Consider the following 72,089-nt stretch of genomic DNA (forward strand, 5'->3'; position numbering starts at 1 on the left):
CAGGAGACGAATGGAAGACGGCGTTCAACACGCCCACGGGACACTATGAATATCGGGTGATGCCGTTCGGGCTCACCAATGCCCCCGCAGTATTCCAAGCCCTGATTAATGATGTTCTCCGGGATATGCTTAATCTGTTCGTCTTCGTGTACCTGGACGATATCCTCATCTTCTCGAGGTCACTGAAGGAGCATGAGGGGCATGTTAGCCGGGTTCTCCAGAGGCTCCTTGACAATCACCTCTACGTTAAGCCTGAGAAGTGTGAATTTCATGTTTCTCAGACTCAGTTTCTCGGGTTTATTGTCACTCCCGGGCACCTAGAGATGGATCCCAAGAAGGTCAAGGCGGTCCACGATTGGCCCACACCTGCCACGGTCAAGGAGGTTCAACGGTTCATTGGCTTTTCTAACTTCTATCGGAAGTTCATTAAGAATTTCAGCTCGGTGGTAGCCCCCTTGACGACGCTTACCAAGGGAGGAGGGACCAAGATTCACTGGGGTCCGGAAGCAGCAGGGGCCTTCGAGGATCTCAAGCGCCGCTTCACTTCTGCTCCGATTCTGGTGACCCCTGACCCAGAGAGACCTTTCGTGGTGGAGGTGGACGCCTCAGAGGTGGGGGTGGGAGCCGTCCTGTCTCAGAGGGGTGCGGATGGGAGATTACACCCTTGTGCCTTCATGTCTCGCCGCCTGTCTGAGGCCGAGCGCAACTACCACGTGGGGGATCTAGAGTTGCTTGCGGTTAAACTGGCCTTGGAAGAGTGGCGCCATTGGCTTGAGGGGGCTCAGCACCCTTTCCAGGTTCTCACAGACCACAAGAACCTGGAATATCTCCAACAGGCTAAGCGGATGAACCCTCGGCAAGCACGATGGTCCCTTTTCTTTAATCGATTCCAGTTCCTCCTGACTTACCGACCTGGCACCAAGAACGTCAAGCCGGATGCTCTGTCTCGAGTCTATTCTCCCGAGGTACAAGAGAAGCCCTTGGCATCGATTATTCCGAGGTCTAGGATCGTCGCACCTCTTCAGTGGGAACTAGAAAGAGGGGTACGAGAAGCTCTTGCCCATGAGCCCGATCCAGGCGGTGGTCCTGCCGGTCGCCTGTACGTTCCTCTCTCGGTTCGGGCCCGCGTCTTGCAGTGGGGTCATGAGTCGCCCCTTGACATGCCATCCTGGCAGTGCTCGCACACTGGAGTTCCTCCGACGGCGGTTTTGGTGGCCGTCCATCAAGAAGGACGTGCAGGTCTATGTTGAGGCCTGCCCTGTGTGCAACCAGGGAAAGTCGACACGCCAGCGACCCCAGGGACTGCTCCATCCCTTACCTGTTCCTCGAAGGCCATGGTCACACCTTTCTCTGGACTTTGTTACGGGACTTCCTCTATCCCAGGGCAACACCGTCATCCTTGTGGTGGTAGACCGTTTCTCTAAGGCTGCCCGGTTTATTCCCCTGCCCAAGCTGCCCTCGGCTAAGGAGACTGCGGAGCTCCTCATGAACCATGTCTTCCGGATATTTGGCATTCCCCTGGACGTGGTCTCTGACCGAGGTCCCCAATTCTCGTCCCGGTTTTGGGGGGCCTTCTGCAGGCTTATTGGGGCCACAGCCAGCCTATCGTCAGGATTCCATCCAGAGTCTAATGGCCAAACGGAACGGATTAATCAGGATCTGGAGACCACCCTGCGGTGTATGGCGGCCAGTAATCCCACGTCTTGGGCCACCTATATCATTTGGGCTGAATATGCCCACAACACCCTCCAGTCCTCAGCCACCGGATTGTCCCCCTTCGAATGCCAGTTCGGTTACAACCCTCCTTTGTTTCCAGAGGAAGAGGCGCAAGTTGGTGTTCCCTCGGCCCAGCGCTTTGTCCAACGCTGTAGGCGGACCTGGAAGAAGGCCAGGTGTACCCTCCTTCGGACCTCCCAGAGATACCAAAGTCAGGCTAATCGCCACCGCCGGACGGCCCCTAGTTTCCGAGCTGGTCAGAGAGTTTGGTTGGCCACTAAGAACTTGCCCCTCCGGGTCGAATCCAAGAAGCTTTCCCAGAGATACATCGGCCCTTTCCGCATTTCTAGAAAGGTTAACCCTGTGTCGTATCGTTTAGTTCTGCCTCGCTCCCTTAGAGTTAACCCCACTTTCCATGTTTCACTCCTTAAACCTGTCTTGTCTTCTCCTTTTGCCCCCACCACAGACCCCCGCCACCTCCCAGGATCATAGACGGCCAGCCAGCCTACACAGTCCGCCGGATACTGGACTCCCCGGAGGGTCCAGAACTCTCTGCAGTATCTGGTGGACTGGGAGGGCTACGGGCCAGAGGAGCGCTCCTGGGTTCCGGCCAGGGACATCCTGGACCCAGGGTTGATCCGAGATTTTCGCACCCTGGGGCCAGGGGTGTTCTGGAAGGAACGTCAGGAGTCGTTCCTAGAGGAGGGGGGTCCTGTCAGCTTCCTGCTTCCCCTGTTTGTCTCCTGGCCTCTAGAGGTCAGCTGTGTTCCCCCTTTGCCTTAGTTTTTCCTCATGTGTCCTAATTAGCTTATCTATGTCACCTGTGCCTTGTTTCCCCTTGAGTATTTTAGCTGTGTGTTTTCCCCTTGTTTCTCACTTGGTTATTGCGTCCTGTCTATGTGTCTCCTGCTTTGTCCCACCGTATCAGTCCTAGTAAGTTATTCGAAGTTATCTTTAGTTTGTTTTTCTCCCCTCGGGGAGTTGTTTTGTTTTGCCTCCTGTTTTGAACATTAAACCTACTTACCTGGAGTATTGCCTGGGGTGTTTCATTTGGGTCCTACAACATCTCCTCTGTGGCAAGGGGTAGTACCCCCAGCTCTACACATTTGAGACCGGAGTTCTAGCCCGGCTTGTGACACAGTCGCCTCCATCTCCTCTAACTGAAGCTAATTGTAGAGATTTTTTTCTATTGATAATGTCAAATTAACAGCCACACAGAAAGACTCATGTGAAGGTGAAATTCCAGAGGAGGAACTTCTGGATGCAATTAAAGACTTTAAGTCCGGGAAAACTCCAGGGTTGGATGGCATACCAGTCGAGGTATACCAAACCTTTTTTGATATACTAAGAGGACCGTTATTAGCATGTTTTAACCACTCCTATGTAAATGGTAGATTATCTGACACTGTGGTCCTCTGTAGCTCAGCTGGTAGAGCACGGCGCTTGTAACGCCAGGGTAGTGGGTTCGATCCCCGGGACCACCCATACACAAAAATGTATGCACACATGACTGTAAGTCGCTTTGGATAAAAGCGTCTGCTAAATGGCATATTATTATTATTATTACTCAAGAAGAAGGTCTGATCTCATTATTACTGAAACAGGATACAAGTGGAAAATATAAAGATCCAGTCCATTTACAAAATTGGAGGCCCCTTACACTTCAGTGTTGTGATGCAAAAATCCTAGCAAAATGTATAGCGCATAGAATTAAAAAGGTATTGTTGGATATTATTCATTCTAATCAGACAGGTTTTTTACATGGAAGATACATTGGAGATAATATAAGCCAAGTATTGGAAACAATAGAACACTATGGAAAATATGGGAAACCAGGCCTGCTATTAATAGCAGACTTCGAAAAGGCATTTGATAAAGTTCGACTGGGGTTTATATATAAATGCCTGGAGCATTTCAATTTTGGAGAATCTCTTATAAAATGGGTCAAAATCATGTATAGTAACCCTAGGTGTAAAATAGTAAATAATGGCTATTTCTCAGAAAGTTTTAAACTGTCAAGAGGAGTGAAACAAGGTTGTCCACTATCGGCATATCTATTTATTGTGGCCATCGAGATGTTAGCTATTAAAATCAGATCCAATAATAATATCAGAGGATTAGAAATACAGGGCTTAAAAACAAAGGTGTCATTGTACGCTGATGATTCATGTTTTCTTTTAAATCCACAACTAGAATCCCTCCACAGCCTCATAGAGGATCTAGATAAATTTTCGAACCTCTCTGGATTACAACCAAATTATGACAAATGTACTATATTACGTATTGGATCACTAAAAAATACAATTTATACATTACCATGTAGTTTACCAATAAAATGGTCTGATGGTGATGTGGATATACTCGGAATACATATCCCAAAGGAAATAAATGATCTCACTTCAATACATTTTAATAGAAAGTTAGCAAAAATAGATAAGATCTTACTACCATGGAAAGGAAAATACTTGTCAATTTGTGGAAAAATCACCCTGATTAACTCTTTAGTATTATCCAAGTTTACCTATTTGCTTATGGTCTTGCGTACGCCTAGCGAACAGTTTTTTAAATTATATGAGAAAAAAATATTCAATTTTATTTGGAACGGCAAGCCAGACAAAATTAAAAGAGCATATTTATATAATGAATATGAATTCGGAGGACAGAAATTATTAAATATTAAAGCATTAGACCTATCACTAAAAGCTTCAGTCATACAAAAGTTATACTTAAATCCGAACTGGTTCTCAAGCAAATTAGTAAGATTGTCTCAACCAATGTTCAAGAATGGCCTTTTTCCCTTTATTCAGATTACAACCTCTCACTTTCAGTTATTTGAAAAGGAAATAATCTCCCAAATGTCACTATTTCTAAAACAAGCCATAGAAAGTTGGTTGCAATTTCAATTTAATCCTCCAAAAACGACAGAACAAATAATGCAACAAATATTGTGGTTAAATTCAAATATACTAATTGACAAAAAAACTTTATTTTTTGACAGAATGTTTAAAAAAGGTATAATCTTCGTAAATGATATCATCGGTAGGACTGGTGGAGTTATGTCGCACATGCAGCTAACAAAAACATATGGAAATGTCTGCTCTACCCAAAATTACAACCAAATAATTGCAGCCTTACCGCAAAAGTGGAAGAGGAAAGTGGAAGGGGGGAGAAAGTAAGGAACTTGTCTGTCGGCCTTGCATTAAAGAACATAATTGGTTAAGGAAAACTGTGATAAATAAAAAAGTATATCAGTTTCACTTAAGGACCAAAGGATTGACAGCCGTCCCATATAGATTGCAAAATAGTTGGGAAGAGATCTTTGACGTACCGATCCCATGGCATAGTGTTTATGAACTGACACGCAAAACGACACCGGATTCAAAAACTAGAATCTTTCCATTTAAATTATTATATAAAATTCTTGCTACCAATAGAATGTTATTTATATGGGGGATACAATCTTCCCAGCTCTGCAGATTTTGCTGTGAAGAGACAGAATCATTAGATCATTTGTTTTGGTTCTGTCCATTTGTAGCTTGTTTTTGGACACAGGTCCAGGAATGGCTAAAGGATTGCAATATTTACCTGGAACTAACCTTGCAGATAGCATTACTGGGTGATCTGAAAAGTCATAGTCAATCAATCAATAATATAATAATCCTTTTAGCAAAAATGTTTATTTTTAATTCACAATCTGTAGAAGCAATGAGAATAGAAAGGTTCAGAACTTTTGTAAAACATCACAGTACAGTTGAAATATATATGGCAAATAGAAATCCTATATGGATGGTGTTAAGAGATAGATGGGAGGTATTGAATAGAGTTGAAGGATGGGACTAATAACAAATAACAACAAATAATAACAAAGATAGCTAATAATGTAAGCATACTGTGTCCATAATAAATATATAGGTTGTATGTTGGGAGCTTTTGGGAAAGAGCACAGTTAGAAAGATATGGCATATAGAAGCAAACCGGATGGAAGAAATATATATATATATATATAATATAATTATTGTAAAATTAACTCTGTCCATAAGGTGTAGATAGTAAGTATAGACCGGAAGTAGAGGCCTGGGCATTGTTGTTCTCTAATTTACTCCAAGTAGGGAAAGGATGGTGGGGTTGAAAAGTAATAAAGGGGAGTATATATATATATATATAAAACAAAACAAAAAAACATGGGGGATTGGAAGTGATGCAGACAATTACATTGATAGAAGATACAATATATCTGCAATATTAAGCTGATCCATTCCCCCCGAAAAAAATTAATTAAAAATTAATTAAAATAAAATAAAAAATAAAATAAAATAAAAAATTGATTAAATAAAACATTTTCCTCAGCAATCTACACACAATACCCCATAATGACAAAACGAAAATGTTTGCAAATGTATTAAAAATAAAAAACAAAATACCTTATTTACATAAGTATTCAGACCCTTTGCTATGAGACTCGAAATCGAGTTCAGGTGCATCCTGTTTCCATTGATTATCCTTGAGATGTTTCTACAACTTGATTGGAGTCCACCTGTGGTAAATTCAAATGATTGGACATGATTTGGAAAGGCACAGATCTGGGGAAGGTTCCCAAAACATTTCTGCAGCATTGAAGATCCCCAAGAACACAGTGGCCTCCATCATTCTTAAATGGAAGAAGCTTGGAACCACCAAAACTCTTCCTAGAGCTGGCCGCCCAGCCAAACTGAGCAATCGGGGGAGAAAGGCCTTGGACAGGGAGGTGACCAAGAACCCGATGGTCACTCTGACAGAGCTCTAGAGTTCCTCTGTGGAGATGGGAGAACCTTCCAGAAGGACAACCATCTCTGCAGCACTCCACCAATCAGGCCTTTATGGAAGAGTGGCCAGATGGAAGCCACTCCTCAGTAAAAGGCACATGACAGCCCGCTTGGAGTTTGCCAAAAGGCGCTTAAAGACTCTCAGACCATGAGAAACAAGATTCTCTGGTCTAATGAAACCAAGATTGAACTCTTTGGCCTGAATGCCAAGCGTCACGTCTGGAGGAAACCTGGCACCATCCCTATGGTGAAGCATGGTGGTGGCAGCATCATGCTGTGAGGATGTTTTTCAGCGGCAGGTACTGGGAGAGTAGTAAGGTTAGAGGGAAAGATGAACGGAGCAAAGTACAGAGAGATCCTTGATGAAAACCTGCTCCAGAGCGCTCAGGACCTCAGACTGGGGTGAAGGTTCACCTTCAAATAGGACAACGACCCTAAGCACACAGCCAAGACAACGCAGGAGTGGCTTCGGGACAAGTCTCTGAATGTCCTTGAGTGGCCCAGCCAGAGCCCAGACTTGAACCAGATTGAACATCTCTGGAGAGACCTGAAAATAGCTGTACAGCAACAATCCCCATCCAACCTGACAGACCTTGAGAGGATCTGCAGAGAAGAATGGGAGAAACTCCCTAAATACAGGTGTGCCAAGCTTGTAGCGCCATACCCAAGAAGACTTGAGGCTGTAATCGCTGCCAAAGGTGCTTCAACAAAGTACTGAGTAAAGGGTCTGAATACTTATGTAAATGTGATATTTCAGTTTTCTATATTTAATAAATGTGCATAAAATTCTAAAAACCTGTTTTTGCTTTATCATTAAAAACAATTTAATCAATTTTAGAATAAGACTAATGTAAATGGGTCTGAATACTTTCCGAATGCAGTGTACAGTCGTGGTGAAAAGTTTTGAGAATGACACAAATATTGGTCTTCACAAAGTTCGCTGGTTCAGTGTTATGAGATATTTTTGTCAGATGTTACTATGGTATACTGAAGTATAATTACAAGCATTCCATAAGTGGCAAAGGCTTTTATTGACAATTACATTAAGTTTATGCAAAGAGTCAATATTTGCAGTGTTGACCCTTCTTTTTCAAGACCTCTGCAATCCGCCCTGGCATGCTGTCAATTAACTTCTGGGCCACATCCTGACTGTTGGCAGCCCATTCTTGCATAATCAATGCTTGGAGTTTGTCAGAATTTGTGGGTTTTTGTTTGTCCACCTGCCTCTTGAGGATCGACCACATGTTCTCAATGGGATTAAGGTCTGGGGAGTTTCCTGGCCATGGACCCAAAATGTCGATGTTTTGTTCCCCGAGCCACTTAGTTATCACTTTTGCCTCATGGCAAGGTGCTCCATTATGCTGGAAAAGGAATTGGTTGTCACCAAACTGTTCTTGGATGGTTGGGAGAAGTTGCTCTCTGAGGATGTGTTGGTACCATTCTTTATTCATGGCTGTGTTCTTAGGCAAAATTGTGAGTGAGCCCACTCCCTTGGCTGAGAAGCAACCCCACACATTAATGGTCTCAGGATGCTTTACTGTTGGCATGACACAGGACTGATGGTAGCGCTCACCTTGTCTTCTCCGGACAAGCTTTTTTCCGAATGCCCCAAACAATCGGAAAGGGGATTCATCAGAGAAAATGACTTTACCCCAGTCCTCAGCAGTCCAATCCTTTTGCAGAATATCAGTCTGTCGCTGATGTTTTTCCTGGAGAGAAGTGGCTTCTTTACTGCCCTTCTTGACACCAGGCCATCCTCCAAAAATCTTCGCCTCACTGTGCGTGCAGATGCACTCACACCTGCCTGCTGCCATTCCTGAGCAAGCTCTGCACTGGTGGTGCCTCGATCCCGCAGCTGAATCAACTTTAGGAGACGGTCCTGGCGCTTGCTGGCCTTTCTTGGGCGCCCTGACGCCTTCTTCACAACAATTGAACCTCTCTCCTTGAAGTTCTTGATGATCCGATAAATGGTTGATTTAGGTGCAATCTTACTAGCAGCAATATCCTTGCCTGTGAAGCCCTTTTTGTGCAAAGCAATGATGACGGCACTTGTTTCCTTGCAGGTAACCATGGTTAACAGAGGAAGAACAATGATTTCAAGCACCACCCTCCTTTTAAAGCTTCCAGTCTGTTATTCTAACTCAATCAGCATGACAGAGCGATCTCCAGCCTTGTCCTCGTCAACACTCTCACCTGTGTTAACGAGAGAATCACTGACATGATGGCAGCTGGTCCTTTTGTGGCAGGGCTGAAATGCAGTGGAAATGTTTTTTGGGGATTAAGTTCATTTTCATGGCAAATTCATTGCAATTCATCTGATTACTCTTCGTGACATTCTGGAGTATATGCAAATTGCTATCATCAAAACTGAGGCAGCAGACCTTGTGAAAATTAGTATTTGTGTCATTCTCAAAATGTTTGACCACAACTGTATATATGGCCTATAACCCCATGTGAGAGTTCCCCTAATGTACAAAACATCCATAGACAGACAATATACAACACATTCAATCAAATGAGCACATCAAATGAGCACAAGCAGGCCAACATATTAGGCAAGACTAAACACTACTTCCTGGGCATAACTCATACATTTGATGTCTTATTCTCTCTGTGATCCACAGTCACTTGCTATTCACCAAGTTACTTCCTATCTTTTTATTTGTTATTACCTATTCAGTCTTTTGGATCTAGGTGTTTAGGATAGGGGCTAGATGCTAGTTTTTTTTCTTCTTCTTCTCTAGGCCATCAAATAATGAGCTAAAGGAGATGGACCCTCAATGGACCTCTCTCTCTCTCCGCTTTCTCTCCCTCTCTGCTCTCTCTCTCTGTGGTCGCTCTCTGCTCTCTCTCTCTCAAGTAGGCTGCAGATGGCACTAGTGAATCACAGCTGCCAGATTTGTGTTATCAACTCCATTGACATGCTAATGTTTAACGTTGCCACATATCATATATCGTGACATGTTATGTGCATACCGTTTGTTAAATAAGATAGATATTACCACCCATACACAAAAAAAATGTATGCACGCATGACTGTAAGTCGCTTTGGATAAAAGCGTCTGCTAAATGGCATATTATTATTATTATATTTATCTAACATATCACATGTAATTGGTGATAGTAATATGTGGGCTTCTGTCTTATAACTATTCAATTGTCATATTAAGCTCTGTTAAAAACAAGTGTGGGGATATAGTCTAATAGGCCTAGCATACTTGGTGGTGCCAACCAATCATGTTGGCAAAGTTGTGTAAGCCTACCCTGTATATTGACCAGTTAAAATGGGATTGCATTTGAAATTATATGTGACTAAAACAGTAGAAACAGGAATAGGAACCCTTTATGTAGGCTACTGTGGTGGCAGTTTTCATAATGCAGCTGTCCTGTATGACCTGTATGTCTATGCATTCACTCAATGACTTCTATTTCAAATGAGATGATCATAATTAGGATGTAAGGTTAGGTTGGTTGTAAACACATGACTGTGCCTTTAAAGCTGCCTCAGTGTAAAAGGAACTGAGCTGAAACGATTGAATTTGACAAGCATTTCTAGACATGGAAAATCATGCCTTGGGAATGCATGAGACAGGATCCATTTATTGAAAGATTCCATGTAGCGCCGCAGACTAATGTACGCGCACAGGAGATGGACAACTGTTTCTGATCTGAGGACGTGGATTAGCCTACATTTCATCCATCTCGACATTAGCCGGCGCTGTTCAGTGTCTCTCCACCTCATCACGGTCGATTCAACCTCGTTTGACAACGTAAATTGTAGGCTTTTCCTCAAATGCAAACCAACGGTTGTGGTTTGTTTATAGACATGCATTAGTTTTTATTGCTGGATGTATTCATTCGCCATGCCTTCGATTGAGTGGACTGAACACTGGTTTGGCTATAGTCTACCCTACCCTATTCATTGCGTGCTGAAGAGATGATGACGGCCTGTCTTCCGATTTATGTTTATTTCTTTCTCAAGACGAACGAGAACCTCAGCATCAGTGTAAATGGATATATGTTTTTGAAATGTCTGCCCATTAAACTGATCCATTTAAGATGGTGTGTGCAAAGACTGCATGTTTCAGAGCAGTCTGTTTGCTATCAGCAGAAAATGGAACTACGAACATGGGTGTAGCCTATTTCATATTCGAAACGGAAACTTGTGAGATGAAGGAAAACAAGAAAATACATTTCGATGGATCTCAGTCGCTTCTGAAATCAGGTTATGCTTCAAACCCAGGAGAATAATGAATTATATTCTAAACCGGTTAAAACCCAGATGCTGTTCACCGTGAGGTATTGTAACATAAACGTGCATCATGTTAATTTCTTGCTGGCCAATTTTTATCAATCATTGATAGGCCTACTTCGACTGGGGAAAGCAGGGCCACTTGATGTGGGCATATAGAATAAACGCGCCTTTGACAATAGCTTGGTTGCATAGATGGCAAATACAAGCGAGTTTGGGGAAAGCAATCCCACGCTACATAATTATGCCATCACCGCCTCTGCGGTTAAACTGGCCTCGCTCGGTCTGATCATTTGCATCAGCCTTGTAGGGAACGCGGCGCTTTCCCTGCTAGTGCTGAAAGACATCTCCCTTCACAAGGCTCCGTATTATTTTCTACTTGATCTGTGCTTGGCAGATGTAATACGGTCTGCCGTGTGTTTGCCTTTTGTGATGATATCAATCAACAACCGTTCCACCTGGACATACAGCATTATACGTTGCAAAATTATCGCGTTCATGTCAGTCCTTTTTTGTTTCCATGTAGCGTTTCTGCTCTTCTGCGTCAGTGTCACCAGATACATGGCGATAGCACACCACAGGTTTTATTCCAAACGAATGACATTATGGACATGTGTGGCAGTGATTTGCATGGTCTGGACCCTCTCTGTCGCTATGGCTTTCCCCCCTGTATTCGACGTTGGCACCTACAAATTCATCCATGAGGAGGAACAATGCATTTTCGAGCACCGATATGTGAAAGCAAACGACACCCTGGGCTTCATGTTGATGCTGGCTGTCATCGTGGGAACAACACACGTTGTTTACATAAAAATGCTGTGTTTCGTTTACGACCACCGCAAGATGAAACCCGCTCAACTTGTCCCAGCTATAAGCCAAAACTGGACCTTCCACGGGCCAGGTGCAACTGGGCAGGCAGCCGCCAACTGGATAGCAGGATTTGGACGTGGTCCCACCCCACCAACATTGGTGGGAATCAGACAAGCTTCTCATAATGGAAACAGAAGGCTGCTTGTCTTGGATGAATTTAAAATGGAGAAACGCATAGGGAAAATGTATTACATGATAACCTTGGCGTTTCTTCTCCTCTGGGCCCCGTACATTGTTACTTGCTACATTCGAGTGTTTGTCAAAGGAGGCACAATTCCACAGGTCTACCTGACTGCGGCCGTGTGGATGACGTTCGTTCAGGCGGGGGCGAATCCCATTATTTGTTTCATATTCAACAAGGAGCTGAGATCGCGCCTCAGAGCCAGTTTCCCGTGTTGTCTCAGCACACAGACACCCATGTCTATGGAGCCATACTGTGTCATCTGATAGGTTCTACTGGTGTGTTAGACAAGGGAACAGGAACAGAACTGTCATGTTGGTCTTGAAGCCTTAGGTGATTTTACTCTGTTGCTATGCTTGTCCAATTTTCCCACACAAGCTGAAGGCCATATTTTGTGATTTGCACTTACAGAAAGTGCAAAATGTTGCCAATCTGTATTTCGAATTGGCCTGCTAATAATTTTGCATTTTTTAAGAATCTCATTAGTATATTCTTTGAGTAGTGTAGGCCTATGTCAATTCAGTGAGAAGAACATATGACAATTATGTAAATTCTCTAAAGCTGTTATTGCTTTATTCTGAACTTTAAAAAAAAAACATATGTTGTATCTTTCATAAAATCTTCTTATAATTATTTGTGTGGAGAAGGTGTTAAAACTCACTTTTACAGTCTTTTGCAAATACATGTTCTTCCTGGATTTTAACATGCGTTGATAAAAACGTATTCCTTGCACATTCCCTGTAAAATAGACAAATTACTTTTTTTTTCTATGGACAATGTCAATGGAACTCTAAAAGAAGCAAAGCATCAGTGCTGCAGAGAGATGTTTGCATTGTTTGTACTTCTGAGTAAATAAACAACAAATGAATGATTAGTATTGTTTTGATTCTGTAATACAGGTTACTGGACAATATCTGTTCTGTGTTTCAATACAATAACAATATAGAAACATCCTATTTTCTACCACTCATCCTCAAACGCTAACTTCCAATTTACCATATTTTGTTGGTCACCCCCTCTATAGCACAACATGTGGGTGGTTGTATTACCCTGAAACAATAATATAATTATACAACAATCGGGGTATCTGAGCAGATCATGTTTTCATTGTGATCAACTAACTTGTTACCATACTATTACCATGTTATTACCACTTTATTCCGTACTGTAATGTAAAATACTAGCATCATTAATGTGCGAGAGTATTTAACCGGCCTTAGGAAGTTTGTGCTTCTGAAAAATCAGTGTAGCAAGAGTCCAGTTTGCCTCTGCTCACACACTCCATTCTTCTCATAAAACTTTTAACTAGCCGACATGCACCTCTCAGTAGGTAACAAAGTCAACAGTGTATAATAGAGTCATTATTCTGATCACTGCTCGTCTCTGTTAAAGCCATGTAAATGAACATTTAAAATCAAATCAAATCAAATGTTATTTGCCACATGCGCCGAATACAACAGGTGTAGACATTACAGTGAAATGCTTACTTACAAGCCCTTAACCAACAATGCAGTTTTTTAAAGAAAAAGTACAATAAAAAAAGTGTTAAGTAAAAAAATTTAACCAAATAACTACAGAGCAGCAGTAAAATAAAATAACAGTAGGGAGGCTATATACAGGGGGGTACCGGTACAGAGTCAATGTGTGGGGGCACCGGCTAGTCGAGGTAATTGAGGTAATATGTACATGTGGGTAGAGTTAAAGTGACTATGCATAAATAATAAACAGAGTAGCAGCAGTGTAAAAGAGGGGGATGGGGTGGGGTGTGGGGGCAGTGCAAATAGTCCAGGTAGCCATGATTAGCTGTTCAGGAGTCTTATGGCTTGGGGGTAGAAGCTGTTGAGAAGCCTTTTGGACCTAGACTTGCCATGCAGTCATGAGTGAACAGGGAGTACAGGAGGGGACTGAGCACGCACCCCTGAGGGGCACCCGTGTTGAGGATCAGCATGGCGGATGTGTTGTTACCTACCCTTACCACCTGGGGGCGGCCCGTCAGGAAGTCCAGGATCCAGTTGCAGAGGGAGGTGTTTAGTCCCAGGGTCCTTAGCTTAGTGATGAGCTTTGAGGGCACTATGGTGTTGAACGCTGAGCTGTAGTCAATGAATAGCATTCTCACGTAGGTGTTCCTCTTGTCCAGGTGGGAAAGGGCAGTGTGGAGTGCAATAGAGATTGCATCATCTGTGGATCTGTTGGGGCGGTATGCAAATTGGAGTAGGTCTAGGGTTTCTGGGATAATGGTGTTGATTTGAGCCATGGCCAGCCTTTCAAAGCACTTCATGGCTACAGACGTGAGTGATACTGGTCGGTAGTCATTTAGGCAGGTTATCATAGTGTCCTTGGGCACAGGGACTGTGGTGGTCTGCTTGAAACATGTTGGTATTACAGACACAGTCAGGGACATGTTGAAAATGTCAGTGAAGACACTTGCCAGTTGGTCAGCGCATGCTCGGAGTACACGTCTTGATAATCCGTCTGGCCCTGCGGCCTTGTGAATGTTGACCTGTTTAAAGGTCTTGCTCACATCAGCTACGGCGAGCATGATCACATTTATCAGCTAATTAGAGTCCTTAATCTTTGTAGCCCGGTTTACCTCCCTAGGGGAAAGTGGGATAGAGTGGGAACTGCTGAGCTCTTGTTTCTGTGTAGAGCATCCCGGTGTACCTACAATATAACTACAGTACACCCTCCCTCCCTCCCTCCCTCCCTGGCCTGGCCCGGCATCACTGCATTCATAACCATTACCATCACAACATGCCTGCTCTGCTCTACTCCCTGCACGTACAAGGCTATCAGTGGAATCTCTGTGGCTTCTGAGCTACTGAAACGTTCTCACCCGCGAATTCTCTCATGCAGTATGATTTCAGATCAGGCATTTCTTTATGCAACAGCTCTGCCCCAGGAGGCCTATCTCTGCTGCTTTGTTTTGCTTATAAGTGCCTCATGAAAAATGTTGCAGAGCCTGTACACGGCCATATTGTTGACCCCACATTTGCCTCTGTTAGTTTTTCAGAGGCAGTTTTACACACCTGAAATATGTTCAAAATGCAACATAACATTTAATCCCTAGAGTAAATTCAGATGAAGTCTGAGTTATTGCAAAGAGTTTATGGTGCCATTGTCTGAATATACCTACATTGAAATGGCAAGGCTCTCCACGTTGTGGCTTATACAGGCCAATGCCATGATGGTATGCTGTTCTATTACCATGGCAGGGACTGTTTGGCTCGTAAAACTTGATTATCGGCTTTGTAATAGGCTGTGTTTCCATTACACACAAACTGTACCACAGCTTAATCTATGGCATAGCTCATCTCTCAGCTCAACATCATTGTACAGGCAACTTGGTAATATTTTTAGTTTTTCCATCTAGAGAACAATATCTGTAGATTATGTTATAGTACAGTCGTGGTCAAAGGTTTTGAGAATGACACAAATATTAATTTTCACAAAGTCTGCTGCCTCAGTTTCTATGATGGCAATTTGCATATACTCCAGAATATTATGAAGAGTGATCAGATGAATTGCAATTAATTGCAAATTAACTTAATCCCCAAAAAACATTTCCACTGCATTTCAGCCCTGCCACAAAAGGGCCAGCTGACATCATGTCAGTGAATCTCTCATTAACACAGGTGAGAGTGTTGACGAGGACAAGGCTGGAGATCACTCTGTCATGCTGATTGAGTTAGAATAACAGACTGGAAGCTTTAAAAGGAGGGTGGTGCTTGAAATCATTGTTCTTCCTCTGTTAACCATGGTTACCTGCAAGGAAACACATGCCGTCATCATTGCTTTGCACAAAAAGGGCTTCACAGGCAAGGATATTGCTGCTAGTAAGATTGCACCTAAATCAACCATTTATCGGATCATCAAGAACTTCAAGGAGAGAGGTTCAATTGTTGTGAAGAAGGCTTCAGGGCGCCCAAGAAAGTCCAGCAAGCGCCAGGACCGTCTCCTAAAGTTGATTCAGCTGCGGGATCGGGGCACCACCAGTGCAGAGCTTGCTCAGGAATGGCAGCAGGCAGGTGTGAGTGCATCTGCACGCACAGTGAGGCGAAGACTTTTGGAGGATGGCCTGGTGTCAAGAAGGCCAGCGAGGAAGCCACTTCTCTCCAGGAAAAACATCAGGGACAGACTGATATTCTGCAAAAGGTACAGGGATTGGACTGCTGAGGACTGGGGTAAAGTCATTTTCTCTGATGAATCCCCTTTCCGATTGTTTGGGGCATTCGGAAAAAAGCTTGTCCGGAGAAGACAAGGTGAGCGCTACCATCAGTCCTGTGTCATGCCAAAAGTAAAGCATCCTAAGACCATTCATGTGTGGGGTTGCTTCTCAGCCAAGGGAGTGGGCTCACTCACAATTGTGCCTAAGAACACAGCCATGAGTAAAGAATGGTACCAATACATCCTCAGAGAGCAACTTCTCCCAACCATCCAAGAACAGTTTGGTGACGACCAATGCCTTTTCCAGCATGATGGAGCACCTTGCCATAAGGCAAAATTGATAACTAAGTGGCTCGGGGAACAAAACATCGACATTTTGGGTCCATGGCCAGGAAACTCCCCAGACCTTAATCCCATTGAGAACTTGTGGTCAATCCTCAAGAGGCGGGTGGACAAACAAAAACCCACAAATTCTGTCAAACTCCAAGCATTGATTATGCAAGAATGGGCTGCCATCAGTCAGGATGTGGCCCAGAAGTTAATTGACAGCATGCCAGGGTGGATTGCAGAGGTCTTGAAAAAGAAGGGTCAACACTGCAAATATTGACTCTTTGCATAAACTTAATGTAATTGTCAATAAAAGCCTTTGACATTTATGGAATGCTTGTAATTATACTTCAGTATACCATAGTAACATCTGACAAAAATATCTAAAAACACTGAAGCAGCAAACTTTGTGAAGACCAATACTTGTGTCATTCTCAAAACTTTTGACCACGACTGTACACTATTTGGCCCTAATAAACGGATTATCAACTTATTGAGATACAAATCTTACAGTCTGTCAGCTACTGTCAGCTTTGACCAATGAATTTATATTAATTGCAGAAGATACCCACCCCATTTGTGAATACGATCTATATTTTGGACATTGGGAGATTGCTCCATTAAGAAGCCAAGCTTTATGAATATTGAGAAACTAGTCTGAAATTTAACTAGATCTGAATAGCACAGTTTTCCATTCATAAAGAATGAGATTAATATGAGTCAATGAACATCGGACAAATCTAATTATAGCTTTGAGCTTTAAATAAATGCCCTGTATAATGTAGCCAGAAAATTACACATTTTCAGAGCTGTTGGATTTCTGGAGACCTGCTCCCTCTTATTAACAGAGAAAGCGCTTTCTTTCTTTGTTAAAGTCAGTGGCGAATAGCACTTTCTGTTTTAACCTTTAAATGCCCAAACTCTTCAAATTATTGGAAAGCTAAGATACTACTTTATTAACTACAATAGTGGTGAAGTATGGGTCAGTTATTTCAAACTTACAACATGCTTTGGGCCCAGGATTTTTCCTGACCACACAACCTGACTAGTAAAAACTGTGGGCCCTAGAAACATGGTATAGAGTGAAGTCCCTGGTTGCGGATACAGTATGGGAATATGCTCCTTCAATGAAATTGCTCCTTCATTGCATTTCCTGCCTGTCTCCCTAGATTGCAGCTGCAAGCTCTGTGCTGACTTAAAGGGATTCTCCAATACTTTTGTATACTTTTTAGCCAGTAGTTCTGAAAGTAGTGCTCACGACCAAAAAGTGGTCCCCGGAAATGGCGTACTACGTAACATATGTGCAGATATGTGCACCAAGTCATTGGTCTCTCTCTCTCTCTCTCTCTCTCTCTCTCTCTCTCTCTCTCTCTCTCTCTCTCTCTCTCTCTCTCTCTCTCTCTCTCTCTCTCTCTCTCTCTCTCTCTCTCTCTCTCTCTCTCGCTCTGCTGTGGGTGCATCCTATGCATCTTTCTAGCTGTCACTCAAATGGCGAGGGGCTGAAGCTCATTGGTCGAACTCGAATTGCTAGGGTGTTGTCCACAATAGAGGAAAATGTAGGAAAATGGCATAGCACAGCTTCCAGAAAAACAGTTGCATTCAAATGAGGGGTTTCGTGGCTAATTGAGTAATTCTACTCATAGATTATGCATGTATGATCTACACATTGACACATCCAGCCAAAAGCGGGAGGTTTAAAAAGTACTTAGTAGTCGCCAAAGTTCCAGAGCATGTTTTTAAGGAGGAAGAACAAATTGTCCTTTGCAAATATAAGTCAACCTGAAAAGTATATAAGTTATCTTTAATAAATGTCCTGAAAACATTATTTTCCAAACTGCTAATGTAGGCATAGTAAATCACTAGCAGTATTTTTGGTGGTTGTCCTCATAGGTAGTGTTCTTTGTACATGTACGGGGAAAGACATTTTGAATTGCCCTCGGATGTGGTGATGCATGCCAGATTTGGAAGACATGGACATGTGTGGTGTAGTCTTTTGCCAAAGAAGGGAACCTGGAAACAGAGACAGAAATACATACAGTAGGTGAAGGAATATGTTATATGACATCTTTTGTAAGGAAATCTGGACTCTTTCTGTTGTTCCAACTTTCAGTAGAGACTGAGAGATTGACTAGTGAGATATGATGTATAGAACTTGGCCCACCTTGTGACTCAAGCGGTGGCACTCGTCTCCCTTCTGTCCCATAGGGGCACACATCCTCAGGCTCCTGATCCACAAGCTGACCGCACAGCACATCCCCCCTCCACACTGAGAGTCCTTCTCACAGGCCTGGAGAGATCACACAAAATACAATAGAGTTGAAAGAAGAAAACCAAAATGTAAAGAAAACTGAGAGGCATTAAAAGTGAGAATATTGCTTGAAGCCAAACCATTTGTACAGAAATTGATTTCTGTTGGTAATGATTGGGCTACTATATAATATATGGAGGCTATCATGAGTATTCTAAAAAAGGATCCGGAAATTGCTCAGAAGGATATGAACAACTTGAGTGACTGCTCTCACTTCGAATGAAACTAAGGAGAGAGATGAGGGAGGAGTGAGCTGATTTATTGTGACAGTCTCTGAGGAAAATTGGTTTCCGTTTCATGGCTGCGTGTCACGGTATACTACGCCAGAACCCAGAAGCAGACCAGGACAAGGTACTTAGAGGAAAAGGTGAGTGTTTATTAATTGACTCCCGAGTGAGGCTGAATAATCCAGGGACAGAGCGGGTGGCGTGGATGGGTTGTTGAGGGTGCAGTGGTAGGTCCAGACATGGCTCGGCAGCCGCCGACCATCAGGCAGAGGTTGGGTGAAGGTTCCGGGTGAGAGACTGCAGACAGAACAAAACGGAGGTGAGTACACAGCAATTCAACAAGGTGCAAAACAACAAAAACTAACGCTAGAACTCAAGGCTGATACGCTGACAAACATACTGTTCATGGCTAACGATCCGGCAGGAACTGGATGTTTGGCCAGAGCCTAAGAAGGGTGATGATCAGGACCAGGTGTGCAGATTGCTGATGGGATGCAGGTGCGGAAAACAAGAGAGCTCCCCGGAGCGTTCCCGAACCCTCGGGAAACTGGAGATCACGAACAGGAAAAACTAGTCACCAGACAGGACCCGACTCAGACTGCCGGGATCGTTACAGTACCCCCCCTCCGACGAACGCCACCGGGCGGACCTCCCGGAGCGCCAGGATGGAGGCGGTAGAAATCACTGATGAGGTCAGCATCTAGGACCTGTCGCCGCGGAATCCAACTCCTCTCTTCAGGACCATACCCCTCCCAGTCCACGAGATACTGGAAACCCCGGCCCCGCCGTCTGGAATCCATGATGCGACGCACCGTGTAGGCAGGACCACCTCCGATCATCCGAGGAGGAGGAGGAGGAGGCGGAGGAGGCAACAGAGGACTGAGGAAGACAGGCTTGAGGCAGGAGACATGAAAGGTGGGATGGACTCTGAGCGTCCTCGGTAGTTTGAGTCGAACTGCCACTGGATTGATCACCTTCTCCACCACAAACGGACCAATGAACTTCGGTAACAACTTCCCTAGACTCAGTCCGTAAAGGAAGATCCCGTGTGGCCAACCAGACCCTATCTCCGATGGTGTAGGTGGGAGCGGGGATCCGGCGACGATTCGCCTGGAGCTGATACCGGTCCGAAACTCTAAGGAGTGCCTTTCTGGCCCGATGCCAGGTCCGGTGGCAACGACGAATATGGGCCTGAACAGAAGGCACTGAGAGCTCCTTCTCCTGAGAAGGGAACAAGGGAGGTTGGTAGCCATACAGGCACTGGAAGGGGAGACATCCCAGTGGCAGATGTAGGGAGAGTATTGTGGGCATACTCAACCCAAGGCAACTGAGAGACCCAGGAGGTGGGGTTGGAAGAGACCAGACAGCGTAGCGTGGATTCCATCTTCTGGTTGGCTCTCTCCGCCTGACCATTGGATTGGGGGTGAAAACCAGATGTGAGACTGACTGTAGCTCCAATGGCCAAACAGAAGGACTTCCAGACAGCAGAGGTAAACTGAGGGCCACGGTCGGAAACGATATCACTGGGCAACCCGTGGACCCTGAAAACCTCCCTAACCAGGATCTCGGACGTCTCCGAGGCAGAGGGAAGCTTGGCAATAGGCACAAAGTGGGCGAACTTGCTGAATCTGTCCACGATCGTCAGAACGACCGTGTTCCCCTCAGAAGCGGGCAACCCAGTGACGAAGTCCAGGGCCAGATGCGACCATGGTCGCCGGGGAATAGGAAGGGGGGTGAAGTAGTCCAGAGCTGGGCCGATTGGTACTCTTATTCTGCGCACACACTGGACAGGCAGCAACAAAACCCCCGAGTATCCTCGGCCATGGCAGGCCACCAAAAACGTCTGCGAAGAAAACGCCATTGTCCGAGCCACGCCAGGGTGACAAGCCATCTTGCTGGCATGGGACCATTTGAGGACAGCAGGACGAACCGACTCAGGCACAAACAACCGACCGGGTGGACCGTTACCGGGACCGGGCTGAGTCCGAAGGGCCGCCAGCACCTCCTCCTCAATCTTCCACATAACTGCTCCCACGACGCAGTTCCGGGGGAGGATTGTCTCGGTCTTGGACCCACTCTCCTCCGTCTTGGAGAACATCCGGGACAAGGCGTCCGCCTTGCCGTTCTTAGATCCAGGTCGGAACGTCAGGGCAAACTTGAATCGTCCGAAAACAACGCCCACCTGGCCTGACGGGAGTTGAGACGTTTAGCCGATTGCACGTAAGCAAGATTCTTGTGGTCAGTCCAGACAATAAACGGTTGCTCCGCCCCCTCCAACCAGTGGCGCCACTCCTCCAAGGCAAGTTTCACCGCGAGAAGCTCCCGGTTACCCACATCGTAATTCCTCTCCGCAGGCGAAAGGCGACGAGAGTAGTAGGCGCAGGGATGGAGTTTACTGTCCGTGGAGCATCGCTGCGACAGGATGGCGCCAACTCCCACATCAGACGCGTCCACTTCAACGACGAACTGACGGGCCGTGTCCGGTTGAGAGAGAATCGGTGCGTTGGTGAATCGCCTCTTCAAATCCAGAAACGCTCGATCCGCCTCCGGATTCCACTTGAAGGTCCTGATACTGGAAGTCAAGGCAGTTAACGGAGCGGCCACACGGCTGTAATCCCGGATGAATCTGCGGTAGAAATTCGCAAACCCCAAAAATCTCTGGAGCTGCAATCTCGTACCGGGCTGGACCCATTCCAGAACCGCTCTAACCTTCTCCTGGTCCATCCTAATCTCTCCCCTGGAGATGATGTACCCGAGAAAGGATGTCGTGTGGGCGTGAAACTCGCACTTCTCGGCCTTCACGAACAGGCGATTCTCCAACAATCGCTGCAGAACCTGCCGGACATGCTGGACGTGGTCGGAAGGTTCCTTCGAGAAGATCAGAATGTCATCCAGGTAAACAAACACAAAGAGACCGATCATATCTCTCAGGACGTCGTTCACCATACTCTGGAATACCGCTGGAGCATTGGTCAGTCCAAACGGCATCACCTGATACTCGAAGTGACCCATCGGTGTATTGAAACCCGTCAACCACTCGTCCCCCTCTCTGATCCGGACCAGGTGATACGCATTGCGTAGGTCTAGCTTGGTGAACACCGTAGCACCCTGTAAGGAGTCGAAGGCAGAACTCATCAAGGGCAGGGGATACTTGTTCTTGATCGTGATGTCATTCAACCCCCGATAATCAATACACGGTCGAAGAGAGCCATCCTTCTTACCCACAAAGAAGAATCCTGCCCCCAGGGGTGATGACGAGGGGCGAACGAGACCAGCAGCTAGGGACTCCTTGATGTAGGTCTCCAACGCCTCACGTTCAGGTCGGGAGATACTGTATAACCTTCCCTTGGGGTAGACAGCTCCAGGGACCAGGTTGATGGCACAATCATATGGTCGGTGGGGAGGGGAGTGACAGAGCCTTCTGCTTACTGAAAACTTCCCCCAAATCGTGATATGTCTCGGGAACCAGGGACAAATCTGGGGGGTTTAGCCTCAATCACCTGACTGGGAACCGAATGGGGGCAGGCAGTCTTGAGACAGTTAGCATGACAATCAAGGCTCCAACTCGTTACCTTGCCCGTCACCCAATCGAACGTGGGATTGTGTTCCTTCAGCCAGGGGTATCCAAGGACCAGAGGAACATGGGAAGACGGCAGAATGAAGAATGAAATCATCTCAGAATGATTCCCCGACAACCGCATCTTAACCGGTTCAGTCCTCATCGTGATACGTGCCAGACTACTGCCGTTCAGAGTGGTCGCTTCAATGGCTTCCGGCAATTGCTCCTTGGAAAGCCCCAGCTGTTCCACCAACTCGGCATCAAGAAAGCTTCCATCGGCACCTGAATCGATAAAAGCGTTAAGCGCTAAGCTCTGATTCCTGTTCACAAGGGTAGCCGGGAACCGGGTCTGACAGAGGTACTGAGAGGTTGAAACTGGCTCGCTAAAAGTCCTCCCAACTTTAGCGAGCCGGGCAGTTTGACGACCGCCGGAACAGGTGGAGATGTAATGTCCCGAGCTAACACAGTAGAGGCAGCAGTTGGTCTGACGTCTATGTTGACGCTCCTCCTTGGTTAACCCGTGCCGCCCCACTTGCATGGGTTCAGAATCGGGAGAGAGGACCTCTCCACTAATCCATTGTGGAGGAGAATGATCGACGTGTTCTGGTCCACCACCCGACCCGACTGGGAACTGAGAAGCTGATCGATTGGACGGACCCCATTGCTTCTCCCTCCTTCGCTCTCGGACTCGATTATCCACCCGAATAGACAAGGCTACCAAGCTGTCCAGGTCACTAGGCTCCGGATAGGAGATCAACTCATCCTTGAGCTGCTCCGACAGACCCTGGTAAAAGGCCGCTTGCAGAGACTCCTCGTTCCACCCACTCTCCACAGCCAACGTCTTGAACTCGATCACGAAGTCGGCCACGCTGCGAGTTCCTTGGTGAAGCGAAAACAGGCGCCTAGCTGCGTCCCCTCCCTCGGACGGAATGGTCGAAGAGCTTCCTCATCTCGGCCGTGAACCCCTGGTATGAAGCCATGCAGGGGTCTTGTCGTTTCCCAAACGGCTGAAGCCCACTCCAGCGCTCGACCACGCAGCAACGCAATCACAAAGGCTATCCTAGCCTTGTCTGTGGCATAAGAGTAGGGCTGTAGATCGAACACTAATCCACACTGCATAAGGAAGGAACGGCATCTTCCCAGCTCCCCCTCATATCTATCCGGCGTCCGGAACCTCGGGCTCACGGAAGGACACAGCTCCCGAAGCGGCAGGCGAGATGGGGGAAACCGGTAGTGGATCCTCCACCGGAAACTTGCGTTGGTTCTGGACCTCCGTCAGACCGGTAGAAAGGTTCCGAACTGACAACGCGATCTCCTGTAGTACCGTGCTATGATGGCCCAACATCTTCTCCTGATGGGTAATGGCATGGCGAACAGAGTCCAGGTCCGCTGGGTTCATTACTGGCCGGATCGTTCTGTCACGGTATACTACGCCAGAACCCAGAAGCAGACCAGGACAAGGTACTTAGAGGAAAAGGTGAGTGTTTATTAATTGACTCCCGAGTGAGGCTGAATAATCCAGGGACAGAGCGGGTGGCGTGGATGGGTTGTTGAGGGTGCAGTGGTAGGTCCAGACATGGCTCGGCAGCCGCCGACCATCAGGCAGAGGTTGGGTGAAGGTTCCGGGTGAGAGACTGCAGACAGAACAAAACGGAGGTGAGTACACAGCAATTCAACAAGGTGCAAAACAACAAAAACTAACGCTAGAACTCAAGGCTGATACGCTGACAAACATACTGTTCATGGCTAACGATCCGGCAGGAACTGGATGTTTGGCCAGAGCCTAAGAAGGGTGATGATCAGGACCAGGTGTGCAGATTGCTGATGGGATGCAGGTGCGGAAAACAAGAGAGCTCCCCGGAGCGTTCCCGAACCCTCGGGAAACTGGAGATCACGAACAGGAAAAACTAGTCACCAGACAGGACCCGACTCAGACTGCCGGGATCGTTACACTGCGTGCACCTATCTCAGTTCATATTAGCATCCCTATGCCTGCATTGTTCTGGCATTTTTAGTTTTTCATCTATTATATTCCATACACAAATTGGATACCAAATTGCCATTGAAACTGATAAAACAAAGTATGCCCATGTTTTTAAACCTAGAGGTGTTAGGAACCCCTAGTAAATTCTGCTAAAACTATATCTATATACAGTGAGGGAAAAAAGTATTTGATCCCCTGCTGATTTTGTACGTTTGCCCACTGACAAAGAAATGATCAGTATATAATTTTAATGGTAGGTTTATTTGAACAGTGAGAGACAGAATAACAACAACAAAATCCAGAAAAACGCATGTCAAAAATGTTATAAATTGATTTGCATTTTAATGAGGGAAATAAGTATTTGACCCCCTCTCAATCAGAAAGATTTCTGGCTCCCAGGTGTCTTTTATACAGGTAACGAGCTGAGATTAGGAGCACACTCTTAAAGGGAGTGCTCCTAATCTCAGTTTGTTACCTGTATAAAAGACACCTGTCCACAGAAGCAATCAATCAACCAGATTCCAAACTCTCCACCATGGCCAAGACCAAAGAGCTCTCGAAGGATGTCAGGGACAAGATTGTAGACCTAAACAAGGCTGATATGGGCTACATGACCATCACCAAGCAGCTTGGTGAGACGGTGACAACAGTTGGTGCGATTATTCGCAAATGGAAGAAACACAAAATAATCTCCCTCGGCCTGGGGCTCCATGCAAGATCTCACCTCGTGGAGTTGCAATGATCATGAGAACGGTGAGGAATCAGCCCAGAACTACACGGGAGGATCTTGTCAATGATCTCAAGGCAGCTGGGACCATAGTCACCAAGAAAACAATTGGTAACACACTACGCCGTGAAGGACTGAAATCCTGCAGCGCCCGCAAGGTCCCCCTGCTCAAGAAAGCACATATACAGGGCCGTCTGAAGTTTGCCAGTGAACATCTGAATGATTCAGAGGAGAACTGGGTGAAACTGTTGTGGTCAGATGAGACCAAAATCGAGCTCTTTGGCATCAACTCAACTCGCCGTGTTTGGAGGAGGATGAATGCTGCCTATGACCCCAAGAACACCATCCCCACCGTCAAACATGGAGGTGGAAACATTATGCTTTGGGAGTGTTTTTCTGCTAAGGGGACAGGACAACTTCACCGCATCAAAGGGACGATGGACGGGGCCATGTACCGTCAAATCTTGGGTGAGAACCTCCTTCCCTCAGCCAGGGCATTGAAAATGGGTCGTGGATGGGTATTCCAGCATGACAATGACCCAAAACCCACGGCCAAGGCAACAAAGGAGTGGCTCAAGAAGAAGCACATTAAGGTCCTGGAGTGGCCTAGCCAGTCTCTAGACCTTAATCCCATAGAAAATCTGTGGAGGGAGCTGAAGGATTGAGTTGTCAAACGTCAGGCTCGAAACCTTAATGACTTCGAGAAGATCTGCAAAGAGGAGTGGAACAAAATCCCTCCTGAGATGTGTGCAAACCTGGTGGCCAACTACAAGAAACATCTGACCTCTGTGATTGCCAACAAGGGTTTTGCCACCAAGTACCAAGTCATGTTTTGCATTCCCTCATTAAAATGCAAATCAATTTATAACATTTTTGACATGCGTTTTTCAGGATTTTTTTGTTGTTATTCTGTCTCTCACTGTTCAAATAAACCTACCATTAAAATTATAGACTGATCATGTCTTTGTCAGTGGGCAAACGTACAAAATCAGCAGGGGATCAAATACCTGTTTCCCTCACTGTATATTTTAAACAATGCAACTACACAAATAGCAAACACGTTGCATGGTACCTGAAGTACCATGGGTACTATGTAACAATGTGTACATACGTACCTGCATCGTACTGCCTCTGCAAAAGCTTAGTTTGAGTTATATAACGTTGGACCTATATTATATTAAAACCTGTTTCCTTGTTAAAGCCATCACATTCAAATTTTCCAAGGAACATGAATTGACAAAATTATTCCATATACATAGGTATAGCTATGTTGGAGAAATAAGTATTTGACACTGGTTCAACAAGGAACTATTGTGGTTACACAGTTAATGTAAAATATGAACTTAAAAAACATGATAACAACATTTGTTTTACAGCAATAAAAAAAGGATTGTGCTCTTCAATATGAGTTGCTAAGGCAATGTCACAGTTGGCTAGCCTCACATTGATAGAGAAAAATATGCAGACTTGCTGCAGCATAATGCAAATGTTCTTCTCTGGGTATCCCCAGCCTAGAGTTGTATGTAAATCAAACATGATTATATAAAGGCTGTAACTGTATTGGGTCTTCATGAGAGGCTTCTCATTGCACTGAGATAATCTACTAAGAATCTATTACATTTTGTGCATATCCACCCCATTTAGATTTTGATAAATAATTATAATTATTTCATATTCATCCAAATCAAGCTTCCCATAACAAAATATTACGTTTTCTATATTATCATTCACTCATAACTACACTCTTAGAAAAAAAGAGTTCCAAAAGGGCTCTTCGGCTGTCCCTTTATACAGAGGGTTCTACATGCAACCCAAAAGGTTCCCACCTGAAACCAAAAGGGTTCTACCTGCAACCAAAAAGGGTTCAAAGGGTTCTCCTATGGGGACAGCCAAAAACCCTTTAAGGTCCAGATAGAACCTTTTTATTCTAAGAGTGTAGTTGGCTCCCAGGACCTGTTGGCTTCCACTTACCCCTGTGATGACTGCTGAGGAGCCATGGGACACGAGCAGTAGGCAGAATCGCAGTTAGCAGCTGGACCGCATGGTGAAGAAGAAAAGTTATCCAGCTCCTGTGTTCTACAGGGTGAAAGAGATGGTCTGCTGTGTGTACCTGAGTGTGTATGTGTGCGTTAGATGGACTTGGAAAGAGAGGTGGCCTCCAAACTCTTGTGTTGAGGGCAGAGAGAGGTTTATAAACCCAGCCTGCCATTCACAGTCCTCTGTAGCTCAATTGGTAGAGCATGGTGCTTGTAACGCCAGGGTAGTGGGTTCAATCCCTGGGACCACCCATACGTAAAAATGTATGCATACATGACTGTAAGTCGCTTTGGATAAAAGCGTCTGCTAAATGGCATATTATTATTATTATTACAGTCTCAATGAGTCACTCAGCACCAGCATCGCCTCAGGAGAAAAAAAGAGAAGCCCCAAGGTAAGGATCAACACGACAATATCCCTCTGGCATTCTCTATGTTGACGCCAATTCTTCCCATTCTTCTCCACCGTTACCATACTCATCCTTTGAGTGGTCTCAAACCTGTTGTTTTGTCTTCTTTAAGCAGATGATGAAGCATTATATCTTGTTTTTTCCAAAATATCAATTTCCCCTCTTCAAGTAATAAGCAGCCAGGTATTATAATGATATGGTTTGAAAAGAAAAGCCACTCTCTGTAGCTCTAAGTTGAAACAAATGTACAGTGGGGAAAAAAAGTATTTAGTCAGCCACCAATTGTGCAAGTTCTCCCACTTAAAAAGATGAGAGAGGCCTGTAATTTTCATCATAGGTACACGTCAACTATGACAGACAAATTGAGAAATAAAAATCCAGAAAATCCCATTGTAGGATTTTTAATGAATTTATTTGCAAATCATGGTGGAAAATAAGTATTTGGTCACCTACAAACAAGCAAGATTTCTGGCTCTCACAGACCTGTAACTTCTTCTTTAAGAGGCTCCTCTGTCCTCCACTCGTTACCTGTATTAATGGCACCTGTTTGAACTTGTTATCAGTATAAAAGACATCTGTCCACAACCTCAAACAGTCACACTCCAAACTCCACTATGGCCAAGACCAAAGAGCTGTCAAAGGACACCAGAAACAAAATTGTAGACCTGCACCAGGCTGGGAAGACTGAATCTGCAATAGGTAAGCAGCTTGGTTTGAAGAAATCAACTGTGTGAACAATTATTAGGAAATGGAAGACATACAAGAGCACTGATAATCTCCCTCGATCTGGGGCTCCACGCAAGATCTCACCCCGTGGGGTCAAAAGGATCACAAGAAAGGTGAGCAAAAATCCCAGAACCACACGGGGGGACCTAGTGAATGACCTGCAGAGAGCTGGGACCAAAGTAACAAAGCCTACCATCAGTAACACACTACGCCGCCAGGGACTCAAATCCTGCAGTGCCAGACGTGTCCCCCTGCTTAAGCCAGTACATGTCCAGGCCCGTCTGAAGTTTGCTAGAGTGCATTTGGATGATCCAGAAGAGGATTGGGAGAATGTCATATGGTCAGATGAAACCAAAATATAACTTTTTGGTAAAAACTCAACTCGTCGTGTTTGGAGGACAAAGAATGCTGGGTTGCATCCAAAGAACACCATACCTACTGTGAAGCATCGGGGTGGAAACATCATGCTTTGGGGCTGTTTTTCTGCAAAGGGACCAGGATGACTGATCCGTGTAAAGGAATGAATGAATGGGGCCATGTATCGTGAGATTTTGAGTGAAAACCTTCTTCCATCAGCAAGGGCATTGAAGATGAAACGTGGCTGGGTCTTTCAGCATGACAATGATCCCAAACACACCGCCCGGGCAACGAAGGAGTGGCTTCGTAAGAAGCATTTCAAGGTCCTGGAGTGGCCTAGCCAGTCTCCAGATCTCAACCCCATAGAATATCTTTGGAGGGAGTTGAAAGTCCGTGTTGCCCAGCGACAGCCCCAAAACATCACTGCTCTAGAGGAGATCTGCATGGAGGAATGGGCCAAAATACCAGCAACAGTGAGTGAAAACCTTGTGAAGACTTATAGAAAACATTTGACCTGTGTCATTGCCAACAAAGGGTATATAACAAAGTATTGAGAAACTTTTGTTATTGACCAAATACTTATTTTCCACCATAATTTGCAAATAAATTCATTAAAAATCCTACAATGTGATTTTCTGGATTTTTTTCCTCATTTTGTCTGTCATAGTTGACGTGTACCTATGATGAAAATTACAGGCCTCTCTCATCTTTTTAAGTGGGAGAACTTGCACAATTGGTGGCTGACTAAATACTTTTTTCCCCCACTGTATATGGTCACTCACTGTAAGATCAAGTAAAATAATACCACTCCAATGAAAAAGACCATGCCAATTGAATGAGTACAGGAGAGTACAGTCTTAAATCGTCCTAGGTTTACAGGATTTATTTAGCCTTTTTCATGCACCAAGGCCATACTGTATGTGTGGGTAAAATTCCAATATTCAATCTGTGTATTGGAACAGTTGTCATGACTAAAACTCAAGGTCTCCTCTCCAACATGAAAGGTGGTGGCACTCAGTGGCGGCTCCTGAAAAAATTCTCAGGAGGGGCAATTTTTCTGATGATTTAGGTGACCTACACACATTTTAAAAAAGATATGTCCAGCAACAACATGAAGACAGGGGCAGCATATAAGTCAATACCAGAAGCATTTATTGACTGATCTGGGGAGATGGATTCCAGTTTCTGTGACAGATTATAAATAATCTCTGATGCCTTTGTTATATTAGCTTTTGGTTGAATGTACTGTCGTAGTAAATATATAATGTTATAGCTTGGTCTGACTAAAATCTTGTGCATGACCCATTTTGTGTTGGGCCTTTGTATTCAATACAATGAACAAGAGTCCTATCTTGTCAGCCTTGTCAGCAGGTGGCTAAGGATAACACCCACGCCATAGGTCTCTCAGTTCTTCCAACTCACGAGTTCTTGCCCTGAGGACACACACACACACACCCACACACACACACACACACACACACACACACACACATCATCACTGATAAACACACACACACACACACACACACACAATCATCACTGATAACAAACACACACACACACACACACACACACACACTGATAACAAACACACACACACACACACACAAATCCTCTTCTCTTAGGCTGAACATCTGAAGACAGAGAACCCGACTCAGAGCCAATGCAACAGTGACACTAGCCTGGAGGTGACCTCGCCCAACTCATCAGGACCAATCAGAAGATCAGAACTACTAGATTCAACCTACTTCATTTTATTGTATAAAATGTCAGCACACAATGTTTAGGGGCTCTTCTGATAAACTCCCTACGAGTTTGACGAACGGGTCCGTGCACGCGATTCCAGATATCTTTACCTCTGAATAAACTGCCTTATATTATACAATTATCCACCTTGTCCAAAAGTCTCTACTTGGTCTCCGTTCTCCAGTAAACTTGTTTTATCAACAATAGTAAGGTTCAATGACACAGAAAGCAGTTCAATGTCGGGGTACAGAGTCGCTCTCTTACCAGGATCGCGGTCCGCTCTGACCAGGGTGAAGCCGGCCGGCTCCACCTCTCTGTCCGGGACTCTGTCATCCAGCCAAGTCTCCCAGCTGTATTGGGATTCCGCTGCCAGCAGCGTTTTCATTATTTAGTCCGTTCGTAGCGGGTATGTACACGATCAACAAGATCAGTCCAAAACCGAAGATCAGTCCAAAGCAGAATGTTTGCAAAATGTTTGTAAACTAAGTCTACAAATTAAAAACATAAAATAACGCCACACTGCAGGTCGCAACATAGACGCTGCTAGCCGCCATTGTCTTAGTTACGTTCAACGTTACGTCACGTATGACGAAAGCGCGTAAGTGCATGCCCACAGACACCCATAGAGAATGTATTGAAAGCTTTGAAATGTGAAAAAAATAGATTTTACATGACAGGCTATGAGAGACTTCTGGGCGATTTTCAACCTGACTGAAATCGCCCAAAAAACGGGCGGGGCCATTTGAAGCACGACTTTAGCCTGATTTGACATTTAGTGGCTGGCAGATCAGACGTGAACACTGATAACTGCTGTTGCCGTGATATAATTGATTAGAAAAAAAATCCCTTCCTTTTCCCGTTTGGCAGTGCGTCGCCCATATCGCCCTATTGAACAAGCCGTCCCTGGTGGCACTTGTGATTTTATAAAATATTTTTACCCGGGGACATGTTAAAAGAAGCAATGTCAATTCATTTGTTAGACTTTCAGCAGTTAGACGCACAGAAGTCCTTTGAGGCCAGAGGTTCAAGATCAGTAAAATGGGTGAAAAAAACATTATTTTCATATTTTAGTGATACCAGAATGGAGCGAAAACTTTGGACAGCAAGTGCTTTAAATGTAAAAGACTGATGATACAAAAATGTGCTCTCCTGCTTCAATCGAAGAAGTTTAATTGTCTAGCTTGCATGTGTTCCAGAATAGAGACTTCAAGTATTACCAGTTGATTGATGAGTCCAGTCAGCTGCAGTGGATGAACTGTCCATCATCAGTTTGTAAGGACTTGACAGAGCCACAGTGACACCGCTAACTAAGTTACACAGGAAGCCAAGAGTAAGGTCCCAGCCTCGGGAATAAGGAGCAGAGGTCTAGAGTGGGATAGCACTCAACTAAATGACACGCTTCTCTTGAAGCAGTGTGACTCTGAATACAGCAGAATATGAACGAAGGTTGTCACTCAAGAGCATCTGCATTGTCCAACTCATTTTCTTCTGTCATTCAATGGGGAATACTAACCAAGGTGAACACATGAATGGCTGACATGTACATTTTAGATTTGATCCACTGGTCCTGTAATAGCTGGTGAGAGAGAGAGAGAGAGAGAGAGAGAGAGAGAGAGAGAGAGAGAGAGAGAGAGAGAGAGAGAGAGAGCAGACAGCAGTATGTTTAAGCTGCAGAGTAGACTGTTTTTAATGCCAACACTGACTGAATGCCAGGAGCTGAAATGACTTGGCATGCATCCCTCCAGAGTGCTGCTGTTCCCTGCATCACCTGAATAGAGACTTTCATAGAAATAATATGTCAGAGAGCACATCTGGATTTTCTTTTCCTAAGTCTCAGGGTGTCTCAATCCACTCACAAGTCTCAAAGTAGATAACCTTTAAGCAAAATACAGAAACAATTTACAATTTTTAAGAGAGGTATAATTTAAGTGAAAATCAGTTAATTTCTTCAATATTTCCTGAAATATTTCCCCTAATTACTGCAAGTAGGTCATTTGTGATTTAAAGCACTTTCTTTTATCTTATGCCTGTGTTACGGGCTATACGCTACATCGGCAGGACAGAACGGCTGACTCTGGTAAGACAAGGGGTGGCGGTCTGTGTATATTTGTAAACAACAGCTGGTGCACAAAATCAAATACTAAGGAAGTCTCGAGGTTTTGCTCGCCTGAGGTAGAGTATCTTATGATAAGCTGTAGACCACACTATTTACCAAGAGAGTTTTCATCTATATTTTTCATAGCTGTCTATTTACCACCACAAACCAATGCTGGCATTAAGATTGCACTGAATGAGTTGTACAAGGCCATTAACCAACAGGAAAATGCTCATCCAGATGCAGCGCTCCTAGTGGCCGGGGACTTTAATGCAGGGAAACTTAAATCCGTTCTACCTAATTTCTACCAGCATGTTAAATGTGCAACCAGAGGGAAAAAAACTCTAGACCACCTTTACTCCACACACAGAGACGCATACAAAGCTCTCCCTCGCCCTCCATTTGGCAAATCTGACCATAACTCTATCCTCCTGATTCCTGCTTATAAGCAAAAACTAAAGCAGGAAGCACCAGTGACTCGGTTAATAAAAAAGTGGTCAGATGACGCAGATGTTAAGCTACAGGACTGTTTTGCTAGCACAGACTGGAACATGTTCCGGGATTCTTCAGACAGCATTGAGGAGTACACCACATCAGTCACTGGCTTCATCAATAAGTGCATCGATGATGTCGTCCCCACAGTGACCGTACGTACATACCCCAACCAGAAGCCATGGATTACAGGAAACATCCGCACTGAGCTAAAGGGTAGAGCTGCCGCTTTCAAGGAACGGGACTCTAACCCGGACGCTTATAAGAAATCCCACTATGACCTCCGACGAACCATCAAACAGGCAAAGAGTCAATACAGGTCTAAGATTGAATCATACTACACTGGCTCTGACGCTCGTCGGATGTGGCAGGGCTTGAAAACTATTACAGACTACAAAGGGAAGCACAGCCGCGAGCTGCCCAGTGACACAAGCCTACCAGACGAGCTAAACCACTTCTATGCTCGCTTCGAGGCAAGCAACACTGAAGCATGCATGAGAGCACCAGCTGTTCAGGATGACTATGTGATCACGCTCTCCATAGCCGATGTGAGTAAGACTTTTAAGCAGGTCAACATTCACAAGGCCGCAGGGCCAGACGGATTACCAGGACGTGTACTCCGAGCATGTGCTGACCAACTGGCAAGTGTCTTCACTGACATTTTCAACATGTCCCTGACTGAGTCTGTAATACCAACATGTTTCAAGCAGACCACCATAGTCCCCGTGCCCAAGGACTCTAAGATAACCTGCCTAAATGACTACCGACCCGTAGCACTGACGTCTGTAGCCATGAAGTGCTTTGAAAGGCTGGTCATGGCTCACATCAACAGCATTATCCCAGAAACCCTAGACCCACTCCAATTTGCATACCGCCCCAACAGATCCACAGATGATGCAATCTCTATCGCACTCCACACTGCCCTTTCCCACCTGGACAAGAGGAACACCTACGTGAGAATGCTATTCATTGACTACAGCTCAGCATTCAACACCATAGTGCCCTCTAAGCTCATCACTAAGCTAAGGATCCTGGGACTAAACACCTCCCTCTGCAACTGGATCCTGGACTTCCTGACGGGCCGCCTCCAGGTGGTAAGGGTAGGTAACAACACATCTGCCACACTGATCCTCAACACGGGGGCCCCCTCAGGGGTGCGTGCTCAGTCCCCCTCCTGTACTCTCTGTTCACCCATGACTGCATGGCCAGGCACGACTCCAACACCATCATTAAGTTTGCCGACGACACAACAGTGGTAGGCCTGATCACCGACAACGATGAGACAGCCTATAGGGAGGAGGTCAGAGATCTGGCCGTGTGGTGCCAGGACAACAACCTCTCCCTCAACGTGACCAAGACAAAGGAGATGATTGTGGACTACAGGGAAAAAAAGAGGACTGAGCACGCCCCCATTCTCATCGACGGGGCTGTAGTGGAACAGGTTGAGAGCTTCAAGTTCCTTGGTGTCCACATCACCAACGAACTATCATGGTCCAAACAAACCAAGACAGTCGTGAAGAGGGCACGACAAAGCCTATTCCCCCTCAGGAGACTAAAAAGATTTGGCATGGGTCCTCAGATCCTCAAAAAATTCTACAGCTGCACCATCGAGAGCATCCTAACTGGTTGCATCACCGCCTGGTATGGCAACTGCTTGGCCTCCGACCGCAAGGCACTACAGAGGGTAGTGCGTACGGCCCAGTACATCACTGGGGCAAAGCTTCCTGCCATCCAGGACCTCTATACCAGGCGGTGTCAGAGGAAGGCCCTCAAAATTGTCAAAGACTCCAGCCACCCTAGTCATAGACTGTTCTCTCTGCTACCGCACGGCAAGCGGTACCGGAGTGCCAAGTCTAGGTCCAAAAGACTTCTCAACAGCTTCTACCCCCAAGCCATAAGACTCCTGAACAGCTAATCATGGCTACCCGGACTATTTGCACTGCCCCCCCCACCCCATCCTTTTTACGCTGCTGCTACTCTGTTAAGTATTTATGCATAGTCACTTTAACTCTACCCACATGTACATATTACCTCAACTACCTCAACTAGCCGGTGCTCCCGCACATTGACTCTGCAACGGTACCCCCCTGTATATATAGCCTCCCTACTGTCACTTTATTTTACTTCTGCTCTTTTTTTTCTCAACACTTTTTTTGTTGTTGTTTTATTTTTACTTTTTTTGTTTAAAATAAATGCACTGTTGGTTAAGGGCTGTAAGTAAGCATTTCACTGTAATGTCTGCACCTGTTGTATTCGGCACATGTGACCAATACAATTTGATTTGATTTGATTTGATTTGATTTGATTTGTTGTGGGAAGCAGTCTGCTTACCAACCTGGAGCTCTTGACCAAGTCTCAAAGCAAGTCAAACAGAGACAGGAAACACAAGGAAGAAGTAAAGGGGCTAGGACAACCAACAAAATGGCCCGGTATGGAGTGTACTGTGACATTTTATTTTTTTCCATTACTTACAAATCACGCGTAACATACAACTTTAATGCAACACCAAGATTTTGCAATATTTTCAGTGTTGGCCATGAGCCTGAATCAGTCATTATTATACTTTTTGCATATTCTACAGCTATAACATTTTATAGTCCAAGCAGGCTTGCAAAATTCCGGTAACTTTTAAACATTTCCCAGGTTTTCCAGAAGTCCTGGTTGGAGGATTCCGGAATTCCTGCTTATTCCCTCCTGATTCCCGGAATCTTCCAACCTGGATAAACATTTTTTAAGGGAATTTAGGGAAAGTTACCAGAATTTTGCAACCCTAGTCCCAAGGATTTTCCCTTGAAAATGTCAAAAGGATTGTCAATGAGGATTGATCATTTGATGTGTCATCACCTTTATAAAACTACTCTCTCTGGTCTAAGACCCATACTTCATAACCATCCCACAGCCACACAACCACACACATTATTTATCAAGTACCCTCTGAGCCCAATCGTTCCTCTATTCTGTGCAGAACCCATTGTTGCTTTATGATTTATTTACCACAGCAGATTACAGAATGCCCCATTTTATATTGTCCCTGCTTGCTGGCGCTAGCTGAGATTTTAGAGGCAGGCAGCCACGTGAGACGCCAGGCTGACTAGTGCCACACATTGTTACACTCGGAGGAGAGCAGTGTGTTTGGTTCATTCTGACAAACACAGAGGTTGTGGCACAAAGGTTCTTTAGAAAGCATTAAAGCAGGGTCACCACCACAGTCAAGGTAGCTTTCAGACAAGGGGTTATTTTTGCAGGAGGCTTCCTGTTCTTCTTCATTGGCCGGGCATGGGGCGCTTGGCACGCTGACAGTCAGGAAGTTTAAAGGTCCTCTGTGTGTCAGAAGCAATTACTGGCTGGCAGGACAACGCTTGGCTCTGGGAGTAGGACACTAATGTCTCTGCTATAATGTAGACTCAGTGCGAAGTAATGGTTTACATGAATGACAAAAGGCTCCTCCTTGGCTGCTGTCTGTTCAGGATTCAGAATGAACAATCCCACTGGGCAGAGACGTCAATTCAACGTATATTCTGTTGGTTCAACGTCATTTCATTGAAATGACGTGGAAACAACATTGATTCAACCAGTGTGTGCCCAGTGGGATGTACTTACAGACTTACTAACTGTAAGTCGCTCTGGATAAGAGCGTCTGCTAAAATGACAAAAAATAATAATAATAATAATGTACCTTACATGAATTAAGACATATTTGATTTCTGTAATTCCTGGTGAGGGAGGGGTTCCTGGCTCATCCACATACATCTATACTGAGTCTGTCCCCCAACGTGTAAGGGACACATGCCATGAGATTACAAGTTATTTTGAACATCAGGCTTTTTTGGCTCTGGACATCTCCTAACTAGATCGAAGCTCATGGTAACATAATATTGCTTCTGTTCAAATCCTCTGGCATCACCACTGGGCATCCTCCGTCCCTCACGAGGTACTGCAGGATGCCAGCCCATCTGTGCCCCTCATAATCTGATGCTTTTCATCTCCATGACATGGCCCTTCTCGTGTGAGATGGGAGTAAATCCCGGTGCTGCCGGGATCCCACCTGCTGGGATGATCCCCTGAAGGGATTAGAGAAGCATAAGGGAGAGAGGAAAGTGGGAGACCCAACATGGAGAGCAGAGCCAGGGTGAAATCCCATGGGGCCCCAGCAAAATGAGTTGCCTTTTAATTGCTGGCCATGCCTAATCTCGTAGTGTTATAACCCCTGTGGTGATGTGGTGTGTGTATATTTGCCCCCAGGCAATGATGTGTGGAAGGAGAACATTGCACAAGAAAGAGACAAGGGCATTAAAAAAATCCACATTGATTCATGTATTCATTATTATGGGGTATAAATCCTATTTCTAAATCCTATTTCCCTAAAACAGGGTGTACATCCAATTTCTCTCAAACTGTCCCAACCATTCTGATCCTCTGATCCTCAAGTAGGATATGTAGACATTTTATATGAAATGTTTCTGGTCAATGTAATGTGCTTTTCCTTCTATTCAAAATGTATGAATCATGTTATTGTCCCCTTAAACAACCAAAATATAAATAGTAACCTTGGTTGTCTGTGTCATAGCAACAGCTTGAACAGAATGTACCAACTTGAAGGTTGCAAAATATATTTAATTGGTTTTTAATTAGTGCAGAATTTGCCCTTGTATGGTTCACTGCATTCAACTTTATTTAAAAAATACAATTGATATTACACAACTAGTATGCTATAGAGCAGGGGTAATCAACTCTTACCCTACGAGATCCGGAGCCTGCTTGTTTTCTGTTCTACCTGATAATAAATTGTCCCTGATTAGAGGGGAACAATGAAAAAATGCAGTAGAACTGGCTGGGAGGTCCAGAGTTGAGTTTGAGGGCTATAGAGGAAAACTAAAACTTCAGCCTTGGTTATGTGTCCAGTTCAATTCACTTCTATTTAGGTGATCTTTTGACGGTTATATACACAATTGCCTAACATCACTCTCTTCAACATTCTTCATTGCTGTCTTTGAGATCTCTTCACCCAGTCAACATACACTCCAGTAAACCTACACAACGTTCATTGGGTTCTTTATAGTGCTTTCCCCTTGGTGTCATAAAGCTTTATAATATGTAGTGTTTTGAGAGTCCCACAGAGTGTTTTGTGTAAAAGAAAGATCCACTCCTTCAGAAAATGTGTAACCTTGAATCATGTGACAATTGTCTTTTTTTTCTGCCAGGACATTCACTACCATGCAAATAGCCCTTCGCCTTGCAAGATCACACACGGTTCATAGCTCATTCATTCAGAGTCCTGTCCTTGATTCCCCACAAAGACATCTCGTCACATCCATAAACAACCCATGGGGCGGCGCACAATTGGCTCAGCGTCGTCCAGGGTAGGGGAGGGAATGACCGGCAGGGATGTAGCTCAGTTGGTAGAGCATGGCGTTTGCAACGCCAGGGTTGTGGGTTCGTTTCCCATGGGGGGCCAGTATAAAAAATGATGTATGCACTCACTAACTGTAAGTCGCTCTGGATAAGAGCGTCTGCTAAATGACTAAAATGTAAATGTAAAATGTAACTGCATCCAACCTCCAAAACTATTGGCCAATTGAGCTTCTTCTGTTCTCTAGAAGAATACAGCTCCTCCGCGTTCTTCCTAAGTGGATGACTCTATTGAGAAATTAAAGGGGGCATGCTGATTGTGTGAAAAGTCTTTACTTTTTAACATTCTTCAAACATACAGCACAAATGCATTGATGAGAGAGCCCCATTAGGTACTAGGTACCACTGTACTCATTATTGGTGTTATGAGTTATGACTCAGAGAGTGCATTTGAAGATTCTGTAACACAAAACAATGAAGATTACAACTAATTTACATAGAATTACCTGGATCGCAAAAAGCATCAAATAATCAAAAGGTATGAATCAATTCAACTTCGATTTTGAGATTAACCTAGACTACAGGATCAGATCATTTAACTAGGGTTTTCTCACGCCTACACTCGACACAGACACATACTGGTATCAGGTAATTACTTTTATGCTCAAGCTTTTGTAATGTGAACATTTGTATTTGTATTTATTATGGATCCCCATTGGCTGCTGCCAAGGCATTCATAACAGATTTCACAACATATTAAGTGTGTGCCCTCAGGCCTCTACTCTACTACCACATACAGTGGGGGAAAAAAGTATTTAGTCAGCCACCAATTGTGCAAGTTCTCCCACTTAAAAAGATGAGAGAGGCCTGTAATTTTCATCATAGGTACACGTCAACTATGACAGACAAATTGAGAAAAAAAATCCAGAAAATCACATTGTAGGATTTTTAATGAATTTATTTGCAAATTATGGTGGAAAATAAGTATTTGGTCACCTACAAACAAGCAAGATTTCTGGCTCTCACAGACCTGTAACTTCTTCTTTAAGAGGCTCATCTGTCCTCCACTCATTACCTGTATTAATGGCACCTGTTTGAACTTGTTATCAGTATAAAAGACACCTGTCCACAACCTCAAACAGTCACACTCCAAACTCCACTATGGCCAAGACCAAAGAGCTGTCAAAGGACACCAGAAACAAAATTGTAGACCTGCATCAGCTTGGTTTGAAGAAATCAACTGTGGGAGCGATTATTAGGAAATGGAAGACATACAAGACCACTGATAATCTCCCTCGATCTGGGGCTCCACGCAAGATCTCACCCCGTGGGGTCAAAATGATCACAAGAACGGTGAGCAAAAATCCCAGAACCACACGGGGGGACCTAGTGAATGACCTGCAGAGAGCTGGGACCAAAGTAACAAAGCCTACCATCAGTAACACACTACGCCGCCAGGGACTCAAATCCTGCAGTGCCAGACGTGTCCCCCTGCTTAAGCCAGTACATGTCCAGGCCCGTCTGAAGTTTGCTAGAGTGCATTTGGATGATCCAGAAGAGGATTGGGAGAATGTCATATGGTCAGATGAAACCAAAATATAACTTTTGGTAAAAACTCAACTCGTCGTGTTTGGAGGACAAAGAATGCTGAGTTGCATCCAAAGAACACCATACCTACTGTGAAGCTTGGGGGTGGAAACATCATGCTTTGGGGCTGTTTTTCTGCAAAGGGACCAGGACGACTGATCCGTGTAAAGGAAAGAATGAATGGGGCCATGTATTGTGAGATTTTGAGTGAAAACCTCCTTCCTTCAGCAAGGGCATTGAAGATGAAACATGGCTGGGTCTTTCAGCATGACAATGATCCCAAACACACCGCCCGGGCAACGAAGGAGTGGCTTCGTAAGAAGCATTTCAAGGTCCTGGAGTGGCCTAGCCAGTCTCCAGATCTCAACCCCATAGAAAATCTTTGGAGGGAGTTGAAAGTCCGTGTTGCCCAGCGACAACCCCAAAACATCACTGCTCTAGAGGAGATCTGCATGGAGGAATGGGCCAAAATACCAGCAACAGTGTGTGAAAACCTTGTGAAGACTTACAGAAAACGTTTGACCTGTGTCATTGCCAACAAAGGGTAAATAACAATGTATTGAGAAACTTTTGTTATTGACCAAATACTTATTTTCCAACATAATTTACAAATAAATTCATTAAAAGTCCTACAATGTGATTTTATGGATTTTTTTTTCTCATTTTGTCTGTCATAGTTGACGTGTACCTATGATGAAAATTACAGGCCTCTCTCATCTTTTTAAGTGGGAGAACTTGCACAATTGGTGGCTGACTAAATAATATTTTTCCCCACTGTATCTATAACACAAAATCCATGTGTATAGTGAGTATGTTATCGTGTGTTTGTATGCATGTGTCTACGTTTGTATTGCTTCACAGTCCCCGCGACCATCACAAATAACACCCCTTAAATCAGTGACTGAGACTGGACAGGTCAGTGCCAATAGGTTTACGTACACAGTTTTGATAGTTTTAGGCCATGGGATGAATATGTGCTATTTACACATAAAATATATTTCATAAGTTCTTGTAACCTAAGCCATGTGTCATTCTCTAAGAAATAATTGCTTTTCATAAGGTTGTTGAGTTAGGACCTGTGAATGAGCACAACATTCCTGTGTCTACATGCCAAAGGTTTTTCTGCCTCTGGTGGAGGGCTCAGTCTGTGAAGATTTTTTATATTTTTTTTATGCCATTTAGCAGACGCTTTTATCCAAAGCGACTTACAGTCATGCGTGCATACATTTTTTTTTTTTTTTGTGTACGTGTGGTCCCGGGGATCGAACCCACTACCTTGGCGTTACAAGCGCCATGCTCTACCAGCTGAGCTACAGAGGACCTTTGCCAGTATAAACAAACACAGCAGCGTGGACATACAGTACAACACATCCCTGTCGCTAGGACTGGTGCTCTATATACTGTAATGTATGCAGTGCAGCAGAGTGCTGTGGTGTGATGCTAACACAAGGTGACATGGGAGGCTGGGATGGCCTCGGGGCCTGACACCCCTGTCACATGGGGCGGGTCATGTGAGGACCTGAGTAAGTGAGCTGTCACAGCATATCAGTGCTGACCTCATCCTGAGCCTCATAAACGCCTCATCACTGCTGATGAAAACACTTAAGAGAACCCCCCCATCTCCCAGACCTCAGGGACAGACAATAATCGAGCCGTGCATGGAGATTTCCCATTAACCCCAGTGTTCTCATTTTCACAGCACATACAGTGTGGCAGTGTGCTGAGATCCCAGCTAACAACAAATGTTCCCACAACTTTAGAGAACCTTCCCTTAAGAGTCTCATTAGGTCATGAATTAACGTTTTCATAGGAATGTTCCTGTGATGTGCCAGGAATGTTTCCAAGAGACTATTCCCTTAATGTCAAATAGAACTTACCCAGAACGTGGTTACCATGTTCTAGGAACTTAAGATATGAATGTTCTAGACACATTTCATGAGAACGTCACAAGAACTTTAATGTGTCCAGTTCTTTGTGGGTTAGGAGAATATTCCATCAACGTCACACTAAACATACACAGAACATTGTTGCCATGTTCTCAGAATATAATATATTAATATTTTAGACACGCTTCATGAGAACGTTGCAGGAACATTTCTGTGTATCAGTTGTCAGGACGTCGCCTGATGGTCCCAAAGAAAAGTTTTCCCCAAAAAAATATGTCCTCACCTGGGATTTGAACTCACAACCTCTTGGTTCACGGTACTCCGCTACGCCACGTGTCAGGTATCAGTTAATCTGACTATTCTCGTCATTGATTTTATTTACTTATTTCAGCAATTTATGGGCTATCTGTAAAGTTCTCTAATGTTGGTGGGGCATGTCACCTGTTTTAATGATACTCCTGAATCACTATTATCAATAAAATAGTTTTTCTTGAGTGTACTTTTAACGGAGCTGAGATTTACTTCAAAGTGCAATCACCCTATTACTTACACCTATCAAGTTGTTTCATTTACATAAGTGCCTAGGGAGGAGGGGTTAGGGTTTCTTCTGGACAGGGCCTAACTATACTGGTCCAATAAGATGGCCCTAGAGATTTCCCTTATTGGGACAGTGGTTAGGGCGTTCAACATTGGTTTTTGCTAACAGAGATAGAATGTTCCCCTAACTAATGGAAAACTGGACACTTAATTGATTTGAGATTACAGGATTATTTGTTATAAAACCTTCATTTATGTGATTAAGAACACATTCTAATTTACAAAATGCAGTGGCAATGATTGGTTGAATGATCCAGTTGAAAGCAGAGAAAATCCCATCCAAAGGACAGCAACCTTTGCAGACTAGTGTCCACTGGCCTTGGACATTGGGGTGTCCCAATACCCCAAAAGAAGTGTCCACTACGGCTCTCCGACACTACTTCATGCAGCATTTGGTCTCCCATCCAGATATAACCCTGGTCCAACTCTGCTTAGTGTCAAATGAAAGATAGCAGAGGGAAGCAGGGTGGTTTGCCTGCTGACAAACATTTCCAGCCTCATCCTCAGAAATGCCCCATTTTATCCAAGATGAAATATAATCCCTGCAGTTTCATTTCAGCCCATACAGTAATAAGGAAAGGTCAACGTCTCTCTCTATACGACAGAGCTGTCTAACATCAGGAGGCTCAGAAGGACACTTCACTTTACCACAAAACCTGCTTGAGTGGAGTCAGGACATTACGACTTTCAACATTTAAAAATCCAAACCAAATCCCACATCCTCTTTGATGCAGAAAGCAATGTAAATATTGTTCATCTATCATCAAAGAATCCTGTGAAACCATGACTAGACCGGCAGAGTTAAGTGTGTCTTTAAGGATGCCAACCATGTCCCTGGTGACAAGCAACAGAGAAAGAGAGAAAGAGAGAAAGAGAGAAAGAGAGAGGGCGATAAAGAAAGAGAGAGAGAAAGAAAGAGAAGAGATTGGGGGAGTGCAGGGTAGGGTCAGTCCCTCCCTTTGGTCCAGCACAGCGTTAAAAGCCTGCCATGGTCCAGGAGGAGGACAATAATCAATTTCTTACTTTGCCTGCCTGCCTGTCTGCCTAGATACCCTCTCCACTCTCTGCCTCCAGATCCAATAGTAGATCTAGAGGTCTTTCCCTCGAACTTCCTCCCTGCATCAGCTGCCTGCTTACCCAAGACAATAGCCCCAGGGTAAGATGCACGGCATACGGCCTGGATAACAAGGTGCTCCCCTCATTAATGAGGAGAGAGCTGGCGGCCCTTCCCCCTCCCCCTCCCCCTGAGGATCATGGGCCCATGATGGAGGATGTGTGATCTATGTCTGAGAGAAATATTCAAACAACTGCTGCAGTTGCTCCACATCCCTTGGCCGAGTTTGTAAGGCATCACATAATCTCACTGAGGAATCCTTTGACGGGGTCTGCCCTCAATCTCTGCCCTCAATCTCACATCATTGTGGAACGCTATGAACAAGGATGCAATAAGAGCCTACTGCCTGAAAGGCTGTGCTGTGCTGTGCTGTGCTATATCTAACAGCCTGCTGTAAATGAGCAAACATAGCAGTATCTTTAGCGATATCAGAGCAGCAATTACCATGCATAAACATGGTCTAATCCACACTTCCTGTTAATTAGGGCTGTGTTAGAACTGTGTTTCTTGAGTAGGGACTGTGGCTATGCATGCTCGCTTAATTACAGCGAGGTACCCACACGGTTCAGCACATTGTCATTTGGTAAGAATGCAAAAGACCTCCATCATGATACAAGCAAATTAAGACACACTGCAAACAGCTTGGATGTAGATTACATAGAATGCCAGAATGATCTCATTTTGAACATAGCACTAATCTATGAGGGATAATGATTAAAGGGTTTCCTAAAGGGATGTATTCTGGACCGGTGGCGTATTGAGGTACTAATTAACAAAGACTCTCAGCTGTGTTGATTATTGATTATTACCGGACACTTTTTACAAAGATGAGACAGCAGTAGAATTACATAGATGGGTACTGACATTATGTAATGTGGAAAAGACAGATTCAGTGCTGCATAGGCATATCAGCCAAAACACAACACAGGAGGTTAGTGGCACCTTAAATGGGGAGGACGAGCTCGTGGTAATGACTGGAGCAGAATTAGTGAAATGGTATCAAATACATCAAACACATGGTTTAATGCCATTCCATTCGCTTCGTTCCAGCCATCATTATGAGCCGTCCTCCCCTCAGCAGCCTCCACTGAAACACACATAACATCAGATGGAGCATGCTATCATCACTAAAAGCAAAACAATAATTTGAGTGTCCTGAAATACAAATGCTGAAAAAGGGCATTTGATCAACACATTTTAAATGATGCTTGACAATCAGAGAGTGACAAAAGAAAGAACAAGCTAAAAATATGATCCTTTGACGACTTTATTTAATACTTTGTTGAAGTTGGTGGAAAATAATATTTCACACTCTTGCCCTTTCCCTATGTTTGCTATCCAGAACATTCAGTCTTTCACTGCAGCCATTCAGACAAATGGTTGCCATTGTACTGTACCTTTAACACTTTTAGTAAGATAATTTCCGGTCTATTCAAGGGTACCACATGTATTATGCAGTGCGCAGTTAAATGACCGTTGAAGAGTTTTTACTTTGCCTTTTTTACTTCTCTTCTATACTAGTCAATCTCATTACTCTTCTCATACTGACATATGGCATTTAAATCCATATTTAAGTTAATAACTGCAAGACTACTCCTATTTTTATGTAGGAAATGGAAACGTGATATCATCCAGTTCCATTCTGATTACATGGTGACAATCTTTACCATTCATTTGTGATTGAGGCATGCATATTCCTTATAAGTAAAGAGTGATCTACACAACACAGTATGGAATATGAGCTAGCTAACTAGACTACAGTGAGGTATATTAATAAGAAATCACACAAGGACACGTAGCTGTAAGTCTATGCCTCCAGTAAATGCACTGCACTGCTTCTGAGATACAGTCTGGATAGCAGCTGTGTCACACTGACAGTTAGGAATATGGATATAGGTAGGCAATGCTCTGTGAAAGTAAACTGACAGTTAGGAATATGGATATAGGCAGGCAATCCTCTGTGAATGTAAACTGACAGTTATTTATATTTTTCTCTCCGGGTTCTGAGGTAAATTGCATTTCATAGTCGTCATGCTTTTTGGATTGAAATGGGATAAGTCAGTGCAGTGCTCATATCCCTCCTGGCAGTCATCCGTGGGTCTAGTCTGGTGCTGCAGGATGCCTCCCTCACAGACCACTGCTACTAAGGTGATGTGACACTGAGAGGCATTTTAAACTCAAGGACTTCACCCTGTCACTCTAGGACAGAACTGAGGTTGAATTCTCTCTAAATGGAAACATTTTAAGATAGATGAAGAATATTGTGAATTGACCAGCTTGCCTTCTTCTAGCAGTATCTTTGCATCAGCGATTACAGATTGTGGAGCTTTTCTGACTGCAGTGGAAAGAAAACACTGTGCTAGCTGAAACTAAGCCTACAAGAAAGAGTGTCAGTAATGTATTTCAGACTGCATTAATTGTGTAATAGTGATCATATTTACAGTGTGAAACTTTTTAATTGGAAAATGCTATGTCAATCAGGTATATAATCTGAGTAACATACAATATTTTCTTGAGCCTTGCGTCTCTGTGAGTGTGTGCATACATGCTAGCGTGCTCCTGTGTGTGTGTGTGCCTTCCCACCTCAGTGTGTGGACTGTCAGTGATGTATCTGTGTTGAGCCAGGGCAGTGGGCTGTGGGCATCACCACTCCTCCCCAGACCTCTGTATTTCACCTGCCGGAGGGCCAGGTTATTAGCTCCAATGTGTTTCCTTCTCTCCAGTTGATAACCCTACTTCCTGCCTTTTAGTCAATGTCACCATAATGGGTTTTGTCCCATTTATCAGAGCTCCTTTCTTCCACATAGTCCCCTCTGACTCGCCTTGCGCTAAATTTATCCCTGCTTCGTGTACTGTCCCTTTCAGCTGTCTTCGGACTGACAACTCTGAGAGAGAGGCCCTTTGGGTGTTTTCACCTTCAACAGGAGGGGAGTCTATCCTCCTAAGTGCTCTTGGAGCAGTCATTTCTTTTATATCTCAGTGAGTCTAAGTGTTTTAGGATTCCTTCACAAGCAGCAACAACACAGAGTGACGTTATATGACTGATGTTTTGCAATGGTCAGTGAAAGTACATCGTCAGCCCTAAAGTACAAAGTCATCCCAAAAATGACAATGAGAGAGAGAGAGAGAGAGAGAGAGAGATAGAGAGAGAAAGAGAGAGAGAGAGAGAGATATTGAGAGAGAAAGAGAGAGAGAGATAGTTTGGATTCCTCCATCAGGGAACCATGTCAAATAAACCCCTAATTGCTTCGAACAACAAACAAGGCAGACAGTGTATGTTAATTATTTCTTACGCATGCAGAAGCAGAGGATCAATACAGTAAAACAAGAAAAACAATCACGCATCCCAGAAAAGTGTTAAAAATAGCGCACTGTATGCACTCACTAACTGTAAGTCGCTCTAGATAAGAGTGTCTGCTAAATGACTAAAATGTAAAATGTAAAAATATGTAGCTTAAGAAACAAGGTTCATGAAATCAATAATTTGCTAGTAACGGATGAGAATCATATTCTGACAATCTCTGAAACTCACTTAGATAATACCTTTGATGATACAGTGGTAGCAATACATGGTTATAAGATCTACAGAAAATACAGAAATGCCAAAGGTGGAGGTGTGGCTGTTTATATTCAGATCCAAATTCCTGTAAAGCTTAGAGAGGATCTCATGTTAAATACTGTTGAAGGAATATGGCTATAGGTTCATCTGCCTCACCTAAAGCCCATTCTGGTGGGAAGCTGCTATAGACCACCAAGTGCTAACAGTCAGTATCTGAATAACGTTTGAGATGCTCGATAATGAATGTGATATAAATAGAGCAGTATATTTTCTGGGTGATTTAAATATTGACTGGCTTTCATCAGGCTGCCCACTCAAGACAAAGCTTCAAACTGTAATTATTGCCTGCAACCTGGTTATCAATCAACCTACAAGGGTAGTTACAAACAGCACAGGAATGAAATCATCAACATGTATTGATCACATCTTTACTAATGCTGCAGAAATTTGTTTGAAAGCAGTATCCAAATCCATCGGATGTAGTGATCACAATATAGTAGCTATATCTAGGAAAGCCAAAGTTCCAAAGGCTGGGCCTAATATAGTGTATAAGAGGTCATACAATACGTTTTGTAGCGATTCCTATGTTGTTGATGTAAAGAATATTTGTTGGTCTGTGGTGTGTAATGAGGAGCTTATTAGTATCCCAGTTACTAATAAGCATGCACACATTAAGAAAATGACTGTAAAAATTGTTAAATACCTGTGGATTGATGAGGAATTGAAAAATTGTATGGTTGAGAGTGTGTGGAAATTCTAATCAAAAGGAAGAGAGACTGCAGATTCTTCAAACAATCATACTTTAATATTGATTCATTATTGCAATAATGGAGCTGGTCAACAACTACCCATAGGTGATCGTTGAGAGCCCGACGACCAGGGTCGGGTATCAGTTTTTATAGAAAGATACAATCTCATTTGTGTATGTGCAGTTTAGCAGGTGTGTGAGCTCATGGTGGGAACATAGCGCACAAACAAGTGATAACAACAGTTCCGTTACTCCTTTCTGCTGATATCTAGCTGCTGCTGCTCAAGCTATCCTCTGTTCTCCTCACAGCTGTGCCCTTGAAAGATACCAAAGGAAGAGGATGAACCAAAACTGTGGTCCCTCTCAAACGTCCCTTTGTCTTTTGGCCGCGTGACTTAAGCAGCACACAGACAGAAAGGAAAAATACTCGCTTCCTCTTACATGAACAAACATATTTTAAAAAATAGGTTAAGACTTATATAGTGTATAACAGAGATTGTAATTTTTCTACCATAAGAGGGATGAGGCAAAATAAATGGCAGATAATGGCGCCGGAGGAGATGGCTGCCGTTTTACAGGTTCCTAACCAACTGTGCTATTTTGTTTGTTTATTCGCGTTGTTTGTAACTTATTTTTTAATTTATTTTGTACATAATGTTGTAGCTGCCATCTCTTATGACCGAACAGAGCTTCTGGACATCAGAACAGCGATTACTCACCTCGAACTGGATGAAGATTTTTTCTTTAACGAGTCCGACGCGAAGGATATACTGCTTTCTCGAGACCAGGCCCAAATCCCCGTCATTTGCGTGAAGAAAAGACGGAGAAAAAGGGGGCGGAGGTCGGGCTGCCATCTGAGAATTCGTAGGCGAGTGAGTAAACCTCCACTACCATCCATACTATTGGCCAACGTGCAATCATTGGAAAATAAAATGGATGATCTACGATTAAGACTATCCTACCAACGGGACATTGAAGACTCGTGGCTGAACGACGACACGGATAGTGTAGAGCTGGCTGGGTTTTCCGTGCATCGGCAGGACAGAGAAGCTGCGTCTGATAAGACGAGGGGCGGGGGTGTGTGTCTATTTGTCAATAACAGCTGGTACGCGATGTCTAATGTTAAAGAAGTCTCAAGGTATTGCTCGCCTGAGGTAGAGTACCTCATGGTGGGCTGTGGACCACACTATATACCAAGATAGTTATTTTTACCGTCTATTTACCACCACAAACCGATGCTGGCACTAAGACCGCACTCAACAAGCTGTATAAGGCCATAAGCAAACAAGAAAATGCTCATCCAGAAGCGGCGCTCCCAGTGGCCGGGAACTTTAATGCAGGCAAACTTAAATCTGTTTTACCTCATTTCTACCAGCATGTCACGTGCAACCAGAGGAAAAAAAACTCTAGACCACCTTTACTCCAGACACACACAGAGACACATACAGGGCTCTCCCTCACCCGCCATTAGGCAAATCTGACCATAATTCTATCCTCCTGAAGCAGGAAGTACCAGTGACTCGCTCAATACGGAGGTGGTCAAATGGCGCAGATGCTGGGCTGCAGGAGTGTTTTGCTAGTACAGACTGGAATTAACACAATAGAAAATCTATATACAGTGTGTGCAAATGTAGTAAGTTATGGAGGTAAGGCAATAAATAGGCCATAGTGCAAAATAATTACAATTTAGTATTAACACTGGAGTGATAGATGTGCAGAAGATGATGTGCAAATAGAGATACTGGGGTGAAAATGAGCAAAATAAATAACAATGTAAATAACAATATGGGGATGAGGTAGTTGGGTGGGCTAATTACAGATGGGCTGTGTACAGGTGTAGTGATCGGTAAGCTGCTCTGACAACTGATGCTTAAAGTTAGTGAGGGAGATAAGTGTCTCCAGCTTCAGAGATTTTTGCAGTTCGTTCCAGTCATTTTCAGCAGAGAACTGAAAGGAATGGCGGCCAAAGGAGGTGTTGGCTTTGGGGATGACCAGAGAAATACAGTGGGGGAAAAAAGTATTTAGTCAGCCACCAATTGTGCAAGTTCTCCCACTTAAAAAGATGAGAGAGGCCTGTAATTTTCATCATAGGTACACGTCAACTATGACAGACAAAATGAGGAAAAAAAATCCAGAAAATCACATTGTAGGATTTTTAATGAATTTATTTGCAAATCATGGTGGAAAATAAGTATTTGGTCACCTACAAACAAGCAAGATTTCTGGCTCTCACAGACCTGTAACTTCTTCTTTAAGAGGCTCCTTTGTCCTCCACTCGTTACCTGTATTAATGGCACCTGTTTGAACTTGTTATCAGTATAAAAGACACCTGTCCACAACCTCAAACAGTCACACTCCAAACTCCACTATGGCCAAGACCAAAGAGCTGTCAAAGGACACCAGAAACAAAATTGTAGACCTGCACCAGGCTGGGAAGACTGAATCTGCAATAGGTAAGCAGCTTGGTTTGAAGAAATCAACTGTGGGAGCAATTATTAGGAAATGGAAGACATACAAGACCACTGATAATCTCCCTCGATCTGGGGCTCCACGCAAGATCTCACCCCGTGGGGTCAAAATGATCACAAGAACGGTGAGCAAAAATCCCAGAACCACATGGGGGGACCTAGTGAATGACCTGCAGAGAGCTGGGACTAAAGTAACAAAGCCTACCATCAGTAACACACTACGCCGCCAGGGACTCAAATCCTGCAGTGCCAGACGTGTCCCCCTGCTTAAGCCAGTACATGTCCAGGCCCATCTGAAGTTTGCTAGAGTGCATTTGGATGATCCAGAAGAGGATTGGGAGAATGTCATATGGTCAGATGAAACCAAAATATAACTTTTTGGTAAAAACTCAACTCGTCGTGTTTGGAGGACAAAGAATGCTGAGTTGCATCCAAAGAACACCATACCAACTGTGAAGCATGGGGATGGAAACATCATGCTTTGGGGCTGTTTTTCTGCAAAGGGACCAGGACGACTGATCTGTGTAAAGGAAAGAATGAATGGGGCCATGTATCGTGAGATTTTAAGTGAAAACCTCCTTCCATCAGCAAGGGCATTGAAGATGAAACGTGGCTGGGTCTTTCAGCATGACAATGATCCCAAACACACCGCCCGGGCAACGAAGGAGTGGCTTCGTAAGAAGCATTTCAAGGTCCTGGAGTGGCCTAGCCAGTCTCCAGATCTTAACCCCATAGAAAATCTTTCGAAGGAGTTGAAAGTCCGTGTTGCCCAGCGACAGCCCCAAAACATCACTGCTCTAGAGGAGACCTGCATGGAGGAATGGGCCAAAATACCAGCAACAGTGTGTGAAAACCTTGTGAAGACTTACAGAAAACGTTTGACCTGTGTCATTGCCAACAAAGGGTATATAACAAAGTATTGAGAAACTTTTGTTATTGACCAAATACTTATTTTCCACCATAATTTGCAAATAAATTCATTAAAAATCCTACAATGTGATTTTCTGGATTTTTTTTTCTCATTTTGTCTGTCATAGTTGACGTGTACCTATGATGAAAATGACAGGCCTCTCTCATCGTTTTAAGTGGGAGAACTTGCACAATTGGTGGCTGACTAAATACTTTTTTCCCCCACTGTATACCTGCTGGAACGCATACTACGGGTGGGTGTTGCTATGGTGACCAATGAGCTAAGATAAGGTGGGGATTTGCCTAGAAGTGATTTATAGATGACCTGGAGCCAGTGGGTTTGGCGACGAATATGTAGTGAGGGCCAGCCAACGAGAGCGTACAGGTCACAATAGTGGGTAGTATATGGGGCTTTGGTCACAAAACGGATGGCACTGTGATAGACTACATCCAATTTGCTGAGTAGAGTGTTGGAAGCTATTTTGTAAATGACATCGCCGAAGTCAAGGATCGGTAGGATAGTCAGTTTTACGAGGGCATGTTTAGCAGCATGAGTGAAGGAGGCTTTGTTGCGAAATAGGAAGCCGATTCTAGATTTAACTTTGGATTGGAGATGCTTAATGTGAGACTGGAAGGAGAGTTTACGGTCTAACCAGACACCTAGGTATTTGTAGTTGTCCACATATTCTAAGTCAGACCCGCCGAGAGTAGTGATTCTAGTCGGGCGGGCGGGTGCAAGCAGCGTTCGATTGAAGAGCATGCATTTAGTTTTACTAGCATTTAAGAGCAGTTGGAGGCCACGGAAGGAGTGTTGTATGGCATTGAAGCTCGTTTGGAGGTTTGTTAACACAGTGTCCAATGAAGGGCCAGATGTATACAAAATGGTGTCGTCTGCGTAGAGGTGGATCTGAGTGTCACAACTTCCGCCGAGGCTGCCCCCCCTCCTGGTTCGGGCAGGCTTCGGCGTTCGTCGTCACCGGAGTACTAGCTACTGCCGATCCCATTCTCATCACTCCACTTGTCTTGTCTTGTCAATCACGCACACCTGGTGCTCATTCCCTTAATTAGTATGTGTATAAGTGTTCCCTCTGTTCCCCTTGGCTTTGTGAGTGATTGTTTGTTGTGAGAGCGTGTAGCTCGTTGAGCTACTATTCACTGTGTTTATGCCAAGGTGGATGTTTTCCCTTGTAATAGTTTCGCTTGACGCTTTGGGCGTCTGATTTATGTAAACGGAATAAACTCTGGACTTTGGTATTTTACCTTCTGCGCCTGACTCCTTCATTCACACCTCATCACACTGAGAGTCACCAGCAGCAAGAGCGACATCATTGATATACACAGAGAATAGAGTCGGCCCGAGATTGAACCCTGTGGCACCCCCATAGAGACTGCCAGAGGTCCAGACAACAGGCCCTCCGATTTGACACATTGAACTCTATCTGAGAAGTAGTTGGTGAACCAGGCGAGGCAGTCATTTGAGAAACCAAGGCTATTTAGTCTGCCAATAAGAATGCGGTGATTGACTGAATACGGCTGCACAGTACTGTCTTATTCGATCGCGGTTATTATATCATTTAGGACCTTGAGCGTGGCTGAGGTGCACCCATGACCAGCTCGGAAACCAGATTGCATAGCGGAGAAGGTACGGTGGGATTCGAAATGGTCGGTGATCTTGGCTCAAAAAAACTTTCGAAAGGCAGGGCAGGATGGATATAGGTCTGTAACAGTTTGGATCTAGAGTGTCACCCCCATTGAAGAGGGGGATGACCGAGGCAGCTTTCCAATCTCTGTGGATCTCAGACGATACGAAAGAGAGGTTGAACAGGCTAGTAATAGGAGTTGCGACAATTTCGGCGGCTAATTACTGAAGTGTTTAGGGAGCGTTTGACAGTGATGAGGGGTGGTCGTTTGACCGCGGACCCATTACAGATGCAGGCAATGAGGCAGTGATCGCTGAGATCCTGGTTGAAGACAGCAGAGGTGTATTTAGTGGGTCAATTAGTCAGGATGATATCTATGAGGGTGCCCATGTTTACGGATTTAGGGTTGTACCTGGTAGGTTCCTTGATCATTTGTGTGAGATTGAGGGCATCTAGTTTAGATTGTAGGACGGCCGGGGTGTTAAGCATATCCCAGTTTAGGTCACCAAGCAGTACGAACTCTGAGGATAGATGGGGGGCAAGCAATTCACATATGGTTCCAGGGCACAGCTGGGGGCTGAGGGGGGTCTGTAGCAAGTGGCAACAGTGAGAGACTTATTTCTGGAAAGGTGGATTTTTAGAAGTAGAAGCTCAAACTGTTTGGGCACAGACCTTGATAGTATGATACAGTAGATTGCAACTCCGCCCCCTTTGGCAGTTCTATCTAGACTGAAAATGTTATAGTTCGGGATGGACATTTCTGAATTTTTGGTGGCCTTCCTAAGCCAAGATTCAGACACTGCTAGAACATCAGGGTTGGCAGAGTGTGCTAACGCAGTGAATAACTCAGACTTGGGGAGGAGGCTTCTGATGTTAACATGCAAGAAACCATGGCTTTTACGGTTACAGAAGTCAACAAATGATAGCGCCTGGGGGGTAGGAATGATACTGGGGGCTACAGGGCCTGGGTTAACCTCTACATCACCAGAGGGGAAGCCTGTTGAAACCACATCAGACGATTATTTCGGCAGACCAGTCGTGATAGATCGGCGGGGCTCCATGTCGACACTAGGAGGTCCCGTCCGGTTGACAGAGAGATAGATAGCCGGGAGATGCCTGGCTCGAGGCTAGCTCAAGGCTAACTGGTACGTCGGGACAGTGGTCATTAGCCAACAACAGCCATTCGGTTGCAGCTAGCTAGTTGCGATGGTCCCGTGTTAAGGTCCAGTGATTCAGTGATTCCGTCAGAAAATCCGATATGCTCTTGGTCGATAGCACGCTGTGCAGACTGGCTGATAATTGTCCAGGCTAGAGCTGGCTGGTAGGTAGTGCAGGCCACGGACAGTGGTGAAGACCGCTAACGGTGGCTAATAGCAAGTAGGTAGTTAGCTGGCTAGCTGGCTAGTTTCAGCCGTAGGTTCTTGATAAAAAATAAAGAAATAATAGAATCCGTTCCACATTGGGTGAGGCGGGTTGCAGGAAAGTATATTTTGTTAAAGGATGGAAAGTGAGATAGAGAAATATATACGAAAAAAAAGACTAAAAAAACTAAAAAACAGGCTATTTACACGAGGACACAACAGAATACACAACCGCACTACAACGCCATCTTGGATTAAGGAATATGTTCCGGGATTCATCCAATGTCATTGAGGAGTACACCACCTCAGTCACCGGCTTCATCAATAAGTGCATCGACGACGTCGTCCCCACAGTGACCGTACATACATCTCCCAACCAGAAGCCATGGATTACAGGCAACATCCACACCGAGCTAGAGCTGCCGCTTTCAAGGAGCGGGACACTAATCGGGACGCTTATAAGATATCCCACTACTCCCTCAGATGAACCATCAAACAGGCAAAGGAATACAGGAATAAGATTGAATCCTACTACATCGGCTCTGACACTCGTCGAATGTGGCAGGGCTTGCAAACTATTACGGATTACAAAGGGAAACCCAGCCGCGAGCTGCCCAGTGATGCGAGCCTACCAGACAAGCTAAATGCCCTGCCACATTTGAGGCAAGCAACACTGAAGTACGCATGAGAGCACCAGCTCTTCCGGACGAATGTGTGATCATGCTCTTGGTAGCTGATGTGAGCAAGACCTTTAAACAGGTCAACATTCACAAAGCCGCGGAGCCAGACGGATTACCACAACGTGTACTCAAAGCATGCGCGGAGCAACTCGCAAGTGTCTTCATTGACATTTTCAACATGTCCCTGACCGAGTCTGTAATACCTACATGTTTCAAGCAGATCACCATAGTCCCTGAGCCCAAGGAAGCAAAGGTAACCTGCCTAAATGATTGCCGCGCCATAGCACTCATGTCGGTAGCCATGAAGTGCTTTGAAAGGCTGGTCATGGCTCACATCAACACCATCATCCCGGAAACCCTAGACCCACTCCAATTCGCATACCACCCCAAAATATCCACAGATGACGCAATCTCAATCGCATACCACAATGCCCTCTCCCACCTGGACAAAAGGAACAACTATGTGAGAATGCTGTTAATTGACTACAGCTCAGCGTTCAACACCATAATGCCCACAAAGCTCATCACTAAGCTAAGGATCCTGGGACTAAACACCTCCCTTTGCAACTGGATCCTGGACTTCCTGATGGGTTGCATGCAGGTGGTAAGGGTAGGCAACAACACATCTGCCATGCTGATCCTCAACACTGGGACCCCTCAGGGGTGCGTGCTCAGTCCCCTCCTGTACTCCCTGTTCACCCACAACTGTGTGGCCAAACACGACTCCAACACCATCATTAAGTTTGCTGATGACACAACAGTGGTAGGCTTGATCAACGACAACGATGAGACAGCCTATAGGGATGAGGTCAGAGACCTGGCAGTGTGGTGCCAGGCCAACAACCTCTCCGTCAATGTGAGCAAGACAAAGGAGCTGATTGTGAACTACAGGAAAAGGTGGGCCGAACAGGCCCCCATTAACATTGACAGGGCTATAATGGAGCGGGTCGAGAGTTTCAAGTTCCTTGGTGTCCACGTCACCAATGAACTATCATAGTCCAAATACACCAAGACAGTCGTGAAGAGGGCACGACAACACCTTTTCCCCCTCAGGAGACTGAGAGGATTTGGCATGGGTCCCCAATCCTCAAAAAGTTCTGCAGCTGCACCATCGAGAGCATCCTGACCGGTTGCATCACCGCCTGGTATGGCAACTGCTCGGCCTCCGACCGCAAGGCACTACAGAGGGTAGTGCGTACAGCCCAGTACATCACTGGGGCCAAGCTTCCTGCCATCCAGGACTTATATACTAGGCGGTGTCAAAGACTCCAGTCACCCAAGTCATAGTCTGTTCTCTCTGCTACCGCACGACAAGCAGTACCGGAGCACCAAGTCTAGACTAACCTGTACCCCTGCACATTGACTCGGTACCGGTACTCCCTGAATATAGCCTCGTTATTGTTATTTTATTGTGTTACTTTTTATTTTAGTTACATTTTTTACTTTTGTTTATTTAGTAAATATTTTTGTAACTCTTTCTTGAACTGCACTGTTGGTTAAGGGCTTGTAAGTAAGCATTTCACCTGTTGTTTTTGGCGCATGTGAGAAATAAAATTTGATTTGATTTTAAACCGATTGGCAAACGTACTACAAATTGAGAAATCATGTGACTAAACTGAAGAAAAATAAGAAGAAACTACTCTATGAAACAAAGATAAATGACATAAAGAATGATAGTCAAAAGCTTTGGAGCACCTTAAATGACATTTTGCACAAAAAGGCAAACTCTGCTCCATCATTCATTGAATCAGATGACTCATTCATCACAAAACCCACTGATATTGCCATCTACTTTAATACTTTTTTCATTGGCAAGATTAGCAAACTTAAGCATGACATGCCAGCAACAAACATTGACACTACACATCCAAGTATATCTGACCAAATTATGAAAGACAAGCATTGTCATTTTGAATGCCGTAAAGTAAGTGTGGAAGAGGTGAACAAATTATTGTTGTCTGACAACTTGGATGGAAAATGACTGAGGATAATAGCGGACATTGCCACTCCTATTTGACATATCTTCAATTTAAGCCTACTAGAGAGTGTGTTATCTCAGGCCTGGAGGGAAGCAAAAGTTATTCACCTACCTAAGGATAGTAAACCTCCCATTACTGGCTCAAATAGTCAACCAATCAGCCTGTTACCAACCCTTTGTAAACTTTTGGAAAAAATTGTGTTTGACCAGATACAATGCTATTTTACAGTAAACAAATTGACAACAGACTTTCAGCACGCTTATAGGGAAGGACATTCAACAAGCACAGCACTTACACAAATGATGATTAAAAGATTGTGGGGTCTGTTTTGTTAGACTTCAGTGCGGCTTTTGACATTATCGATCATAGTCTGTTGCTGGAAAAACGTATGTGTTATGACTTTACACCCCCTGCAATATTGTGGAAAAATAGTTACCTGTCTAACAGAACACAGCACGGCTGGCCCTTGGATGTACACAGAGAGATAACACTAATAATATGCATGTCAATCTCTCCTGGCTCAAAGTGGAGGAGAGATTGACTTCATCAGTACTTGTATTTTTGAGAAGTATTGACATGTTGCATACCCCACAAGACATGCCACCAGAGGTCTCTTCACAGTCCCCAAGTCCAGAACAGACTATGGGAGGCGCACAGTACTACATAGAGTCATGACTACATGGAACTCTATTCCACATCAAGTAACTCATCCAAGCAGTAAAATTAGATTTAAAAAACAGATAAAATACACCTTATGGAACAGCAGGGACTGTGAAGCAACACAAACATAGGCACAGACACAAGCATACACACACATGATAACATACGCTCTATACACACACGTACACATGGATTTTGTGTTGTAGATATGTGGTAGTAGAATAGGGGCCTGAGGGCACACACATAATATGTTGTGAAATCTGTTGTGAACATATACAGTGGGGAAAAAAAGTATTTAGTCAGCCACCAATTGTGCAAGTTCTCCCACTTAAAAAGATGAGAGAGGCCTGTAATTTTCATCATAGGTACACGTCAACTATGACAGACAAAATGAGAAAAAAAATCCAGAAAATCACATTGTAGGATTTTTAATGAATTTATTTGCAAATTATGGTGGAAAATAAGTATTTGGTCAATAACAAAAGTTTCTCAATACTTTGTTATATACCCTTTGTTGGCAATGACACAGGTCAAACGTTTTCTGTAAGTCTTCACAAGGTTTTCACACACTGTTGCTGGTATTTTGGCCCATTCCTCCATGCAGATCTCCTCTAGAGCAGTGATGTTTTGGGGCTGTCGCTGGGCAACATGGACTTTCAACTCCCTCCAAAGATGTTCTATGGGGTTGAGATCTGGAGACTGGCTAGGCCACTCCAGGACCTTGAAATGCTTCTTACGAAGCCACTCTTTCGTTGCCCGGGCGGTGTGTTTGGGATCATTGTCATGCTGAAAGACCCAGCCACGTTTCATCTTCAATGCCCTTGCTGATGGAAGGAGGTTTTCACTCAAAATCTCACGATACATGGCCCCATTCATTCTTTCCTTTACACGGATCAGTCGTCCTGGTCCCTTTGCAGAAAAACAGCCCCAAAGCATGATGTTTCCATCCCCATGCTTCACAGTAGGTATGGTGTTCTTTGGATGCAACTCAGCATTCTTTGTCCTCCAAACACGACGAGTTGAGTTTTTACGAAAAAGTTATATTTTGGTTTCATCTGACCATATGACATTCTCCCAATCCTCTTCTGGATCATCCAAATGCACTCTAGCAAACTTCAGACGGGCCTGGACATGTACTGGCTTAAGCAGGGGGACACGTCTGGCACTGCAGGATTTGAGTCCCTGGCGGCGTAGTGTGTTACTGATGGTAGGCTTTGTTACTTTGGTCCCAGCTCTCTGCAGGTCATTCACTAGGTCCCCCCGTGTGGTTCTGGGATTTTTGCTCACCGTTCTTGTGATCATTTTGACCCCACGGGGTGAGATCTTGCATGGAGCCCCAGATCGAGGGAGATTATCAGTCGTCTTGTATGTCTTCCATTTCCTAATAATTGCTCCCACAGTTGATTTCTTCAAACCAAGCTGCTTACCTATTGCAGATTCAGTCTTCCCAGCCTGGTGCAGGTCTACAATTTTGTTTCTGGTGTCCTTTGACAGCTCTTTGGTCTTGGCCATAGTGGAGTTTGGAGTGTGACTGTTTGAGGTTGTGGACAGGTGTCTTTTATACTGATAACAAGTTCAAACAGGTGCCATTAATACAGGTAACGAGTGGAGGACAGAGGAGCCTCTTAAAGAAGAAGTTACAGGTCTGTGAGAGCCAGAAATCTTGCTTGTTTGTAGGTGACCAAATACTTATTTTCCACCATAATTTGCAAATAAATTCATTAAAAATCCTACAATGTGATTTTCTGTATATTTCTTTCTCAGTTTGTCTGTCATAGTTGACGTGTACCTATGATGAAAATTACAGGCCTCTCTCATCTTTTTAAGTGGGAGAACTTGCACAATTGGTGGCTGACTAAATACTTTTTTTCCCCACTGTAACTGCCTTAATGTTGCTGGACCCCAGGAAGAGTAGCAGCTAATGGGGATCCATAATAAATACAAATACAAATACAAATACATTTATCTCTGTTTAATAATCAACACATTTGATCTAAAGTGGCTCTCAATTATTAAAATATCATAGTGCATCAATCAATGTGTTCATCTTCAACACAATGTGAATGAACATGATTTGTGCTCTGCTTCCTAATTAACCAGTTAATTACACTTGAATCTATTGAATTATGGGTGGCAATAGAGCTGTGCTTTAATTAACCTGGCAAGGACATTGATTTGTTAATGGCGCTCAATAATGGAGAGGCTGATCATAGAGGACAGACAGAGACAGGATACTGGATGTGGAGGGCTGGATGGTCCATTTCTACAATACTGTATAAAGATCAAATCAAATCAAATCAAATGTTATTGGCCACATGCGCCGAATACAACAGGTGCAGACATTACAGTGAAATGCCTACTTACAGCCCTTAACCAACAGTGCATTTATTTTAAATTGTCACGGTTTCGGCCGAGGCTGCTCCTCCTCCTGGTTCGGGCAGGCTTCGGCGGTCGTCGTCCCCGGAGTACTAGCTGCCACCGATCTATGTTTCATGTTCGTTTGGTTTTGTCTTGATGTTGTACACCTGTGTCTTGTTAGTCCTCGTTAGTGTCCTATTTAGTTCTCGTTGTGTGTGTTTGTCTTTGTGTGTGATTGCTCTTCTGTTTCGTGTTGGAGCTACGTACTTCCCTCCAGTGTTTTGGAGAGGTTTTTCGCACATGTTAGTGCGCCGTTTGTTTGACGCCTGTGTGCGCCGTTATTTCGCCTTCGGGCTTATTGTGCTTATTTTCATCGTGAATATTGCACTAAAGTCTTTTGGACTGAGCTTCTGCGTCCTGCGCTTGATTCATGCACCACACCCACCTTCAGCACCCCTTGACAGAACCACACACCAAAATGGAATCAGCAGGATCTGCAGTTACGCCTGAGTCGCTCGAGGAGCATGTTCGCGGCCAAGATGACCAGATACGACAACTGGGGACCGCTCTACAGGACGTCATCAACACCCTGCACCGATGGGAGGCCAGCGGGGTACCCACACCTCCACCTACCCTGCCAACCCCATCGGCCGGTCCACCAGTCCCAGGTCCGGAACCCAAGGGGATTCGGCTCTCGCTCCCGAGGGCGTATGACGGAACAGCTGCCGGGTGTCAGGGGTTCCTCCTGCAGGTGGAGCTCTACCTGGCCACTGTACACCCGGTGCCCTCGGGACACGAGAGCGTTTCCGCCCTCATCTCCTGTCTCACGGGCAAGGCGTTGGAGTGGGCTAACGCCGAGTGGAGGAAGATGGACACCAACACCATCTCCTACGCCGAGTTCTCCCGCCGCTTCAAGGCCGTGGGAGCGTCTAGTCTACCTGAGACAGGGGAGGAGGAGCGCACAGGCGTTTGCTCTAGAGTTCCGGACTCTAGCGGCGGACGCAGGGTGGAATGAACGGGCCCTCATCGACCATTTTCGATGTAGCCTACGGGAGGACGTTCAACATGAGTTGGCCTGCAGGGATACCCATCTCACCTTCGACCAGTTGGTCGATATGTCCATCCGTCTGGACACCCTGCTGGCCACCCGTGGACGTCCCGAGGGGGGTCCGTCCATTCCGCCCTCTGGCACCTCCGAGCCGAGCCCTATGGAGCTCGGGGGTGCCGGCGCTAGAGAAAGGAGGAGGAGGAGCCCGAGGGGGCCTGTCTCCTGCACCAAGTGCGGTCGTGGAGGGCACACTGCGGCCAGGTGCTGGGGAGGGTTCTCCGGGGAGAAGACAACAGGCCACACACTGGGGGGCCTCCCAGGTGAGTAGACGTCCCACTTGCCCAGAGCTTTCTGTTGCGCACTTTTGTATACCTGTGTGTTTTCCACAGGTTGCACCTCATTCCCAACATAAGGCGCTAGTAGATTCAGGCGCAGCTGGGAATTTTGTTGATCGGAAGTTTTGTTTAGATTTAGGGATCCCTCTCCTACCTGTTGACAAACCTTTTCCCGTTCATGCCTTAGATAGCCGCCCGTTGGGGTCGGGGTTGATTAGGGAGATCACAGCACCACTTAGGATGTGTGCGCAGGGGGGTCATGAAGAGACTATACAGCTGTATCTGATCGACTCTCCTGCGTACCCAGTGGTGCTGGGAATTCCTGGTTAAGCACCCATAACCCTGCTATTTCGTGGCAACAGAGGGCTCTCGATGGGTGGTCTGCTCAGTGCGAGGGGCGATGTCTGGGTGTTTCTGTGGGGCGACTTCGGTGGAAAGTCCAAACCAAGTGCCCGCACTGCACATTCCGCCTGAATATGGGGATTTAGCTCTCGTGTTTAGTAAAACTAGGGCGACGCAGTTGCCTCCTCATAGACAGGGGGATTGTGCGATTGATCTCCAGGCAGGAGCAGCGCTCCCACGGAGCCACGTGTATCCTTTGTCTCAAGAGGAGAGAAAGGCTATGGAGACTTACATAGCCGAATCTTTGAGACAGGGATACATTCGGCCCTCCACTTCTCCCGCCTCCTCGAGTTTCTTTTTTGTGAAGAAGAAAGATGGAGGGTTGCGCCCGTGCATTGATTACCGTGGTCTCAATCAGATTACTGTGAAATACAGTTATCCACTCCCTCTGATTGCGACCATGACAGAGTCATTGCATGGAGCGCGGTTTTTCACAAAATTGGATCTCAGGAGCGCGTATAACTTGGTGCGCATTAGGGAGGGCGACGAATGGAAGACAGCGTTTAGTACCACGTCAGGTCATTTCGAATATCTCGTCATGCCATATGGGTTGATGAATGCTCCATCAGTCTTCCAATCCTTCGTAGATGACATTTTCCGGGATATGCAGGGACAAGTGGTGGTCGTGTACATTGATGACATTCTGGTGTACTCGTCTACCCGAGCCGAGCATATAACCCTGGTGCGTCGTGTATTGAGGAGGCTGTTGGAGCACGACCTATATGTCAAGGCAGAGAAATGTCTGTTTTTCCAGGAGTCGGTCTCCTTTTTGGGTTATCGGTTGTCCGCGTCAGGGGTGAGAATGGAGGTGGATCGTGTGTCCGCTGTGCGTAATTGGCAAACTCCAACCACTGTAAAAGAGGTGCAGCAGTTCTTGGGCTTTGCGAATTACTACCGGAGGTTTATCCGGGGTTTTGGACAGGTGGCAGCTCCCATCACGTCCCCTTCTGAAAGGGGGTCCGGTGCGCCTGCAGTGGTCAGCTGATGCGGACAGGGCCTTTAGGAGACTGAAGGACCTGTTTACGTCGGCTCCGGTGCTGGCGCATCCGGATCCCGCTTACCCTTTCAGGTTGAGGTAGACGCGTCTGAGGCTGGTATAGGGGCCGTTCTCTCTCAACGGTCCGGCACGCCACCTAAACTCCGCCCCTGTGCTTTTTACTCAAAAAAGCTCAGCCCGGCGGAGCGTAACTATGACGTTGGGGACAGGGAGCTGTTAGCCGTAGTTCAAGCCCTTAAGGTGTGGAGGCATTGGCTTGAGGGGGCTCAACACCCTTTCCTCATTTTGACTGACCATCGGAACCTGGAGTACATCCGGGCAGCGTGGAGACTGAACCCTCGCCAGGCTCGATGGAGTATGTTTCTCACCAGGTTCGTATTTAAAATCACGTACATCCCTGGGTCCCAGAATGGTAAGGCAGATGCGCTGTACCGGCAGTATGACACGGAGGAGAGGTCCGTTGAGCCCACTCCCATACTACTGGAGTCTTGCCTTGTGGCACCGGTGGTGTGGGAGGTCGATGCCGAAATCGAGCGAGCGTTGCGTGCCGACCCCAGCCCTCCACAGTGTCCTGAGGGTCGGAAGTACGTTCCACTCGAGATTCGGGATCGACTCATTTACTGGGCTCACACGTCACCCTCCTCTGGATATCCGGGTATTGGCCGGACAGTGCATTGCCTTAGCACTAAATACTGGTGGCCCACTTTGGCTAGGGATGTGAGGGTTTATGTCTCCTCCTGCTCGGTGTGCTCCCAGTGTAAGGCGCCCCGACATCTGCCCAGGGGTAAGTTACAACCCCTTCCCGTTCCACAACGACCGTATTGCCAGGGCCGGCCGGAGGAGTGGGCACGGTACATTCCCTGGGCCGAGATGGCCCAGAACTCTCTCCGCCACTCCTCTACCAACCTAACCCCCTTCCAATGTGTGTTAGGTTACCAGCCGGTTCTGGCACCTTGGCAGCAGAGCCAGATCGAGGCCCCTGCGGTGGATGATTGGATGAGGCGCTCGGAAGAGACGTGGAACGCTGCCCACGTCCACCTGCAGCGGGCCGTCCTTCGTCACAAGGCGAGCGCCGATCTCCACCGCAGTGAGGGGCCGGTGTACGCACCCGGAGATCGAGTCTGGCTCTCTACCAGAAACCACCCCTCCGCCTGCCCTGCCGGAAGCTGGGTCGGCGGTTTGTGGGGACCCTTTAAAGTCCTGAGAAGATTGACCGAGGTGTGTTATAGGTTACATCTACCTGTTGAGGATAAGAATATTAACCCCTCGTTCCATGTGTCTCTTCTCAGGCCGGTGGTAGCTGGTCCACTCCAGGACAATGAGGTAGGGGAGACTCCTCCGCCCCCACTGGACATCGAGGGGGCTCCGGCGTACACCGTTCGGTCCATCTTGGACTCAAGACGCCGGATGGGGGGTCTCCAGTATCTCGTGGAGTGGGAGGGGTACGGCCCGGAGGAGCGGTGCTGGGTGCCGCGGAGGGACATCCAAGACCCATCTCTCCTGTCGGAGTTCCACCGGGACCATCCCGCGCGCCCTGCTCCGCGTCCTCCTGGTCGTCGCCGGGGTCGGCGCACGGCTGGAGCCGCGCGTCAAGGGGGGGTACTGTCACGGTTTCGGCCGAGGCTGCTCCTCCTCCTGGTTCGGGCAGGCTTCGGCGGTCGTCGTCCCCGGAGTACTAGCTGCCACCGATCTATGTTTCATGTTCGTTTGGTTTTGTCTTGATGTTGTACACCTGTGTCTTGTTAGTCCTCGTTAGTGTCCTATTTAGTTCTTGTTGTGTGTGTTTGTCTTTGTGTGTGATTGCTCTTCTGTTTCGTGTTGGAGCTACGTACTTCCCTCCAGTGTTATGGAGAGGTTTTTCGCACATGTTAGTGCGCCATTTGTTTGACGCCTGTGTGTGCCGTTATTTCGCTTTCGGGCTTATTGTGCTTATTTTCATCGTGAATATTGCACTAAACTCTTTTGGACTGAGCTTCTGCGTCCTGCGCTTGATTCATGCACCACACCCACCTTCAGCACCCCTTGACATAAATAAAAAAGTAGAATAAAACAACAACAAAAGTGTTGTGAAAAAAAGAGCAGAAGTAAAATAAAATAACAGTAGGGAGGCTATATATACAGGGGGGTACCGGTGCAGAGTCAATGTGCGGGGGCACCGGCTAGTTGAGGTAGTTGAAGTAATATGTACATGTGGGTAGAGTTAAAGTGACTATGCATAAATAATTAACAGAGTAGCAGCAATGTAAAAAGATGGGGTGGGGGGGCAGTGCAAATAGTCCGGGTATGACATGCCAGCAACTGTTCAGGAGTCTTATGGCTTGGGGGTAGAAGCTGTTGAGAAGTCTTTTGGACCTAGACTTGGCACTCCGGTACCGCTTGTCGTGTGGTAGCAGAGAGAACAGTCTATGACTAGGGTGGCTGGAGTCTTTGACAATTTTGAGGGCCTTCCTCTGACACTGCCTGGTATAGAGGTCCTGGATGGCAGGAAGCTTGGCCCCAGTGATATACTGGGCCGTATGCACTACCCTCTGTAGTGCCTTGCGGTCGGAGGCCAAGCAGTTGCCATACCAGGCGGTGATGCAACCAGTCAGGATGCTCTCGATGGTGCAGCTGTAGAAGTTTTTGAGGATCTGAGGACCCATGCCAAATCTTTTCAGTCTCCTGAGGGGGAATAGGCTTTGTTGTGCCCTCTTCACGACTGTCTTGGTGTGTTTGGACCATGATAGTTCGTTGGTGATGTGGACACCAAGGAACTTGAAGCTCTCAACCTGTTCCACTACAGCCCCGTCGATGAGAATGGGGGCGTGCTCAGTCCTCTTTTTTTCCTGTAGTCCACAATCATCTTCTTTGTCTTGGTCACGTTGAGGGAGAGGTTGTTATCCTGGCACCACACGGCCAGGTCTCTGACCTCCTCCCTATAGGCTGTCTCATTGTTGTCGGTGATCAGGCCTACCACTGTTGTGTCATCGGCAAACTTAATGATGGTGTTGGAGTCGTGCCTGGCCATGCAGTCATGGGTGAACAGGGAGTACAGGAGGGGACTGAGCACGCACCCCTGAGGGGCCCCCGTGTTGAGGATCAGTGTGGCAGATGTGTTGTTACCTACCCTTACCACCTGGGGGTGGCCCGTCAGGAAGTCCAGGATCCAGTTGCAGAGGGAGGTGTTTAGTCCCAGGATCCTTAGCTTAGTGATGAGCTTTGAGGGCAATATGGTGTTGAATGCTGAGTTGCAGTCAATGAATAGCATTCTCACGTAGGTGTTCCTCTTGTCCAGGTGGGAAAGGGCAGTGTGGAGTGCAATAGAGATTGCATCATCTGTGGATCTGTTGGGGCGGTATGCAAATTGGAGTGGGTCTAGGGTTTCTGGGATAATGGTGTTGATGTGAGCCATGACCAGCCTTTCAAAGCACTTCATGTCTACAGATGTCAGTGCTATGGGTCAGTAGTCATTTAGGCATGTTATCTTAGAGTCCTTGGGCACGGGGACTATGGTGGTCTGCTTGAAACATGTTGGTATTACAGACTCAGTCAGGGACATGTTAAAAATGTCAGTGAAGACACTTGCCAGTTGGTCAGCACATGCTCGGAGTACACGTCCTGGTAATCCGTCTGGCCCTGCGGCCTTGTGAATGTTGACCTGCTTAAAAGTCTTACTCACATCGGCTACGGAGAGCGTGATTACATAGTCATCCGGAACAGCTGGTGCTCTCATGCATGCTTCAGTGTTGCTTGCCTCGAAGCGAGCATAGAAGTGGTTTAGCTCGTCTGGAAGTCTTGTGTCACTGGGCAGCTCGCGGCTGTGCTTCCCTTTGTAGTCTGTAATAGTTTTCAAGCCCTGCCACATCCGACGAGCGTCAGAGCCGGTGTAGTACGATTCAATCTTAGTCCTGTATTGACTCTTTGCCTGTTTGATGGTTCGTCGGAGGGCATAGCGGGATCTCTTATAAGCGTCCGGGTTAGAGTCCCGCTCCTTGAAAGCAGCAGCTCTACCCTTTAGCTCAGTGCGGATGTTTCCTGTAATCCATGGCTTCTGGTTGGGGTATGTACGTACAGTCACTGTGGGGACGACATCATCAATGCACTTATTGATGAAGCCAGTGACTGATGTGGTGTACTCCTCAATGCTATCTGAAGAATCCCGGAACATGTTCCAGTCTGTGCTAGCAAAACAGTCCTGTAGCTTAGCATCTGCGTCATCTGACCACTTTTTTATTAACCGAGTCACTGGTGCTTCCTGCTTTAGTTTTTGCTTATAAGCAGGAATCAGGAGGATAGAGTTATGGTCAGATTTGCCAAATGGAGGGCAAGGGAGAGCTTTGTATGCGTCTCTGTGTGTGGAGTAAAGGTGGTCTAGAGTTTTTTTTCCTCTGGTTGCACATTTAACATGCTGGTAGTAATTAGGTAGAACGGATTTAAGTTTCCCTGCAGTAAAGTCCCCGGCCACTAGGAGGGCTGCCTCTGGATGAGCGTTTTCCTGTTGACTTATGGCCTTATACAGCTCATTCAGCATGACTTTCACTAAACCAGTGTAGAATAGCAGACCCAGAGTAACCAAGGTAGGTGATCGGTATGGAGTAGGACCCATGGTTGTAGAAAAATAGTACTTGATTTATTGTAGATGAGGGATTTTAGGAAACAGTCTTGTCTATAGCAGTAACATTGAGGATACAAAAACAGCGAGTCTAAAGCTCAGACCCTCAATAGGGATCCTACTGCAGCTAAGACTAGGCCTAAATGCTAAACAGTATAACTAGAGATTACCCATTCTCCAGCTCTAAACAGAGCCCAACTCTCCACCTTACGAGGACTAAGAAGAGTCAAACAGGACAGCTAACATCAACTGCCTGTACATACAGGACACAACAAACAAACTGCTATAGAGACAATCATAACATGGTGTTCAACCCTCAGCTGAGTGAAAAGGACAGCATTTATACCTTTGCTCCGAATCCCTGCACATAACGATTAACCAATGATAATGCACATTTAATTAGACCAGGCAATACTATGGAAAACCTGATTTCAGTTAATTGCATTCATTTGTTTGAATTACCATATTTAGTCAAGTATACTTTAGTTTAAAAGACAGAGCTGCATTAAAGTAGAACTTCATTAGAGCTACTACTCAGAGACTGAACGCATGTGTGAGCTGCGTGCTAATTAACTGAGCTATGGTCCCGTGTAGCTCAGTTGGTAGAGCATGGCGCTTGCAATGCCAGGGTTGTGGGTTCGATTCCCACGGGGGGGGCAGTATGAAAATGTATGCACTCACTAACTGTAAGTCGCTCTGGATAAGAGCGTCTGCTAAATGACTAATATGTAATATGTTAACTAATTCACACACCTGGCTTCAACCTGCACAATCATCTTGGTCGTAAACAGTTAAGGTCTGACGGATAGCTATGGTGGAGAGCAATGCATGGCATTGGACTAGTGCACTTTATCCAAACCACACATGTATATACTTTTAAGCATTTAGATAATATTAACTTCATGAAATACATTTTAAAGACCTTTTAAAATGGTGATGAGGCCAGGCTAAGGCTGCCTCATCACAACCAGTCTATGTGATTATTCAAATCTATGGTATGAAACAAAGCTTTCCACTTTGTGATAAATGGGAATAAATGTACTGTACAAATACACTGCATTGCTAAGAGAAGTTTTAGGTCAGAACAGGTATACAGTAATTATACACACTTATGCACGCACTAAAGTTGACACACATGCACACACACACATGCAATACAGATGTGAGGCCTGAACTCAACTTCTTGCAGCTTCCCACCAGAACAAATGGAAGTGTGGATGCCACTCCAGCACATTGTTCAACTAAATTGCCAAAGTGCTCCTCTAGAAATAGGGCTCATAGCTGAGAGCTGGGAGATACTGGAAAAATGTCCACTATCACAAAAAAGAGCTCTACAACAGGGATGAATGTAAATAATGCATGGCTCAAAACACACACACACACACGGAGGCAGAGTCAAGCTCCAGCACCTTACAGGTCCAAAGAGAAGTAGGATAGAAAGTAGAATAAAAGTACTAACCCTAACACTAACCCTAGAATGGTAAGACATTGTACCTACAGTAGTAACCCTAACACTAACCCTAGAATGGTAAGACATTGTACCTACAGTAGTAACCCTAACACTAACCCTAGAATGGTAAGACATTGTACTTACAGTAGTAACCTCAACACTAACCCTAGAATGGTAAGACATTGTACCTACAGTAGTAACCCTAACACTAACCCTAGAATGGTAAGACATTGTACTTACAGTACTAACCCTAACACTAACCCTAGAATGGTAAGACATTGTACTTACAGTAGTAACCCTAATGTTAACCCTAGCTTCATGTCCACCCCCCAGTTCAACCCTAACCCTAGCCATAATACCAGACCTAACCCTAACGCTACACTCTTATAAAAAAATAATGCTATCTAGAACCTAAAAGGGTTCTTCGGCAGTCCTCATAGGAGAACCCTTTGAAGAACCCTTTTTGGTTCCAGGTAGAACCCTTTCCACAGAGGGTTCTACATGAAACCCAAAAGGGTTCTACCTGAAACCAAAAAGGGTTCTACCTGGAACCAGAAAGGGTTCTCCTATGGGGACAGCCAAAGAACCCTTTTGGAACCCTTTTATAAAAAGAGTATAGCCCTAACCCTATCCCTAATCCTAACCCTAGCTTCATGTCTACATTCCGGTTCAACAATAACCCTAGACATAACCGTAACCCGAAACCCTAACTCATCCAAATAGGGCTCCACCATCTCCAGATTCCCAATTTAACCCCTGCATACACACACACACACACACACACACACACACACATACACACAAATCAATGCTATACTTATTTTATTTTTTTATGATAATTTATGAAAAGATCTACCAATGATTCAACACTAGATCCGTCAGAGATGTAGACTGTAGACTGAACCGCCTACAGGGGCAGGTTTAACACAATCTGTGATTCAATTTCCTATTGCATCATGAACCCATAAGGGTGCAAGCATCATCTTTCTCCTTCTGAGTCACAGTGAATCAAAGGAATGACTAATGAAGGCATCAAGAGCGGAACTATGATGAGATGCTCCAGTTAGTTTAATAACTAGGCTGGATTTCCAAAGGGGAAAGTGAACCTTCCTAGAAAAATACTTTTGTCAGACATGCTTGTATAAACTATCCTAGGAAAGAATTAGATTAATATTCATACATGGAAACTAGAGTTTGGAAAGTGTGGTGGTCCTACGAGATTAATCATACAGCTACATATATTGACAATGTACACTATATACAGTGCATTCGGAAAGTATTCAGAACCCTTGACCTTTTTCACATTTTGTTACGTTACAACCTTATTCTAAAATGGATTAAATTGTTTTCCCCTCATCAATCTGTACACAATACCCCATAATGGCAAAGCAAAAATAGTTTTTTAGAAATTTTTGCACATTTATTGAATATAAAAAACTTAAATATCACATTTACATTAGTATTCAGACCCTTTACTCAGTACGTTGTTGAAGCACCTTTGGCAGCGATTACAGCCTCAAGTCTTCTTGGGTATGACGCTACAAGCTTGGCACACCTGTATTTGGGGAGTTTCTTCCATTCTTCTCTGCAGATCCTCTCAAGCTCTGTCAGGTTGGATGGGGAGAGTCGCTGCATAGCTATTTTCAGGTTTCTCCAGAGATGTTCGATCGAGTTCAAGTCCAGGCTCTGGATGGCCACTCAAGGACATTCAGAGACATGTCCCAAAGCCACTCCTGCGTTGTCTTGGCTGTGTGCTTAGGGTCGTTGTCCTGTTGGAAGGTGAACCTTTGCCCCAGTCTGAGGTCCTGAGTGCTCTGGAGCAGGTTTTCATCAATAATCTCTCTGTACTTTACTTCGTTCATCTTTGCCTTGATCTTGACTAGTCTCCCAGTCCCTGCCGCTGAAAAACATCCCCACAGCATGATGCTGCCACCACCATGCTTCACCGTAGGGATGGTGCCAGGTTTCCTCCAGACGTGACGCTTGGCATTCAGGCCAAAGAGTTCAATCTTGGTTTCATCAGACCAGAGAATCTTTTCAAACTTGGTTTCATCAGACCAGATAATCTTGTTTCTCATGGTCTTTAGGTGCCTTTTGGCAAACTCCAAGCGAGCTGTCATGTGCCTTTTACTGAGGAGTGGCTTCCGTCTGGCCACTCTACCATAAAGGCCTGATTGGTGAAGTGCAGCAGAGATGGTTGTCCTTCTGGAAGGTTCTCCCATCTCCACAGAGGAACTCTAGAGCTCTGTCAGAGTGACAATCGGGTTCTTGGTCACCTCCCTGAGCAAGGCCCTTCCCCCTGATTGCTCAGTTTGGCCAGGCGGCCAGCTCCAGGAAGAATCTTGGTGGTTCCAAACTTCTTCCATTTAAGAATGATGGAGGCCACTGTGTTCTTGGGGACCTTCACTGGACAATTCCTTCGACATCATGGCTTGGTTTTTGCTCTGACACGCACTGTCATCTTTGAGACCTTATATAGACAGGTGTGTGCCTTTCCAAATCATGTCCAATCAATTGAATTTTCCACAGCTGGACTCCAATGAAGTTGTAGAAACATCTCAAGGATGGTCAATGGAAACAGGATGCACTTGAGCTCAATTTCGAGTCTCATAGCAAAGGGTCTGAATACTTACGTAAATAAGGTATTTCTGTTTTTTATTTGTAATTTAAAAAAATCTAAAAACCTGTTTTCGCTTTGTCATTATGTAGATTTATGAGGAAAAACGTGTATCTAATCAAATTTAGAATAAGGCTGTAACTTAACAAAATGTGGAAAAGGTCAAGGGGTCTGAATACTTTCCGAATACGCTATATACAAAAGTATGTGGACACCCCTTCAAATTAGTGGATTCGGCTATTTCACCCACACCCGTTGCTGACACGTGTATAAAGTCGAGCACACAGCCATGCAATCTCCATAGACAAACATTGGCAGTAGAATGGCCTTACTGAAGAGCTCAGTGACTTTCAACGTGGCACCGTCATAGGATGCCACCTTTCCAACAAGTCAATTCGTCAAATTTCTGCCCTGCTAGAGCTTCCCCGGTCAACTGTAAGTGCTGTTATTGTGAAGTGGAAACGTCTAGGAGCAACAACGGCTCAGCCACAAAGTGTTAGTTAACACAAGCTCACAGAACGGGACCGCCGAGTGCTGAAGTGCTTAGCGGGTAAAAATCATCTGTCCTTGTGATGAGGTGTGAATGAAGAAGTCAGGCGCAGGAGGTAAAACACCGAAGTCCAGAGTTTATTACGTTTACATAAATAAAACGCGTCAAAACGAAACAATCACTCACAAAGACAAGGGGAACATAGGGAACACTTATACACATACTAAATAGGAGAATGAGCACCAGGTGTGTGTGATTGACAAGACATGACAAGTGGAGTGATGA

The 72,089-nt window shown here is 45.1% G+C and overlaps 1 protein-coding gene and 1 pseudogene across 1 annotated transcript; one reads left to right on the plus strand and one right to left on the minus strand.

Moving 5' to 3' along the window:
* The first annotated feature begins 10,043 nt into the window (after positions 1-10,043).
* On the plus strand, positions 10,044-12,695 carry LOC121575794 (probable G-protein coupled receptor 173). The gene has a single exon (XM_041889086.1). It carries the CDS (start codon positions 10,966-10,968, stop codon positions 12,085-12,087), a length of 1,122 nt encoding a protein of 373 aa, XP_041745020.1. The 5' UTR covers positions 10,044-10,965; the 3' UTR covers positions 12,088-12,695.
* Positions 12,696-18,196: 5,501 nt separating this feature from the next.
* LOC121575795 lies at positions 18,197-27,160 on the minus strand (annotated as a pseudogene).
* Between the last annotated feature and the right edge of the window lie 44,929 nt (positions 27,161-72,089).

Source organism: Coregonus clupeaformis, chromosome 10 (assembly GCF_020615455.1).
Source record: "Coregonus clupeaformis isolate EN_2021a chromosome 10, ASM2061545v1, whole genome shotgun sequence".
In the NCBI taxonomy this organism is placed as follows: domain Eukaryota; kingdom Metazoa; phylum Chordata; class Actinopteri; order Salmoniformes; family Salmonidae; genus Coregonus; species Coregonus clupeaformis.

Coding starts and splice junctions, on each gene's coding strand:
- LOC121575794 (XM_041889086.1), top strand. CDS start 10,966: ATGGCAAATACAAGCGAGTTTGGGGAAAGCAATCCCACGCTACATAAT.